The 54,102-nt window shown below is 38.7% G+C and overlaps 1 protein-coding gene across 2 annotated transcripts; it reads right to left on the reverse strand.

Moving 5' to 3' along the window:
* Positions 1-13,934: 13,934 nt before the first annotated feature.
* Positions 13,935-38,774, reverse strand: LOC134220812 (ADP-ribosylation factor-binding protein GGA1). 2 transcript variants are annotated; one of them, XM_062699914.1, is made up of 7 exons: positions 38,597-38,774; positions 38,367-38,527; positions 38,164-38,301; positions 37,284-37,758; positions 25,992-26,472; positions 14,319-15,093; positions 13,935-14,253 (listed from the first exon to the last, which is right to left on the reverse strand). In XM_062699914.1, exons 1-6 carry the CDS (start codon positions 38,628-38,630, stop codon positions 14,343-14,345), a joined length of 2,040 nt encoding a protein of 679 aa, XP_062555898.1. In that variant the 5' UTR covers positions 38,631-38,774; the 3' UTR covers positions 13,935-14,253; positions 14,319-14,342. The 2 variants fall into 2 exon arrangements, with proteins under 2 accessions (XP_062555898.1, XP_062555897.1); XM_062699913.1 differs by having other exon boundaries at positions 13,935-15,093; positions 38,597-38,773.
* Between the last annotated feature and the right edge of the window lie 15,328 nt (positions 38,775-54,102).

A 54,102-nucleotide genomic window follows, 5' to 3' on the forward strand; every position in this document is an offset into this window, starting at 1 on the left:
GTCAAAGCGAATAGGGACACGGCAGGTATTTCCGTCCATCGTCATAGGGGCTAAAACCAAAGAAAGCAACGTACAGAACTCCAGCTAGCTAGAACTCCACTATAGCAGAACGTTTCTCCTGAGCTTACGATTTGGTACGTATGAGTTTTACAAAAAGCGTTTTTTTTCTTGGTTTTCGAGACTATGACGAACAGACGAAAATACCTGCCGTGTCCCTATTTAAATTTGTTGAGCTCATTGTAGCATAACAGGTCAATTTTATAATTTGAAACATACCAGGTACATTATTTACATCAGTAAACAGTGTTGAGGAACTGTGTTCTCAAAAACTAGCGAATAGACTTGAACATTTCTGTTGAAAGGCTGTTTTCTACAGAATTGGAAAAAATGTATCAATTTGCGACTTTCAATAGTGCCAAATTGTTGCATTTTTTAATAGTTTGTATATTGAATATTAAAAATTCGAAGTGTTGATCTCCGATTTGCAGCTTTATGTTTAAGTTATTGAGATGTTGTACTATAAAGGCCAAGCAACTCACCTATTCAGGTCGATCGTGCAGCTTGGGCATTGGTTTTGCTTTATCTTGTAAAAATTGTGTGATTTCCTTTCGAAGAGAATAAAATCTCTCAAGCAAGGTACCACGGGTTAGGTAACGGACTTCGCAATAACACACCAAATCTCCGTATTCTGCTTCCATTTCTGTCAACATAATTTGGAATTAGTGGTGCTTAAGTTTTCTCGCGTAGGTAATATCGATTTTCTTAATAACGAGAGTCGCTTCATCACGAATATTGATCGTTATTGTACATTGATCTTTTTTGGTGAAAATGCAATGTGCAGAGAAATATCACAAATTAACTTTTGAGGCTGATTTACAATCGATTAACAAATAAACAAATTGCTTTATTTTCCAAGTGTCACAATGCCCGTGTCATTGACAGAGCTCCATTAGTTGTTAGGCCTTAAGTTTAAGATTTTAAGCTCATTCATACAGGTCCTAACAGCTTTCCTCAGGTCTATACCTCCATTGGGATCATAGCTGTTAATTCCTTTGTAATTTGAAGATGATCATCAATTCTCCTTATGAAGACAGCTTCTTGTGCATTGTTTTTAATTCAGTATTTTTATCCATTGTGAGAAGCGACAATAAGAAGCAGGTGGCTTTTTCACGTAACGTAGTTTTCAAGTCTTCTGAAGAAGGTTTTTTCTTTAGAACACACCATATCACCAACAGCCGATATGCATTACCTAACAAGTTCTTCGCCCTAGAAACGGTTCATCCGTATTGCCAAAATCTCATAAACAGCAAAACTGGCCCGTGTTATTTGACTCCATGCTTGCCCAGATTCTACTTTTTTTAATTATTAATAACCTACAGTATTTAGTAATATATAATAAAAAGGAGCTTCTCGATAGAAAAGCTTTCGGGCCGGTTATGGAGTATTTTTTTCTAACACGCCACGGGCCACAAAAAATGGAGCCAAGGGCCGCATCCGGCCCGCGGGCCGTACGTTGGGCAGCCCTGGTTCAACCATCGTTTATGAGTGAACCCTAAACATGAATTTCATACACAAATATCAAAATGAATATTGTTTAACATTTTCAATCATGTTGTAACATCATTTAGAATTGTTCTGATGTTCGATTCCATAACGACTTGATGTGTCGGTTTTACCCTCATGTAGCGTCGATCTTACCCGCACCCCAGTTGTTTGGGCTGGAAGATGGACTGTTCGCGTTTTCATCATAAATCAAATTCTATCAAGAAATATTGTCGTGAGACCTCATGGACTGATGCATGAAGACTCTTTGAAGAGCCAAAGTATGGTTGTATGAAATTTCTAGACCGGAAAATTGCTTCATAGAAACTGTAAAGTTGCTTAACCCTCTCCCGCCCATGGTGTCTGTAGAGCACCATCAAATTTTGCACCTTCTAACCTTCATCGAATTGTTTCAACAACAAGAAGCAATATTTGGCACATCTTTATAGTTCCATTGGATTGCAAATATAATCAATTTTGAGAACAAATAGTTAAACTGAAAACAATCAATTAACTATTGATTTACAATCAAAAACTTTTTTTTTCGTTTTTCACTAATTTAAGCTATGCCAAATAACTTTTGTTCTAGCATTTTTCTCAGAGATGATTCCTTCCTATTGAAATCCTTGAAAAAAGTCGTGAGCGGGAAAGGGTTAAGGTGTCGGTTTTACCCACTTTTCCCCTAATTACTAGCCATGTCACAATAGTTACTCAATCCGAAGAGCGCCTTATAGACAGCATGATATAAGGCATTTTATGAGACGTTTCGCGGTGGCCCGTTTATTTACTTCTAATGTTTTGATTTGGTATGATTCTGCGTGAACATTCCGTTAGGTCCGAACACAAAATAATGTTTGTAACGTTTTACTTTTCATTCGTGTTTTCTTCAGCATTTCATGCTTAGAATGCAATGGTATGAATTATCTAACGATACATTTTAAGAATCATGTGAAAAACTATGTTCTAAAACCCTGGTAGACGAAAAGTAAAACAGGCAGAATTGATGCTGGGACCCATCAAAATGTTCGGCGCGAAATTACCAAACAAACGGGCTCCCACTAATTGTCAAAGTAGATAAACACGAGAAAAACAGCTGTTTCGATCTGTCTCATAAAATGCCTTATAGGCAGCATGACGTACAGTACGTTATCATTCGTTGTTTTGTCACTCAACCCATGACATCCGCCTTTGGGTAGGCAATTATTTTGTCACTTTCACAGTAAATCACCGTGGGAAGTTGAGTAGTTTTATCTCGTTTTAAATACTGGAGACTGGTAGTATTTCCTTATAACCAAGGAAGGGTCAAAATCTCACTGTGGGTGGATTAATATGGTTTTTTTTTTATGAAGGTTTACTGGCGGGACTCTGAATAGAGTAGAAACTAGACCTGTGCGCCGAAGTATTTGTGAACGGCGGCGGCGTAAGGCCATTTTTACACCGGCGGCGGCGTCACGCCGCAAGCAATGTTCGGCGGCGGCGGCGCGATTCGGCGTGAAGAATTTTTAGTTGAGAAAAAAGTTTCACGCAGCAAGCCATATGATGCTTTTTATTATTTTTTTGTACAATTACTAGCTATAGTCAGACTGATGAAGTGAACATCCTAATAGGTGTAGCTTGTATGTCCACAGCAAAAGTTTACATCAAATCCTCCACTAGCATATTGCCGCATCACAGCACATAAGTTCATTGGAAAGTAATTTGGATACAAATCCAGAAATTCGTTTGGAAATTCCTATTCCTCAGAAAATCCGAAAGATATTCCTCAGCAAATTCGAAAAAGCAATTTCCCTAATGAATTCCTTCAGAACTTCCTCTAAGAATTCCCTTAAAAATTTATTTGGATTTTTCTTCGGAAATTCGTTCCGAAATTTCTTCAAATGTTCCTTCAGGAATTTCCCCAGAAATTACTTTACGGAGTATTTTGGGAATTTCTTTAGAAATTCATTCGAAAACTTTTTTAGGAGTTCCCTTGAAAATTCCTTTAAGAATTCCTTAGAAAATTTCCATGTAAAATCTTTCAAGAGGAATACCTACGGACACTGTTTTAGGAATACATTCGGAAATCCCTTTTGGAAAAACCCTTTGGAATCTGTTTTAGGATTTTTTTTAGAAAATCCTTCAGGAATTTGTATTTGGAATTTCTAACAAAAAATCTTCCAGTAATTCCTCAACAATTTCTTTTAAAATTCTAGGAAGATATTTTTGGTATTCTCTCGAAATTTCCCTCTGGAATTTATTTAGAACTTTCTCCAGGAATTCTTTCCAAATTTCCTATAGGAATACCTTCGGACAATCCTCCTGAATTTCCTTTAGCAACTTTTCCAGATATTTTTGTAGATCTCCGAAAATTTCTTTTAAAATTCCTTTAAGAATTCGTTCGGGAATCTCTTCTGAAATTCTTTTGGAAAATCTTCGGAAATTTTGTTTGTAAATTCATTCATATTTTTAAATCGTTGTTTACGTGTTTTTTTTTAAATTGAAAAAAGTTTAACACACAAATTCCCTCGGGAGTTTCTTCGAAAATTCCTTTAAAAATTCCTCCATATTATGATTCGTTCCGGAGTTATTTCTGCAGAAACTTTGTATAGTTTACTGAAGGATTTTTTTTAAATACTTCCTCGAGGAAGTTCCAAAGAAGTTTCTGAAAAATAAATAAAAGGCCTTCCCGGAAGGTTTTCTGAAGGAATCCTTGGAGGATTGTCCAAATTAATTCCTGTGGCTTTTTTAAAGAGATTTTTGAAGAAATTCCTGGAGGAACTTCGACTCTATTCTTGAAGGAATAACCAAACGAGAACCTGAAAAGATTTTCGAACAGAATTTTAAATGAAGGATTTTTTAGTGTACATCCACATCCAAACAAATAGCTATTGGAACTTAAATAGAAATTCTTATAATACTCTAAGAATTTCTTCGAAAATCTGGACAGTAGTGAAACAAACTCAGTTTTGACTCTAGAAACAAGACTACATGCCAAGAAAAACTCCCAAAATATTGAGATTGCGGATATTCGGATATTCTCAAGAATTCCTTGGGAATTTACTGCAGGAGTTCCTTCGAAAATTTCTACAGATTTTTTTTTCGTAAATACCTTAAAAAAATCCCTAGAAAATATATTCAGGAAATAATTCGGTAAGACATCAAAAAACTTATTCTAATATACCTTCAAAAATTCTGTTAGAAATTTCATCGGGAATTTCTCTTGGAATTCCCTCAAGAAACGTCCACAAATGAAACCAGCTTTTTCTTTCTAGGACCTTAAGAATTATCTTAAGGAACTTAAAGAACCCATGTAGATGGGTACACTTCCCTACAGTTGTAATGGATTTGACGTACCTTCCTCAAAGAAGCTGGCCCTCGAAAAGCTCAAAAAGGATTGCGAATCTATTTATTAGTCTGTTGGATTACACTGTTGAAAGGAGATCCCGATGGCTGGTATGTCTGGTAAGTGTCTGCCGCCTCCGTTTTTTGTCGTTCATACAGCAGTGCATTGAAAGCAGAATTGTATTTGAATCATTTGTTTGAGAAACTACATAATTCCATTTTACACAATTTCGAGAAAACAACAAAAAACTGTTTTTGAACAAATTGGCACCGAATCTTTCAATTTCTTCGATACAGATCAATAGCAAAACACAACACCCTGTGGCACTTCTGAGCATGAGCATGAGCATGAGCATTATGACCGCACAATTCGTAGTTGCTACTCCGTGATTGACTGAACTTGCGAAATTGTACAGAGAACACAATGAATGGGGCTTGGGGTTAGCTACCCATTCTCAATGTACACGTTTCGGGAGCTCAAATATTTAAAGTCAATAACGGCGCCGGCCACGTCCTTACGGTCATATAGGAATGGAAGGATTGTTAGTCCGACTCTCGTTGCTACTAGAGACCGAGTATACCTCTGCATCTCCACGATTGTCTTGGGATAGGATTTCGTTTTAGTTACAAAGGATAATTTATCTGGATTCACTTTGGTAAGTGATGCGATCTATGGGATGGGAAATAACACTAATATTTTGGCCGACCGCGCAATCGTTCAGCTGTCCGAAACAAGAGAGATCACGCACTGAACTGTTTAATTTTCATTACCGGCCGCGCAATGCAGAACACAATACTTCGGCCGACCGCGCGATCGTTCTGCTGTCCGAAACAAGAGAGATCACGCACTGAACTGTTTAATTTTCATTACCGGCCGCGCAATGCAGAACACAATACTTCGGCCCACCGCGCGATCGTTCTGCTGTCCGAAACAAGAGAGATCACGCACTGAACTGATTAATTTTCATTACCGGCCGCGCAATGCAGAACACAATACTTCGGCCCACCGCGCGATCGTTCTGCTGTCCGAAACAAGAGAAATCACGCACTGAACTGATTGATTTTTATTACCGGCCGCGCAATGCAGAACACAATACTTCAGCCGACCGCGCGATCGTTCTGCTGTCCGAAACAAGAGAGATCACGCACTGAACTGTTTAATTTTCATTACCGGCCGCGCAATGCCTCAACACCATGGGGCACTTCTGGTGCAAAAACTTTAAGCAGTACTCCACAATTGCTCTTCAAAGTGCGTGGAAATATGTAGTTTCTCAAACAAACGAAAAAAAATTTCATACATTCCTGAACAAAAATTTTTTTTTTGTTTTTTTGCCAGAATACGTATTTTTGGACGAGGATTCAGAATATATAAAAATCTCTTTTTGGCCAAAAATGTCACATATGCGCATGTCACATGTCAAACAAACGGTTCATTTAAATTCGATTGTAATTTTTGGTGGAGCCGCATGCAGAGCAAGACTCAAGCCAGAATGATGGATGACTGTACATATACACATATTTAAAAAAAAATCCTTCGGAAATTGTTTTAACAATTCCTCTGAAACTTTCCAGGTATTCCATAAAACATTCCATTCACTCGGTAATTCTTCTAGTAATTCTTTCGGAATTTTCTCCACCATTTCCTTCCAAAATTCTAGAACAAATTTTAAGATATCAGATATAATTTCCAAAGGAATTACCGACATTCTTAAATTCCTTCAAGATTTTTTTTGGACATTCCCCCTGAATTTTCTCCAGGGATTCCTCCAGAAAATCTTCCAAAAATTACTACGAAGATAGATCCAGAAATTCCTCAAGGCTCCAAGCAATTTCTTTAGGTTCATTCCTTCAGAACTTTCTCCAAGACGTCCTTCGGAAACTATTTCAAGTAAACCCACAAATTTACTTGGGTATTGTTTAGCAAAATATAGAATTGCGTATTTATTTATTAGTCTGTTGGATTACACTGTTGAAAGTAGATTCTCTCTATCCCTCGTGCTTCGCGTAAGCGTCTGTACTCTGTAATTTTCTCCGTCATTTGCTTCCAAAATTCTAGGATGAAATTTCGGATATCTCCGTATGAATTCCTAGAGCAATTTCCAAGAGAACTCCTGAAGAAATTCCCAACATTCTTAAATTTCTTCAAGAATTTTGTTGGACATTCCTCCAAGAATTCCTTCAGAATTTTCTCCAGGGATTCCATCAGAAAATTTTCTTCAATTATTCCTTCAGAACTTCCTCCAGGATGTCCTTTGGACATTATTTCAGGAAAACCAAGAAATGTCTTTGAGCATTTTTTATAAAAATAAATGAAACCCGTTTTTTTTTCAGAGCAATTCTAGCAATTTAAGTACAAAGAGGAGTGAAGGAAATGTTTAATTTGATGGGTCACGTGTCCTATCGTGCTCCAGCTCCAGAAGCCAAGTTACCACTTTTGTATTCGCATATCACGGGGCATTCCATGCTCAGGGAAGTTTAAAAAATCCTACCAGACTGGGAATCTAAATCCAACTTTCATAGTGTTGACTTGTAACTAGCCGCGAATATAAGCACTAAATCAATTAAGATATGTAACATTCAAACCTTTAAAAAGATGATGAACCACCCAATGCGACCAGAATGAGGTTATTCCACATGAAGTTACATATGAGATTAGAAGTTCATCACTACGCTCGTTGATTTGTAGGTCTGTTGCCAAGAAGTTCTTGAATGACCTCGCATTTAACACGCCAATGCCGGTAAAAGGGACAGAGATAAAAACAAATCTGCTAAAGATATAACAGCTATTTAATTAATACCTGATAGGTTGCCTTAATTCGGTAGATGGAAACACACTTTATACTGTGATTTTTGTGTTGGCCAATCATCGGCGTGAAATACGAAATTCGGCGGCGTGGAGCCAATCGGCGTATGGCGCGCCGCCGACACCTTCACCGGCGTCGGCGTACGTCAATAAGTGTCGGCGGCGGCGGCGTGGCGCGGCGGCGCACAGGTCTAGTAGAAACCTCTGCACCAGGCCTTTGATGATACCGTAGCATAATTCCATTCGAAGCAGTTTGCCAGCCGTACACGGAACATGTCGTCCAAGAAGACGCTGTTGCAACTGAATCAGAGGGATTTACGTTCATAAATAGTCGGAGAGGTCTCATGCTAACTAACATCGTAATAGTTTAAAGTCATTTTTGTCATTTTCTTGTCAGAGTCAAATAATTTAGCCAGTTTTTATGCTACTTATACATTTATTGTCATTGTACGCGCTTGAAATCGACCGAAGCAGTTTATCCGACTCACATGGGACATGTTGCCCAATGCTTCATCGTAGAAACTGAGCCGGATTTTTTTTTATCAAGTATAAGAAAGTGTTCAATCCCCGAATTATAAAAAATCACAAGTTAATAACTTTTGAAGCAGTTTCCCAGTCGTACAAGGATCATGTCGTCCATTAAGACACTGTTGAACTGGCTCAAAAGACATTACATTTACAATTCTAATAGATACTCTCTCCCATTATCTCATTCCTAATCATATAGATTTGTTTTAATCTTTCGTTTATTTTGGAGGCTCAATTGCCGAATCATATAGATTGATCTGTACGATGTCATTCTTGTCTTTATGGTCAGAAGGTATGAAGTATGCGTTCCTTGAATTACTTTGTTTGCCTAAGTTATTGATTCATCCTGTGTCAATACTATCAAACACAATGTAAGTTATGTCTTGTAAAAGTGGAAACTGTTCGTGCATTTAGTCTATTTTATTGTTATTCATTTGTCAAGGTATTACTATTATTATGTTCTAATACGTAGCTTGATCGTTCCCAAACTAACTGTCATAATCTATCATGTACTAATGATCAGTTATGAGTCAGCTATAGGATTCACTTTTCGGTGGCAAAGTAAAGCTTCATCACGCCTATTCTCTACTATTAGTAAAAATTATCGTAAATGAAACCGTCATAAGATTGTTCATATACCATCATTATAATGTGTGGTATTTTTTATTATTGCTCTTCGAAGTGAGGCATAGCAAAATAAAACTGGCACCACGTTCCTAGCTTTGAAACAACTTCTACTCAGTGAGTCCAGCAGTCGATTCCCTACGAATGTCTTGAATACTTTGTTTTTCAATAAACGCCTAGTTAGCTAAATGTGTTACGGGGTACGATCTACCACGGTTACATTGCCAGCTACAGGCAAATCCTGACCCAACGATTACCTTCCTCATTATCCAACTCCGTAGTACTTATGAGGGTGTCGCTAAGTCGGTGGCCTCTCGTTAAGTAAGTACTACATCAACACTTCCTTCCTCTCCCTAGTTACGGTGAAGATGGGCGTGGCCAGGAGTAGTAATCCTAATGCTTTTGTTATTTTTATTTGAGAATGGAATCAAGGACTACTCCGCTTCTTGCTTTCTGATAGCATTCTAGATAAGGATCTCAAAAGTAAAACATGAGTATCACTAGTGTCCAATCTACGAATTACACCGTAACAATGCTAATGCTAATGCTAATGCTAAATGCCTAGCTAGCAAAATGTAACCGTGGCTACGACTCATCGTTACAGGGAACGCATAAGAAAAGTATTGCCGAAAAGAAGAGAACTCAAAGCATTATTTCTGATGAAAAGGCCTTTGCCGGACTGCACTATCATTCAATGCTCCAAGACACGATTTCCGTTGGATCTCATGCACATGCGTTAAATCAGTAGTGCGTCGATGTCTGATATGTGACGCGGCACCAAACAAAAATAGTCAACATGTAATACCACCACAACAGGCTATGTGTTTGGTTGCCGTGTCATTGCTAATGTCGTAAGCCGACCCACCGCGGCAAGGTAACATGTCCGAGGGGAAGGATACTTACTTCCATTTTAATATAACAACAAAATAATAGGGGAGGGAGTGCACATTTTTCAAATGTTGGTGCCGACCAAACTATTAGGCTGCAAAATGGTGCGTTGACATCTAGGAAGGTGCGTCTAATACAGTTCTGATCACCGCACAAGTTCCTATCTCACACTTCCAAGGGTCGACCGATGACAAAATACCGCCAGCTGAGGATTGCGTACTTAGTTGTCTTCCTGACATTAGCTAGTGTGAGAGGGTACGTCTCGAGCGTCTTTCCTTCAGGAAATGCGGCTCAAACACCGTCTATCTGGTATCCAGCCCAAGTAACATTCTAAGTTTTATAACGCTCTTGAAGACCATAATTTACTCTTCAAGAGTGTTATAAAACCAGAATAAAATCAAAATGTTACTAGGGAGCGGCTGATTACCGAAACGTTGTATCGCGTCAGCGGCAGCCCCACCAGCGCGATGAAGGTAACATTGAATACTACGGAAAAAAGGGGGAAAGAAGGTAAGAGAACGTTATTTTTGGCAGCCGAACCGGCCACCAATCCAAAACTAACATTATGTATAAGATTTAAGAAATTAATTTTTAAACTTGATTTCGGCTCCGGAACGCTGCACGGCAATTGGGTCCCAAAATAAACGAAAGATTAAAAAAAAAAAACCGGCCACCAAATAAGGACTACTCGGTACCTGGAATGGCAGGACCCTAAATGAACCTGGATGAATGAGCCTTCTGACTCACCTTGACTCGCCTTCTGACTCTGACTCAGAAGGTTGGAGTGAACATGGCCGCTATATAAGAAGTCCGGTGGCCTAGATCCGGAGAACGTGAATTCAGAGCCATGGATCCCACGACCAACACTGTATTTAAGTATCACATCTATTACAGTGACGGCAAAAAAGCAGATAAATCTTAGCGGGGATTATGAAAAGGCACACAATCAGTGCAGTTAGATTGTCAGGTAATATATCAAGACCAACACTTGAAAAGGGCGTAACAGCCAAAATTTATTCCGTCTGATTCTTCGTCTACATATAAAGCTATATATGTGGACAAAGAATCAGAAGGAATAAATTTTGGCTATTACGTCCTTTTCAAATGTTAGTCTAGATATGCACAATTAATTGCATATTATTCGGCAACTCGGCCATACGAAAACCATTTTTTTGTTAAATATCTTGGCTGTGCATATGCATATATTCACTGTGAAATGGACAAATTGATATTAAATTTGCAAAAAAGAATTAAATTTGCGAAAAATTTATTACAAATGTCCATCTTCTGATTTTTAAGAATTTAACGGTAAATCGCACATTGGCAATTATATTACCCAAATGTCCAGGGAATAAAGGGGAATAATAATATCATAAATTGGCAATGATTTGTAATAAATTCAAGAATTTTGTAGTGTAATGGCGAGATGGATCACATTGGTCCCAGCCGCCAATTTGACAACACAAACAAAAATAATAATTTTGTAGAACAACGACTTCTAGGGAGTACTGTGTTTTATGCACTTAAAAACTTTAAAATCCGTTTAACATGGTCAAAACGTGGACGGAACGAATCGCATTGTTCACAAGACTTGTAGAGCACATCAAAAGCTTCCGTATAGACGAATCCAAGTAAAAATAAGAAGAAGACACACGACGGTGTTAACTTTGACAGATCCTACAGTACAGCATAGGAAGATAATTTTAAAATGCTTATAATAAATTCTAGACAAATTGTAATTAAAATCTGATTGATGTAGGATACGGAAAAAGTTCTGAATTACATATTCGGAAGCTTATCTCAATTTTTTGAATATTTTCCAAAAATGTATCTATCATACAGTTCGGATTTTTTTCCGTATCATACTTCAATCAGATTTTAATTACATTTTGTCTAGAATTTATTATAAGCATTTTAAAATTATCTTCCTATGCTGTACTGTAGGATCTGTCAAAGTTAACACCGTCGTGTGTCTTCTTCTTATTTTTACTTGGATTCGTCTATAGAGGTTGTTTTGATAATTTTTGGCATTTATATCTCTCGTCATTTTTTTTTTTCAAATTGAAAAATTGCGCAAAAACAATAAATCGACTTGAGCCACCTCGAAATTTTATCCGACTTAACTGAAAATTTGACAGTAGGCTTATTTTAGGATAAGATTTGTAATTCTGGGCTGACCGGTTGAATTGTTGATGCTTTTGAAAACATGAAGAGGTCTAATCCACAAGGCCACGTGGAAATCACCTTATCAAGTAACGGAAAACCAAATCGACCACGTTCTATAATCGACGGCAAATTCTTCTCCGACATCACGGGCGCGGAACAGACAGAGCTCGATTTTTCGGAGGAAAAAGCGCCACCAAGTTCTATGAGAAGATAAACCGTTCACGTAAGGGCCACGTGCCACAGCCCGATATGTGTAAGGATTGGAGATTGGCCGGCTGAAACACAACAAAGCCTCTGGAGTTGACCAACTACTAGGAGAGCTGTTTAAACACGTTGGTGAGGCACTGGATAGAGCGCTGCACTGGGTAATTATCAAGGTGTCGTGTGTCCGATATACAAAAAGGGCGATAAGCTCGATTGTAGCAATCACATTGCTGAACGCAGCCTACTAGGTACTCTTCCAAATTTTATGCCGCTGACTAACACCAATTGCAACTCAGTTCGTGGGGCAGTACCAGGCGTGATATATGGGTGAACGCTCTTCCACAGATCAGGTGTTCGCCTTACGTCAGGTATTGCAGATACATTTATCGACTTCAAAGCCGCATATGATACAATCGGTCGGGACCAGCTATAGCAGCTTATGCAGGAAAACGGATTTCCGGATAAACTGATACGGTTGATCAAGGCGACGATGGATCGGGGGATGTGCATAGTTCGTGTTTCACGGGCATTCTCGAGTAGTCGAGTCCCTTCGAAACGCGCAGAGGGTTTCGGCAAGGTGGTGGTCTTTCGTGTCTGCTATTCAACATTGCTTTGGCCTTTGTAATACAAAGGCCAGGGATCGACACGAGTGGTACGATTTTCACAAAATGCCGTCCAGTTATTTGGTTTCGCCGACGACACTAATATTATCGTACGTAACTTCGAGAAGATGGAAGTAACCTACATCAGACTGAAAAGGGAAGCTAAACGGATTGGACTAGTGATCAACACGTCGAAGACAAAGTATATGATAAGAAGAGACTCAAGAGAGGACAAAGTAAGCCACCCACCACGAGTTTGTATTGGTGGTGACGAAATCGAGGTGGTTGAAGAATTAGTGTAGTTATGTTCACTGGTGACTTCCGATACCGACAACAGCACAGAAATTCGGAGACGCATCATGGCAGGAAATTGTACGTACTTTGGGCGCAAAACGCTCCGATCGAATAGAGTTCGCCGCCGTACCAAACTGACTATCTACACACTCAGTTTTTATTTCTGCAGCTCGGCAAAAATCCGCACAGCCGTGCGCCAGCAAAATAAAAAACTGATGTTCCGGCAAAAATGATGTTTGTTAGCTGATTTTCGGCAAATTATTTGCTGATTTTCAGCAATTTTGACAGATATCTCGGCAAAAAACATGTTTGCTGGGGCACGGCTGTGCGAATCTCGGTAAAAGTTGACCATTTTGCTGAGATCCCGGTTAAACATATTAAGTGTGTACAAAACCGTTATTAGACCGCTAGTCCTCTACGGACACTAGATCTGGACGATGCTCGTGGAGGACCAACGCGCACTGGGAGTTTTCGAAAAAAAAGTGCTGCGTACCATCTATGGTGTGGTGCAAATGGTGGCGACGTTCTGATGGTGGACTGTACGTGAATTAGGCGAATGAACCACGTGTTGCATCAGCTGTTGGGAGAACCATCCATCGTTCACACCGCGTAAATCGGAAGACTGCGGTGGGTCGGACACGTAGTCAGAATGTCGGACAGTAACCCGGTGAAAATGGTTCTCGACAACGATCCGATGGGAACAAGAAGGCGAGGTGCACAGCGGGCAAGGTGGATGGATCAGGTGGAGGACGATTTGCGGACCCTCCGCAGACTACGTGGTTGGCGACGAGCAGCAATGGGCCGAGCTGAATGGAGAAGACTTCTATGTATTGCACAGGCCACTCCGGCCCTAGTCTGGTAATAGATAAATAATGATGCACTTGGCCGGAAGATTAGATAAACATTTCCCCCCATTGTTGAAAATACGGATGATGTTCTTTCAAAATTAATAACAGGCCCCATTCAAATAAGTAATATATTTGTTTATTTTTTAATCAATTGTTCAGACAGGATAACTGTAATAATGTACAATACTAGGTAAAATAATCGACTTGCTTCAAATAACTTAACTCAATTCAATGAAGTACATTACTGCGATACCTGTTTCGTACATTTTTCAATGAGAATCAGATTTATGGATAGTCAGAATATGAGTATCCAGATGTTCTTTCAAGGAATCGAGTGATTAAATCAACTAATTTTGCTTGAAAAAGACTGCTGCAAATCGTAAATCAATTTTGAATGACTGTGTGCTGCTTAAGCAATTAATTAATCAAAGGCCTAAAATAAATTATTATTCAGCTTGCCTTGTAATCACAGACTACCATCTCTTTTCTTTTACTTACATTAGTTTCTAATTCGCTCTTGCACTATTCCCTGACGAAGGGAACATCTTTCATCACTATCGAGTCTTTGATTGGATCCGGATCGTCTCCTACGCAGTACGTAAGAATGCACGTCAGATCTACGGGTTCTCCCGAGGGATTCGCCAGCAGCAGGACTTGCGTTATACCGTCAGCCGGTGGCCGGAAAGGCTTCGTACCAGGAAGTTGCGTTCCTGAAGCAGGCAGTAGCCGCAACTTGCACGGTTTTCGAACGCTGGCATCAAAGTAAAAGCTTGGAATTTCCACCCGTCCTTGATTGATCGTAGATATGACAATCACCGTAACATCCGATCTCGGATGATCGTTCGCAAAGTTGAGCGTTATCTGTAGGCCATCCTTTTCATTGAGTACGGTGCGGGATGGTTCCCGACTGGGCTGGATATTGTCCAAATCGATAACAATTTCGGCCAGTGATTTGAACTCCGGTTTAGATTTGGGAGCTTCTGCCGGAGAAGGTTCCGTCGGCGCCGAGACATGCGGAATATTGGCCTCAACGGTAGGAGTGATTGGATTCAATACTTTGTCGTCATCATCACTTGAGACCATTTCATTCGATTGTGATGCATCTTCCGAACTTGGCTTCGCGCTGAATTGTGAAAGAAGATTTGACTTCATTCCACTGACCAAAACATCTATATCAGGTATGGTTTTTGCGCCACTCAAGCTATCAACTTTGGTACTATTGGTTAAACTATTGGAAGGCTTTTTTGTTTTGTCAGCATGTGTCGGTAGAATTCTGGAAAGAAGTGATAATGTTTGTAATATTTTGTTTTTTACATTTCATAATATGCTTCAAGCATAGCAATTTATACTAATAAAGTAAATGAAAATGTATTATTGATTTAAAGAAGAAAATTATAAAAGTGAAATATGAAAGAAAAAGTGTAAAACAGTAAAACGACAGTTAGTTGACAATGCTATTTTACAAAATCTTGGAAAGAATATGATGAAGGGAAGAACAACGAAAATAGTAGTTTGTGCAACTAGTTGCAAAAAGATGATTTTTTCAGCACGAGTTGTTCGTTTATCCAACGAGGCTTGCCGAGTTGGATAAATACTACGAGTGCTGAAAAAATCGAGTTTTGCAACGAGTTGCACACGCTATTTTTTGCAATGACGAAAAATGGGCTTCAATATGATAAATCTATACCAAAATTGTACAATTGAATTTACTCCACATGATCATTCATGCCAATAAATTATGTTGCGGCAGAGAACAATAAGATTCCATCTTATCGTGCCAAATTGCATAGCTTGAGAAGCTATGAAGCGATGGATGCAATTGCCTTTGGAAAATTGTGATGTTATGTCCAACAAACCATTTCATTTATTACGAGACGCTTAGAGTACACTATTTAAACACTCACCTAAACTAATTCAGCTAAATGTAGTCAAGTAACTACTGTCCCAATGTAGGTTTTTCATTATAGCACCCAAATGAGTGCTATAATGAATATTATGCAACCCATTTTAGTTGCATAATGGTCATTAAAGCACCCATTCTGTTGGTATGGAAAAGTAGGCCGTTTTATCACTCAAATGACAACTGTAAACCAGATATTATGATCAGGAATTGCAAAAAACTATATTTAATGTACATTCAAAGTTAATTGCCTATATGCCGGGTATTAAGCCACCCGGAGTGGAAATTAATTACTATGTCTGAAACTTGATTATGCATATGTACAACATGTGATAGATTTAGTTCGGAAAAGGTATTGGAGGGTAACCGCCCCTTCGGTGGGGTTTGATCCCACGACCCCAGTTCGCATGACAGGTGCTTTCCCTACTAAGCTACGAAGGACCTCCGTCGTCCACCGCAGCTTAGCGGGCACTGATGAAACCAAATTCCCAGCACCAGGTACCAGCCGATCTCTCGCAATACATTTTCAGAACTAACTCTCTCAAATGTATTTTTGTACACAATGTCAACCAAGTAGGATGAGTATTTAATATTGTCCGGCTCCTACACACTTGCTTCATCAGCAACGGCGATCAATGAAGTAGGGTTGTGTGAGGTTGTGCCAGTTTGGTCGTCAGATCCCAACGACCACACAAGCGAAGAGATCGCCACTCGAGATCAGTACATTCAAAGTTAATTGCCTATATGCCGGGTATTAAGCCGCATATAGGCAATTAACTGAATTTAATGAACAATGTAAAAAAGTATTAAATGTAAAAGTTTACCCAATTTTCCACAGTAAATCTAACTAAATCTTTCGGAAGCGAATCGTCGAATGATTCCGTCGAGGGATTTCGAAGCAAATCGTCAGAGGGATTTCGATCGTCAAGGGATTCTGAAGCAAATCATTGAGGGATTCCGAGACAAAACGTCGAGAGACTCCGAATTAAAAAATCTGAAGGGTTATGTACAAGACACGACCGCCCAACGTAAACTACGTAGAACAGTTTGGTGCATCGAGGAATGTAGTCATGTTTCAAGATAATTCATTTGATTACTTATGTCACTGGTTTAGAACAAAATTACCATAACCTAAAATATAAAAAAATGTTGGATACCGTAGTCAGGGGTGACGTCCGAGCCCTCACCGACAGTCTGGAGGTCGGATAACAAAATCGTTCAAAAGGTCACTTATAATTCAGTTTTATTGTTCTCAGATACATTAAATCTATTCTACAAGCATTCTATGTAGTTGAAACAGTGACCCATTTTCACCCCCATTTGACCCGTTGTCTCCCCGACGACGGTACGATAACTTAGAATTTTAACTTTAAAACCCCAAGTGGTAATAATGCTTTTCGCAATTCCAACTGTTGCATTCGACTTAGAGTGAAATTAGTAGGGATTCAGTTTCATTCCAAATTTTCGACCACTATTCTAGTTTATTTGTAGTAATATATATGTGGAAATAGTGGAGTATGATTATTGAATAATACTATTCTGAAATAAAAATAACTCACTAGCGTTATATGGTTATGATATCCCAAGCAGCACACGTTGAGCCAATCTTGTTGCAGTTACCATAATGTGAGAGAATTCGAGCACATATAAGTTACTGTGATCGATATGCAATATGTTTGTTGCTGGGGGTGAATACTGGTGAGTGCGTGTACCACGATTTAGCGATTTTACGACAGATGCGAGACGATACGCATCGGCCTTGGACCTTGCAAAGAATCTCTGCTCTGGCTACGGACAAACAGGTGCCTCTGTCCAATGGTAGTCAGAGCATCGAGTCATCATTGGTGGAAGAATACGAGCCGTGGACCTTTGGCAGAATATCCGCCTTCTGTTATTTGGAGTGACGAGGAATAGTTGGCAGAGAAGGGATAGTCGTATTGTTGAGTCCGACAAAGAAGCGCGAGTCGATAAAACCCGGTTTCGCCAACTAGAAATTAACAAATACTAGCTATGTACTGTTTTGACTCAAATTCTGAACATGACTCATATTAGCTTTCAAATGCCCATTTTAACTTTATTCGTGTAGTTTTCTCCACAGGAGTTTGAATTCTTGGAGTTTGGAGTTCTTGATCCTCAGTGCGGAAAACCAATGACAGTTTTAGTTTTAGGGCGCTAAAACGCCAGTGTTCGGAATATGAGTCATATTCGGGATTTAAGTCAGAACGGAACCAAAACCCAAGCCATTCGGTTGAGATTCGCCAGAGTAGTAAACGCTGCGGACGGGAATAGGGTTTTTTTTTGTGTCTTTATTAAGGAGACTTTCAGCCCGAGGCTGGCTCGTCTCCGCGGGAATAGGGTATTTGTGCTATTTTATTACAATCTAACTCCCAGTATCTGGCAGTGGCATTATGGGTAACATATTCGTGCAACCATATTATTAATATAATTGCAAGAATCTTAGATCCGGGAGCTAGAAAGTAATAGTTCTATTGTAACCTATAGCCCGTTTCAATAAAGCATGCGTTCCGAAGCTATAGCCGTTTACAATAAGCCCCGCATGATTGTACCCACAGAGTATCTGAAGTGCATTCAAACTTCCTGAATTAAAATTGAATTCTTTTGATTTTGGCGCATATTAAATAATAAAAATATAATTAACAATTTGCAGTTTATCATAAAATGGCTTACCATTTTCCTAAGTTATCTTTGAATCGAACATGTTTGTTCATTTGCATTGCGGTTATCGCATTATGACTTTGCATTGCCGTTGCTAGCAATCGATCATCCTATCCTTGCACAAACATGCGCTTGTATGTATATCGCCGACTGCGGTCACTCTGCCCATACTTTTTGTGGCAAACTGTTGCGAAGCACCGCACAAAAGGAAGAGCCCATAAACCAACTACACTGAACGACGGCCGAATGAGACTCACGTTGCGAACGAGAAAAAGAGGTACTGCCAAAATGGTCCAATACCCTACTTTAACGTTGATAATCAAATATTTCAATATAACTGGAAAATTGGTGGAGAGTTTCCGAGTCGATTGATATATAAATCTCAAAAATCCATCGAAAGATGAATGCGCTATTAACGTTCAAAATCTTACATGATTTCGTGACGGTCTCGGATTTGGAAATTTTCATTTGTCACCCTGTATCCGAGTCTTCCCCTTAGACGTAGTTTACGTCAATATTCTAGGTATTCTGAAGCGTATCGTCAACAAATTCAAAGCAAATCTCCGAACGATTCGGAATCTTCAAACGACTCCTAAACCAATCTTCGAATGACTCCGGAGGAATTCCGAAGCAAATTAACAAATTAGCTACTCCAATGCAACAATAGATTTCTATATGACGCGCTCCTTCGTGGACGGTGGAAACCCCCGGGTTCCCATCACAGGCGAGTATCTTGATTCAATTTCTTTTCAATCGACACTCAATCATCCTGTGATGCAGCATATCCTCCCCAACGCCGATTGCACCGCCTGGGTCTACTACCAAAACGTTAGAGGTCTGAAGACAAAATTGGATGATATCTTCTTGGCATCGATCGACTGTAATTATGACGTGATTATGCTGACAGAGACAGGACTAGACGAGAGCATCAATTCACTCCAGGTTTTTGGAAACTTTTTCAACGTCTTCCGGTGCGACCGCAATTCTCTTAACAGCGACAAACGTAGCTTTGGAGGTGTGCTTATTGCTGTCTCAGAACGATTTGATTGCTCACCAATTGAAACGCACAGTGGCCGTAGGCTAGAACAAGTGTGTATTTCCGCAAACATTCGTGGTGTCCGTTTTCTTTTGTGCAACGTTTACATTCCGCCGGATAAAAGTCGCAACCCGGAAGTAATTGACCAGCACATTGCAAGCGTACGTGATCCAGGGGACTGAAGAGAAAGCCAATACGCGTACCCACCATTCATTCAATATGGCGTACAATGTTTTTGTTTTAATTTCGTTTAATTCACGTAAACATAGCTTCGGAAGCATCGACGAGCTATTTTTCGACATAAAAAAGCCATACAAACACAAAAGGCTCGATGTGCCTCAACTAATAGCAAGTTTTCGCCAGGAGAAGTTAATTGCCGATAATTAGCACTAACTGCATACGAACCAATCACCCAAAATGAGCGCTGAATTCGGGTATACTAACCAGAAAGTGGGTACCAAAAACAGAAGTACCAAAAACGATGTTGGGTAGAGTGCCATTGTACCGCGGATGACAGGCGTTTCAGCCTCCTGACGTGAATTCTGCGACCGCGCTTCAAAGAATGACATTGTTCTAGTGTGTGGCGATTTCAACCAACCTCGTATTGTTTGTTCTGAGGGCGAGATCGGCATACGTCCGGTTGATTCAACCGTATTGACTCCCGCAAGCAACGCATTGGTGGACGGAATGAATTTCCTAAATATGAACCAGGCTAACGTACACCGTAATAGTTTAGGTCGTATTCTAGACTTGGTGTTCGTATCTGAGGATAGCAACAGTGTTGTATACAGTGCGGAAGAATCTCTGCTGCAAGTTGATCTTCACCACCCTCCACTGGACATTCGTGTCGAGATACCATCTGATGCCCCCGGTCAACTACCGGTTGCAAATGAGAGTGAAAAAGCTCTAAATTTTCGCAAAATTGATTTTGAGCAGCTAATGCGTTTTTTGTCCGGTACGAACTGGAGTTGTGTGTATGATAGTGCGACTGTTCACGATATTGCTACTGTTTTTTTGTGATGTCGTCAACCAGTGGCTGAATGAGAATATACCAATGAAGAAAAGCGTGTCTCCCCTCCCTGGAGCACCCCTGGTCTCCGAATATTGAAGCGGAAGCGAAATCAATGGCAGCGATTTTTGCGGGCTCATCGGTCAGCCGCCTTTGCAAAAGAAAATTTCAAACGTGCTAGTGATGATTATAAAAAGACGAACGCTGCGCTCTACAAAGCACATGTTCTAAGGGTACAATTTGGTTTACGAAGTGACCCAAAATCCTTCTGGGGCTTTGTTAATAGCAAACGAAAACAAACCTCTGTGCCATCCAGTGTGATCTACGACAGCAAGGAAGCTAGAAGTTTATCAGAGGCGTGCGACTTTTTTGCAAAGCATTTTTCATCCGTTTTCCAGTCTGAATCATCGACTGACGTCGAAGCTGAGCTAGCTGCATCAAACATCCCGCTCGACGCTGTTGACATGGACACGTTTCAAATATCGCCGGCAATGATCGTTGATGCTGCAAAAAAGCTGAAATGTTCGTTTTCACCCGGCCCGGATGGCATTCCTGCTGTTGTGTTCCGTCGGTGTGCAAGAGCTGTGGCTGATCCACTTGCTTTTATCTTCAATCGTTCTTTCGAGCAAGGAATTTTTCCTGAGTGCTGGAAAATTTCTACCATGTTTCCAGTGCACAAAAGTGGTGACCGTCAAGATGTCAAAAACTACCGTGAAATAACGAGTCTTTCTGCGGCGGCAAAGCTCTTCGAAATTATTGCCAGCGGTCATATTCTATAAGCTCGATCTTAAAGTGCTACTCAGTAAACTCTCACGTTTAGGTGCCTCTAATAGATTAGTATCTTGGTTTTCTTCGTATCTAACAGGGAGAACGTTACGCGTAAAGCATGGAACCTGTGTCTCTTCTCCGTTCCATAGTTCTTCGGGTGTGCCCCAAGGCAGTAATCTGGGACCTTTATTGTTCGTAATATTTTTCAACGACGTGGCATCTTCACTTGGCTACAGGTGCAAGCTTATTTACGCTGATGACCTAAAAATGTATTTAGTAATCCGTTACATCCAGGACTGCTATCATTTGCAGAGTCTCCTCAATGTGTTTGTCATGTTTGTCAACTGGTGTAGCATGAATAAGCTTTTGATCAGCGTCGGTAAATGTGAAGTAATGACTTTTCATCGTTTGAAGAACCCGATTATTTTTGAATATCACATAGATAACATTCTACTAGGCAGAGTTGATCAAGCAATAGATCTTGGCGTTACATTGTGTTATAACCCGAGATTCTATCGTAATAATAAAACGACTGTTTCAGTTCATGGTCATAAATCAACTGACTTTATTTAAGCACTCAGTACATCATTGGACCCTGTCCTACGCAATGTACTCAGTCTACACTGAGAGCCCTTCCAGAGGGTTCGGCTATATCACCGAGTGGTGCATGCCACTACAACTCCTTCACCCTTAGTTGACATTCTACAACAGTTTCATAAATACCTTAATATTCATTCATATTTGCTACTTATAATTTTCAGAAAGCAAATCATTATTTCCGAATTTATAAAATCAAAATTTCATAATCTAAATACACAGAACATTTTTACAATTCAAATCTTAACAAACGTAAACAGTTTTTAGATCTAAACAATAACACAACACGTAATCATCGCTTCCTTTTTTGGTTAAAATGCCTATTTACTGTAGCACTCAATGTTAATCAAACATTATTTTTAATTGATGCAACATTCTGTAACAATGGCCTCTCAAACCAGGAATTTTCCACAAAGTAAAATAAACCGAAAAAGTCTGCAACGGATTTCTTAGGCATGCACTCATCTGGTCTATCGTTTCTTGGTTTTGTATGGTTCTGTTAAATGCCGTGTCCTTCCGAAACAAACGACGAGCAGCCAGGCAGCGATCGATGTTTATCCGCCGAAATGATTCGGCTTCGTATTCGCGAATTAAAGGCTCCCCCAGACCTAAGCGATTTCACCGCCGCGACGGCGACAACTAGTCGCCGCGATTCTGTCGTTGGGTCGCTGCAGGCAATGTTCTATTTACGCTTCCATACCAACGGCGACAGAATCGCTGTCGCCAAGCGATAGAATCGCGGCGCGACTGTCGCGTCGCGTGTGTTTGGGGGAACCTTAAGTCGCTTCGGTCCGAAAAACTGCAGCACAAATTCACTCAAAAACCTCCCAAAGGCCCGATCAAAAGCCAAACGTAAACAGCAACAGCAAATGGTTTCCATCAACGCGAATGGGTCATCAACTGGCAAAAGGTCGTTCATATTTTCCTGCATCACGATTATCCGTATGACAGAAATATCCACTGCCCAACCACCACCAGCAGCAAAAACAAAATGCAGCCGAAATGCAATCGGCACCACACACCTGCCGCACGCAAACATGACGAAAAAAAACGCAGTTGTATTGATCTGTCGATTTTACAGTATCACTGCCACAGTTGATCATAACACTGGTTGTAAATGGTGCTATCTTATTTTTATTTGTCGGGTATAAAAAAGAAAATGGTCTTACAAATTATATTGCACCAGGAGCAAATAAAATGGTAAAAATGAATAAATGATAAAAGCCTCTTATTTTGGTACTTCCAACGAAAGTAATCATTCAATAAAATAAAATGGTTAGCGCCAATTTCACAAGTAAAAGCGATCTTTCACGCCATGCTAAACCACAAAACAGTAGAAAAAAAACTTCACGCTCACTAAAATCTATATTTGTGCATTGCACTACTTTTCCAACCGTTTTCAAATGGTGAAGAGAAAAAAAAAATTCCGAATTGCACGGTAACACTATTCACAAAAAAAACTACGAAAAAAAAATCACGCCAAAAGCACCATTGCCGGCGGTCGTGAAAACACAAAACAATTGCGCACAGTGCACGCACGACAAAACTCCTATTTCATCCTCGTCGCCACTGTTATAACCCGAGATTCTATCGTAATAATAAAACGACTGTTTCAGTTCATGGTCATAAATCAACTGACTTTATTTAAGCACTCAGTACATCATTGGACCCTGTCCTACGCAATGTACTCAGTCTACACTGAGAGCCCTTCCAGAGGGTTCGGCTATATCACCGAGTGGTGCATGCCACTACACATTGTACACAAAACTTTCCTTCAACTCGCATTATGCTGCAATAATTAGCAAGGCAAACCGTCAGCTCGGTTTCATCTCTAACATCGCCAGAGAATTTACAGACCCGCACTGCCTCAAGGCGCTTTATTGCTCGCTTGTACCCATCTTGGAAAATGCTGCAATTGTCTGGGCTCCAAATGACGTGGCATGGAATTTGCGAATTGAGCGAGTCCAAAAACGGTTTGTGCGGCTTGCTTTGAGGAGTCTACCATGGCGTGACCCATTGAACCTACCAGCTTATCTCGATAGATGCCAACTACTTGGCCTCAAAACTCTCGATCGGCGGCGCAAGATTCAGCAAGCATCGTTCATCGTCAAATTACTCAACGGAGACGTCGACTGCCCGCATCTTTTATCTTTGCTGAACTTTCGTGCATCAGGAAGACTTTTAAGGCAACACACTTTGATGCAGCATGGATTTCACCGAACTCGTTATGCATACAACCAGTCCGATGATACGAGCTTTCAAATCAGTTGAATCTGTGTTTGATTTTGGATTGACTACATCTCAATTTCTTAATAGGATAAGAAGACTACATATAGATTAGTAACGTTTCACGTTATTCATTAAGATCAGATCAGATCAGATGAATTATAATAAATAAATAAATAAATAAATAAACAAAGATTCTGAAGCAAATCCTTCAAGAATTATAAAGGGTATATCCTCCACAGATTCCCAAGGGTATCCCTAAAAAAAAAAAGGAATCCAATGTGAATTCTTCTAGATTCCAAATGGAATACTTCGATGATTCTGAACGGAATTCTTTAGAGATTCCAATTAGAATTCTTCTCGGATACTTATGAGAATCCTTCTCGGATGCTGATGGGAATTATGGCGATTATCATGCTGCTAGGCAAGCGGAAATCTGCTGGATAACTGTCACTCCAGTCCGTGATGGTTGACCACATGTCTTTGACTGCTGAGTACCATGATTGCTTTGATTGATATTTTGTTAGCTCTCCGTTGTTGTTCATATCAAGCTAACTTTGATGCTTTCAAATCAATTAGATATTGCTTTTTCAAAGTTAAAAACCAAATGCAATTTCCCTGCCACACATGAATCTTTCTTAGATATGAGAAATAAGTTAATTTGTCTTTCACTCATTTCATTACGATAGGATGAATATGGAAGATAACTCATTTGTCTTCAAACTTTTTAAACTTTTTCAGTAATAATTACTATATGTTGAAAATTGATATCATTGCTAACAAACATTTGAAATCCTAGAGGGGGCTAATTTTTTTCTAGGAAGGGCTAAGCCCCCCCCCCCCACATTCCTCTTAATAAACACAAGCAAAGTCCACGGAATTTTCCTTGAAATTCCCCGACCGTATTTCCACGGGAAATTTTATCTAACTTTTACGCAAATTTTGCGCAAAAAATTTCCCCGAATTTTCATCTGAAATTTACTTGGATTTCCTCGGAAAATGTCTGCTAGGTAATAACCAAAAAAAAATCCACCGAATTTCCATGGGACCTACATTTTTGCAGAAATATATTTTCCAACATGCAAGAGAAGTTTTTTTTTCAAGTGGTTCAGTCAATTTTCACGGAAAATTCTTCTGCAATTTTAACGAAAACACATTAAAATTTCCAAAGAATATTTTTTTCTAATTTTTAAGAGATTTTTATGAATTTCTACAGAAAAAAAATGCCTATAGAAAAATTCTCTCTAAATTTCTAGAGAATTATTATTGAAAATGTCTGTCCAGAGTAGTGGGTTAAGAACAAGCCTCCTGCACTGCAAAAATTCCACACATTTTTTGGCGAATATCCATTAATTTAACTCATTATGTTTATTAGTGCACATATAACAACTCAATGTGGAATCCAATTATATTTTATTATCAATTCGGTGCAAAACCGAATTATAGCCGCTAACAAAGTTGGATTTTTCTCATACGTTAAACCTAACTTCGGAAGTGGTGCGCTGTTTTCATTTGGTGATGTGCTACACAGCGCACTACTTCCGAAATTAGGTTTAACGTATGGAATGTGAGAAAAATCCAATTTCGATAGCGGCTATAATTCGGTTTTCTACTGAATTCATAATAAGGACATTTAATCTCTCCTTGAGTTTTCAAATGCACATCACTCAATGTGGAAGCAACGCACAACTGTCATCCTATCCTTTTATTTCAGCTTTGTTGCGTCGCAGCATGCGTGAAATTATAAAAATGACAGTTGTGCGTTTCTTTCGTAATGGATATCGTGCTCTTTAAAACGCGAGTGAATTATTGGTCCCGGGTCCTTAACGTAAAATTCTGATGGGTATCGGTGCTCAAAATAGTATAAAAATAATTGAGAAAATATGATTAGAGAAGGAAGGAATAATGTACAGATTGTAAAACGAGTTTCCAAAAAACAAACAATTGCTCCAAACTTACTTTGCATTTGTATTCGCGTAGCCATTCGAGCTCCCCTGCAGCAAGCCCTGGATCCCGCTGTACTTATTCGCCCCATTCGTTACCATTGGTTCCAAAAAATCTATCTGTGCATTAGACCCGTTACTCAACACCAATGGGGTCAGAATTGTATCCGTATTGACGATAGATGCCGATGAGGTAGAAGCATTCACTTTCGAATCCGCTCCATCAGTGCTGATAGAGGTAGCGAATATTTCACTGAGATCATCCAACGCATTGCGCGCTGGCTCACTGCTCGAAGGGATGGTTGAAATATCGAACAGGCTATCGAGCGGATCCGGGACGTTGATGTTTGCAGAGTACGAAGCTTTCGACGATAGAGAGGTGGGCGAAGAAATGGCGGAACTGCTTGGCTTGTGCTCGGCAGATGGTGTTTTCAGAATTAGCAGCCGATATTTGTCCAATACTTGAGTTAGGTTATCATTGATTTCGAATATCTTTTCTGTAACAATAAACAAATGTTAGAATTGAGATACTGAGGGTTGTTGAGTTTTGCTGAAATATTAACGATATCGAAGCAAACAATAAATTCACTCCAAACTATCAAATCAAGTGTTAGCATGCCAATCATATGTAAGTAATTGAAATTTAACAAAACCGTTGAACGAAGTTGTATAAGCCAAAAAAAGAACAGTAGACACTACTAACCAAATTCACTAGCTAAACTCCAAAATTTTGCCAGATTTTTCACTCCGTTCTGACGAGATAGGTCTGGGGGATTGCATGTGTGAACAGTAATCAGAAGAATTAGTGAATAAATTGTATAGTCCCGAGGTTGAATGTCCGATAATTTTCACTACAGCAGATAAGTTTCAATTTATGAAATATAAATTAAGCAATTAATAATCAGGATATAAAACTTTGATTACCATTTTAATTAACTCACGCCTTCAATACTTGAAATTGTATTTAGCTCAAACTTTTGTTTATAAACTGTAGGTACTAAATGATGCTTAAGGTGATTATAGAATGAAGCCAGAAATCGACTGAAATAATGATAGATCGTTTGCTTAGTTATGCTGAACAATCATAATTTGAGTTTCAGCACTGTACGAAAACTATTACGCCAGATTTGGGCTTTTGGAAATGTATGTAGATAAACGTGTGGTGAATTTGAAATTCACCACGGGCTTCATTCTATAATCACCTTAAAACACCTGAAAGCCTCACGTGAAAAAAAGGTGATCAAAGCTCTCGACGTCACCGTTCACCGTTGATCGAGTTATTCTGTGGTTCGATTCACAAGTAGTGCTTAGTTAGCTACAGTTTATGAACCCTGCGACCTGGATTCTTGTTCGAAACCGGGTGAACTATAGATAGTAGAATCAGGTAGAATCCACTATCTATAGGGTGAACCAAATACTGGATTTTGGCGCCGCACTACAAGCTATGGTAAAAATAATGCAGCAAGAAGCTACCTGAGGAGATCATTTGTTTGAAAGCAGGAATACTGCTTAAAGCTAACTCATTCTTCTTCTTATTGGCATTACATCCCCACACTGGGACAGAGCCGCCTCGCAGCTTAGTGTTCATTAAGCACTTCCACAGTTGTTAACTGCGAGGTTTCTAAGCCAAGTTACCATTTCTGCATTCGTATATCATGAGGCTAACACGATGATACTTTTATGCCCAGGGAAGTTGAAACAATTTCCAATCCGAAAATTGTATAGACCGGCACCGGGAATCGAGCCACCCACCAGCCACCCTCAGCATGGTATTGCTTTGTAGCCGCGCGTCTTACCGCACGGCTAAGGAGGGCCCCAGGGCTTAAAGTGATTAAACAATCAGGCCCGTGGTGAACTTCGAATTCATCACATGTTTTTCTACTCCCATTTCCAATAGCCCAAATATGACGTAATAGTTGTCGTACAATGCTGAAATTCAAGTCGATTGTTCATCATAAGTATGCAAACCATCTACCATACTTTTCCTCTTTGTGCGCGTTATGGTTGTCCCAACTCGTGCTCTTGAAAGAAATACTGCGAAAAGCACGTGGTTTCCAAGATGGCCGATTTGTGGCTTTGTTGTATAATCACCTTAAAGCTAACTGAATAAGTTGAATCCAATAACAGAAACGGATAGTGGACTGCTAAGAGTTGGTGGTCGATTGCGCAGCTCTGTTCTGCCGTAAAATCAACGTCACCGATGATTCTCTCAAGCATCACTTCACTCAGTTAATCATCGAGACTTTTCATCGTGAGCATCCTCATGTTGGACAGAATGGGTTACTTGCAGTACTGCGGCGTTGCTTCTGGCCAATGAACGCAAAACGGGCAATCCATCGAGTTTTACGGCGGTGCTTTAATGTTTTCGAGTTCAACCCAAGGCTACAACCCAATTCATGGGTGACCTACCTAAGTGTAGAGTGACAGTCGCGGAACCGTTTGAACCGGTGTGGACTACGCTGAAACAAGGACGTGCAAGGGCACCAGTCAAAGGGTATATCGCAGTCTCCGTTTGTCTGTGCACAAAAGCTATACACTTCGAGCTCGTTACATCAATGTTAACAAAGTTGTTTTTAGGTGCCTTGCCTTAGTCAGCCGACCAGGACCTGCGATCTGATAACGGAACTAATTGAATCATTTGTTTGAGAAACTGCATAAGTCCATTTTACAAAATTTCGAGAAAACAACAAAAAACTGTTTTTGAATAAATTGGCACCAAATCTTTCGATTTCTTCGATACAGATCAATAGTTTTTGGCAAAACTCAATACTGTAGGACACTTCCAGTGCGAAAACTGTAAGCAGTACTTCGTAATTGCTCTTCAAAGTGCGTGCACATATCGGCACCAACATTTCAAAAGGGCGAAACTGCTTTTGTAAACAAGAGCTTCTCACGTCTCTGGTGGGCTTATTTGTGCTCACCCACGCAATCCAGCACCATTAAATGAAAGAAGAGGATTCGATGCTTCCATCAATGGTGTTGGATTGCGTGGGTGGGATCAAATTAATTCACCAGCGACGTGAGAAGCTTTTGTTTACAAAAGCAGTCACGCCCTTTTGAAATATTGGTGCCGATATGTAGTTTCTCAGACAAACGAAAAAAAATTCATACATTCCGGAACAATTTTTTTTTCGTATTTTTTGCCAGGATACGTATACGTATATATATTTTTGGACAAGGATTCAGAATATATAAAAATCTCATTTTGGCCAAAAATGTTACATATGCAGTTTCTCAAACAAACGGTTCAATTTCATTAGCGCCAAACGAGAATATTTTTTATTTATTTTTATATTATTGTACATCGTCTTGAACTTATAAATTACACAGACTGATTGTTTGACTGAATCCTATTTATAAAAATTGATTTGCTAACATCAAAGTCGAAAAAATCACACACTTCGTTTAATAGTCTGCAGCATAAGTCTAATGGATTATTTTGACCGTAATGTGTGCGGTGGCCACGGACAAGGATGTTAACGATCATTCAGTAATTTGCGTCCGATCATTTAGTAGTTTGTCAATAACACATTCCAGAAGCTGAATTTCAAAATATGTTGTATGGTGGACTTCTAGTGCGAAGGTTTTTCTACAACTCTGCCTAATGGTTCGTTGTTTGAATTCCACTAGTAACGGAGTTATAGCTATAGTTTCGGCAACTTAGACTAAATGATAACAAAATTCCAATCATTTAGTTTAAGCTACTGCAACTAGCGTTCTAACTCCGTTATTAGTTTGATTCTAATAAAGAACTATTAGGCAAGGTTATAGAAAAACCTTCACAGTAGAAGTCCACCATATAACATATTTTGAAATTCAGTCCTGGACTGTGTTATTGACAAACTACTAAATGATCGAACGCAAATTACTGAATGATCGTTAACATCCTTGGCCACGGATCCATAACAGTTGACTATTCCTGAGTTGACGAGACGGTGAAATCGAACATTCTCCAGGATGTAACGCCAGTCGATGTTTCACGTTTTATGACGTCGAAAATAAACATCCTCTGTAGCCAAGCAAAGCCAAGCCAATCAAAGCACAACGATTTCGGTATGGAGGCAGGTGTGATCGATCGTTCCATGGTAAACGGCGCAAGGCGTAGTCGATGAAACGTTTTAGTATTCTCTCGATGCGTTCAATGTGGGTTCGGTAGTCATATGGCTACTGCTTCTGCCTCATACGCAGGAGGTCGTGGGTTCAATCCCAGGTCCGTTCCATTCTTCTACTTTGTATCTTTCTCTATATTTCTCATGTTCTAGCAATCGCTAGAACTGAAAATGGACTTCCATGCCGATTCCATTACTATTCCTATACCTTCAACTTGAGTATTCTAACAGTAATCTGCTTGAATTGGAAATGAACTGAAAAGCTCGTTTCCTACATCCAATTAGAAATTCCACCAGTTGCCTTCTCCTATCTATCACATTAGCAGCTCCAAGACCAAGACGGACCTCTGCCTCTCGAACCTAACCCAAAAATTCCAACAAATTCCGCATGAACTCGTGGCAAGTGCAGAGGTATATTCGGCTTGCAGTGGGCGAGTGATTGCATCATCATTTCCTCCTCCTTTCCTACATTGACTTGCATTCTGACGTGGCAGGCGCCAGTATGACCTAACAAATGAGATCACCAGTACTTGTACATTGAAGATGTGTGCTAGTCCCAAGTAGTCAATCAAGCTCTCTCGATGCGTTCAATGTGAACGGAATGATACGGAGCCCAGATTTGCACTCCATACTCTAGTATGCTCCGAATTAATGCACAATATAATGATTTAAGAGCATGGACATCATCGAACTGTGCTGTATTCCGCCTTAAGAATCCAATCACTCAGCGAACTGGACTATCGAAATTCATAACTGGCGCCTTATGAATCTTCGACTGATCATTCCACCAACAGTGCTTCTTATACGCAGTTAGCTTCCAGAGTAATCAAGCGTCGATGGACGTGTGGTCTACATACCGGCCTCCCGACCCCGACGTCCATGGTTCGAATCCAGTCTCCCACACTTCACTTTTTTCAATTGAAAATCATCATTCATAAAGCAACATATTGAAATTCATACCGATTCCTTGTGGCAAATTTTCATAAGGCATTTGATTGAAAATCATATTCCATTTTCTTCAGTGAAGCATAGCATTGGCCTTAGTGATGGTAACTGATAAATGTTCCGTAAAACGAAGCTTACTGTCGAGAACAATTCCAAGGTCTTTGATCGATGTAACCCTCTGAAGCGTTGTGTGACTCAGACCATAGCCATAGGTTATAGAAGAAGATCGGCAACGAGTAAATGTTATGGCTTTGCATTTAATCAAGTTCATCTGCATACCATTGATCTTGCACCAGTTTGCAACATTTACAATATTAGTATGTAGAGCACAACAGTCTACGAGCGATTTTATGGCACGGTATATTTTCAAATCGTCCGCATAAAGCTGTTTTCCGGAGCTCAGGTTGTTAGACAGATCATTGACGAAAAGAATAACGATATCGGACCTAAAATACTGCCCTGCGGTACTCCAGAGGGAATGTCATAGGCATCAGACTTAGCACCATGTACTTTGACGAAAGCCTTGCGATAGGATAAGTACGATTTTAACCACCGAATGATCCAAGTAGGTAAGCCAAGTCAGTCAAGTTTTTCTATCGCTAGTGCATGGGACACCTTGCCAAACGCCTTTGAAAAGTCAAAATAAATAGCGTCGACCTGTAATTCCTACATGGTTCAATTCAACCAGAGGAAAAAATTCTAACTGCCAGAGGCAATTGAAATGTATTAATAATAACTAAAAGCGTAACATAGCAAATAAGGATGATAGTGTTAAGAAAACACGGAACACCTAGTCTAAGAGATGAATGCATGTATTAGATAATTAGCAAATAAAATTAGTTAAAAAAAAAAAAATAAAAAAATAAAAAAAATAAAAAAAAAAAAAAAAAAAAAAATAGCGTCGACCTGGCTACGATTCTCCAAATCGTCTAGCACAGTATGAGTGAATGCCATTAGGTTGGATGTTGATGTTGATACTCGGAGATGATAGACTGTACTGCTGGGTATAATACTTCGTGCAAAAGACTCTCAAAAACTTTGGCGAAACAGTTCAAGATTGATGTCGGACGGTAGTTCTCTACACTATGTATGATACCGGATTTGTACACGGGAACGATCGAAGCAAGCTTCCAAGCTTCCGGGAAAACACTATCGCTTATAGATCGATTGAAAATTGAAGCAATGGGCATTGCCAGCGATGAAGCACATTGTTTGATGAAGGTGGGCGGCAAGTGGTCGGATTCCGATCCTTTTGATGTGTCGACCGACCAGAGAGCTTCAAAAATATCCGCATTGCTAAAAGTCACTAGAGGAAGCCGGATGGAATACGACGAAGACTTTTCGATGTAGCTTTGATCCAATGGAGGAGGATTGTCGTCATGTACTGGGCGGAAGAAGCTGGCAAAACAATTTGCTGTTGCGTCAGGTAATCGAGAGGAAAACGTACGATGAGTGACGTCAACAAGGATATTGTTCGACCCCTTCCGTTTTTTAATGTAGGCCCAGAACGATGAAGAACGTCAACGGTCAAAACTAATGGCTTGTGATGAGGGTCAATTTTTAAAAGAGCAGATGGCGACTCGAATGGATGGATGGATCGATTACGAACACCAAGTCAAGAAGTTTGCCGTTCACGTTCAGAATATCATTGATCTGATGCAGACCGGAGGATAAAAAGGACTCTGATAGGGCAAGCTCCTGCTCAGTTGACGCGTTGATAGGCAAGTATCCGTTAACTTCATCATCGAAATGCCAGACTAGATTCGGCAGATTGTGATCTCCGAGGCAAACAATGACGTCGCAGGAATCGGCACGATTCAGTATCTGGCTAATAGAATCCGCGTGTTTCGCGTAGATATCAGGGCAGCTGTTTGGGCGAATGTAGATGCAGCTAACGTAAACCGAGAACTGAGGCAGAATAATGCGAACGGTGGCTTGTTCTAGGCAATCACAATCGACAAGGTTCACCGAAATACACTGCAGTTCCGATTTGACAGCAATTAGTACGTCGCCCCCTCTACGGAGGTTACTAGTGGAAGCGTTACGATAGCAACGGTAAATAACATAGTTACTGGCAAATTCAGTGGAAGCGATGTCGCAGTGAAGCCATGTTTCTGTCAGAACAACAATGTCAAGATCGCAATCGATTAACGACAGAAGCAGAGTATTCGAACAGAGACCGAACTGAAGGAGTTGCAGTTGCAAATTGAAAGAAAGGTGGACGATTTTTGTCAAGCTAGGAATATTTTTTGGAGCTTGAATCCGCCAAAAGCTTCGCATCAAGGGAGGCAAGTGTGTGCTAAATACCATCTGTATCGCGTGCTCAACGAGTCTCATCTCCATGTAGTCAAGATCAAGCTTTCCCAACACATCTCTAATCAGCACTACTCGTAGAAATGCGCGTTTAGTGAGTAGTGGTTGAACATTACCCGACACATAACCATTGAAGACACAAAATCCAGTGGATTCATTTATTGTTGACCCGACGGTGAAAAACAACTGACATGGCTGTATTTACTTGTGAAAATTGGTGGATCTGGAGTTCCATGGATCTCTCATGGTCAGATCAAAAACTACAATAGAACTGGAGGAGTCTGTGAAGCAACCACGATTGGGAACATTCGAAGAAGGGTTAATCTCCAGGCTCATGTAGCAGTAGTACAGTGTCATAAATTTTGATTGGGAGTTTCGTTCGATTAGCTTCTTAAAATTCTCAATTACCAATGGATCTAAAACCTCACACCGAATGAGCAATCTGAACGATATTTCCGCGATGCGATCTGATAAAGGAAGTACTCCCGCGAGTACCTCCAAACTCATTGTATGAGTCGAGTTCACACAGCCTAACGCGGTGCGGAGACAACGATATTGAATGCGTTCGAGCTTCAATATATGAGTTTTCGCGGCGGCTTGGAAACAAAAACTACCGTACTCGATAACCGGCAACATCGTTGTACGATATACCTTTATCAGATCTTCTGGGTAGGCTCCCCGCCACGTACCGGTAACAGTCCGCATGAAGTTGATTATTTGTTGGCATTTCTGATACAGATGTCTAATGTGCATTCCCCAGGTGCCGCGCATGTTGTAAATCAGCGAAGAACGGTTGTCATCGGTAAGTTCCCCCCAGGCCGTACCGTGTGAGTTAAAGTCTCCTAGAATCAACCGTGGCTCAGGCATAGCGGAGCAGATTTCGTTAAGATCTCTGCGTCGCATAGAAGCATTCGGCGGTATATACACAGAGGCTATGCTGAGGCTTTTCCCTCGTATGGTGTCATGACATGCGACTACCTCAGTGCCTGTCATCGAGGGAAGAACTATTCTGTAGAAGGAGTGGAGCTTGTTGATCCCCAAGAGCACTCCTCCATATCCATCTTCTCGATCTAGGCGAATAATGTTGAAATCGTGGAAAGAGAGAACTTTGTCTGGAGAAAGCCATGTTTCACTAAGAGCAAATGCGTCACAGCATGAGCTGTGAACTAAAAACTTAAACGGATCCAGGTTTTTAAAAATACTTCTACAGTTCCACTGCAGGACTATGATCTGATCCCGGACCTCGTTGGTTAAATTAGCCTTCGAGGGATAAGATTGAATCAAGAACAGGCCATTTTGAAATTAATTGCTTCAATAAGGGTTTCACCAGTGAGATTATCATGTTGACAATGTTTGTCAATGCGGGAAAGATTTGTAGTGTATTGAAGATGAAATCCACAATCCCAGAATGACTCATTTTGTCGGGTACCTCAACATGGTTATGTTGAACCGCCTGATGATTTTGTTGCTGATGTAAGCTTTCTGGCAAAAAAACTGGAACAGCAGGGGTTTTAGATGTTCCCGAAAGTAGCGGGAAACTATCAGCCGCAAACTTGAACCCCATAGAAGAAACTTTTTGGGGTTTCCCACCACTTGCTAATTTTCCAGGGGAAGGTCGAGTACTCTGTTCAACGACAGGAACATTTTGAGAAGCGTGTTGGCGTTGTCGCCTGCATCTTGCTCGCTTTCTTTTTGTGCCTGTTTCGATGACAGTGTATTCTTCGCCGTCCCCAGAGTCTGAGCCATGATCATCTAAGGGCAGGGAAGAGAAGACATTTGAGCTGGCGATAGATCGGGTTGATGGAACAGCGGCTGGGGCAAGCGTCTTCATCATGTCTGCATAGGATCGCCTCGACCGCTGTTTTATTGAGCGGATTTGATGTTTCTCCCTCTCTATATACCGAGCACACGCAGTGAGTTTTTGCGGAGCTTCGCCACAGCAGGTACACTTCGGCTGTTTACTGCAGAGACCCTCGGCATGCTGCTTACCGCATTTGCTACACCGTGGTTTATTGCAGCAGTAGGTCTCTGTGTGACCAATCTGCTGGCACTTTTTACAGTGCATTACGGTCGGTATATAGAGGTGCACTGGTAATCGAAGCTTCTCTAGAGCAAGGTGGTCAGGAAGGGCAGACTCAGAAAAAGTCACACGATACAAATCAGACGGTTTATTGGTGCCATCTTCTGACACGTAATTCATTTGTCTGACATCAAGAATCTGAACTGTTGAGACCGCTCGATTTTTAAACCCCCCAGTACCAGTCTTGATTTTAGCACATGTTAGAAACGGCTCGGTGACCACTCCTGCTTTCTCGACTTCACTGCTTGCGATGTATACGTGATATTCCAATCTACTCGCCGAAAGCTTTCGAATGAATATAAATTATGGCATTTTTGAGAGCCTCGTGCAAATAGTGACCCGGTACTCAGTGACTTTTAAAAACCGTTTAAAAACCGAGTGTAAAAACTTCTACTGAAGAAAACCACTAGGAAAACTTCACGCGAGATAAGAGCAATCAAAAAACGAACTGCTCGCTTCAAACGAAGAACAGGGAATGAAATAAAAGCCTATTAATTACTAATATCTTGGAATGTGTATTGTGACACAGTAGAAATAAGAAACTGTTCACGCGATCAGGGAATCAATATTCGAGCAACGCCTAACAATAAACTCTTTGTCATCAACAGAGTTTATTACTGACAAACACACCTCGCAACAAGCCTTTATCAGAAAATGAACACAATATAACAAGAATCATTTGCCTTCCATGCTGATTTCCGAAAATACGATGCTAATTTTGTAATCATTGTTCGATTTTCGAATATTTCCATAAAATCAGCAACTATGATAGCATAAACCCAAAATTTGCTCTAGAAATAATGCAAAATAACGGGATGAAAAGCTAGCATCAAGATTGTCTTCTTTTTTGTTGCTGCCAAAAAAAAATTGGATCTTTGTCATTAGGCCGATACAAATATTAAAAAAACAATTATGTCTCCCTCCCTCGGTTTTTTGCCCAAGAAAAAGTATTTTGAGGGGGCAACAAAAAAACCGGGTAATTTTGAGAATTTTCAAAACATTCTTTAACAAATCCGAGGACGAACTTCGTTTCGCCTAAAATTGATTTATTCTCTGATTAACTCTCGAGTTATGAAGAAATTGGTGTTTCATTTGTATGGGAGCCCCCCTTTTCAAAGGTGGGAGGGGTCTCGAACCATCTCAAGAACCTTCCCCGGCCCCATAAACCTTTGCATACAAATTTTCACGCCGATCTGTTCAATAGTTTCCGAGTCCATAAGGGTCAGACAGACAGAAATTAATTTTTAAGTATATAGAAGTCCCCCCCCCCCCTTGACGTTCCGGTGACCAGTAGGGCATAATTGAAATTAAATATTTGTAACAGCCTTATTATCTCCGACAAAAACAAAGCTTTATCGTTGGTTCTCTTTTGTCGCTTGTTTTGCATGTACATTCCAAAAAAATGATTCCCTGCACGCGATGATTTTGGTTGCTTTTGGGTTGAAATGCAAATTTAAATTATTATGCTTTTCTGAAAAAATATCATCCATCGCAAAAAAAAATATAATCTCATTTCTCCAACATTTCCCAAGTGCGGCGTCTCTCCGTGTTGGGGCATCTCACCCGAATTTTACTTTTTTTTAATGTAAATAGTGCAGTCCGTTTTTTTTTTGTTTTGCAAATGATTTCTACACTATGTAACAGGACCCCTAAACTATCAAAAACAATAAGTAGAATTTTTATTTAATGTATTGTTTCGGAAAAATATCTATTTTTAAAAAGGTGTGGCATCTCGCCCGGATTTACCCTATGTCGGTATTTCCGAAGGGCAGACTGCTTACAACTTTTCAATTTCAAATGATTATTTTACAGCTTGGAGCGAAAATGTTATTTTTACCCTAGGAAGCAATATAGTACATACCCAGCATTCCTTCACTATGCTGTGTTTCCTCGGCTAAACGAATAATGGTGGGATGCATTCCCTCGCATGATTCGAAAATTTCTCGGATGATTGCCAGTTCATCTTCGGAGGTTTCACCCGGACTGTACTGTGAAAGCATCTCATCCAAGAGCTTGATGTTTTCTCCCACTTTCTGTAGCTCTGCAAACCGTCTCATCTTCATCTGGGTGCGTCGTTCATCGTCGCGATAGAAGTTCTGTATGAGCAAGTTAGCTTTGTCTCGATCTTCCGGTTTGCTGCTGTGGATTAGCTGCCGAAGCTTGGCAAATTCTTTCTCGTCTAAACTGTTACGTTGTGCATTCTTGGAAGTGTTTTTTACTACAACATTTTGCTGAGGGTGGTGTTCAATTCCTTGTGTCTTGAGTAAATTGTAAGCTTCTTGAATTTTTACACAGTTGTCGTATTTGTTGGTCCAGGTTAGAAGGACATTCAGTATCTGCGATTAGAAAAACAAATATTTAAACATCTGATGACAAATTTCAAAGCGAAGAGCGACAAACAATGTGAGAAATATCCAAACAAAAAATCGAAATTTTTACAAACTGTAAAGGGGATTATGAGGGAGGATTTGTTTTTTTGGGTAGTTGATTTCAAAACAAATTACCTTTCTGAAAAAAAACAGAATATTAGGATTTCCGAAAGAATCACAGGAATTTGAAAATATTTTTTCATCTTCTATGGAATCAGATAATACAAGGAGTTCTTGACGAAATAATTGAAATTTCAGAACTTAAGTAGTTTGTTAGATTCTAAAAGTTTGACTTTCATAAATTTAAATTTTTAAATAATGTGCCTGATATTATTTATGGATTAGATTTCCATTGTTTCTTTCCCATATTACCTTCTCCGAAACTTCTTTCGGTGTCTTATCGCCATCGAATTTCTTTGAGACCAGTTTGATCAGCTCGTTCAAAAACCTAAACTTGTTAATTTCCGATCGGAACTCCTTTCCACAAGTTTCCATGCATTCCTCCAGTGCCTAAAAATCAGCAAAATATAATAAATTTCGCGAACGGGATGCTAATCAGAAAAGTGGAAACCTACATCAAGCGCCAGCAAAGCTTCTTTGCTGTTCGCCGATTGAATCCGACTGGCCAACAGCGAAGGGGCCGACGATATCAACGAAGGATCCTTTTTCAGTGTTAGACAAAACTGATCGATGGCAGAAATGTCCAGTTCGGCGTTTACGGGATTGACTGCTTTACCTGCGGAGAGAGCAAGATTAAAAGTCTGATGTTATCTCGAATTTGCGTCGTCGTCTCAAAACTACTCACGTAAGTAACCATCTAGAACCGTAACAGAATCCATAATGCGCTGGAAAAACTCAAATGGGATGGAAACTAACACCGATTTTATTGCAAAAAATCTAATAAAATTGCTCACTTGTTTTCTTCCACAGCTGCAAAATAATTCAATTTTTATGTTTCTTGATGAATGACGGGCTGATGACGGGCGATAAATGACATTTCGCTTTGAGATGTGAGGCGATTATTCCGTGTATAGTACACGCTCGTCTGGCTGAACTCAAATTTGGGTCAGTTTAACTCAAAATCGTAAAAACTGGCTCAAGACAAAATTGAGTTAAGGCCATCGAACTCAATTTTGAGTAACGGAAGAAGATATTTTATTTTGAGTTGCTTCAACTCAAATTTACAAAAACTGATATATAGGATTTTGAGTTTGTCAAATCGAGAAAAACAATCTTGCTCAGTCAAAAAAAGAAATAATTCAGAAACAGAGCACATACATTTATTATCCAATGGTTAAAAGACTATTATTCTTCCATTTACTTCCACTATTAATAGTTAATAGTGGAAGTAAATGGAAGAATAATAGTCTTTTAACCTTGTAGCATTTCCCCTAAGACGCTCTAAAATAATTAATCATTATTATCCAATATAAATTAAAATATACATTATATACAAATACATATAAACATTATATATAAATACAATAATAAAAACGTTCCTTAAATGGCTGCTACGGGCTGCTGAAAGATCGTTCTAACCGTGGACCTCTGCCCAAACCTACTTTATACCTTCATATCTGTATTGAACAGCATCTGGGTGTCGTAATTGCTATCACTGATGCTGATACCTGACGTAGTGTATGAGGGCGTCACCAAAGTCCTGAAACTACAATTTTCAAAATACTTGATAAATTTATTCATATGGAATCAAGAAATGCGAGTTACCTTGTCTAAATAGTTGTACATACTTCAGTTACTTTGGATCGAGCTCTGGATTGTTGCTTACTGATTTTAGTTCTGCAACGAAAAAGAGCCAAATATTAAATTTAGTTGAGACTTTAGGTTATTAAAACTTACATGAAGTTCTATCAGCGACCGTTGGACTTCTTGAAATTTTCACTGTGAACTCATTTTCTAGTTCTGCTTCGATTTATACAGAATGAGTCAAACTAACTCAAAATAATAATTCTCAGTTACTCAGCGTTTGACGTCTCTGAAGAACTTATTATTTTGAGTTAAAGCGACTCAAAATTGAGTTCAGCCGAACGAGCGTGTTAGAAAATCGAGAATTTGTTTTCAATAAAATGAAATATTAACGCATTTGCCCAAAATTACACGCGGCGCTCCCTTTGGGAAACGACGCACCGCACTTTTTGCTGCCAGTATACTCGATACTTATGGGGAGATAACATTGCGGCGTTTCCTAAGGTGCGGTTGTTCCTTTCGACTATGGAACGCCGTGTGGAATTTTGTGCAAATGCGCTTTTGGAAACATTACAACAGCCGCGCGGTGTATCGTATTGACAGCACCCTACAATATCTGCACTCAACTTATCTTGAATGTAAATTTTACCGGATAATTCAGGTAAACAATAAAAATTGCTTATCTGATTCTTTTCACATGTTGTTGGTAGATATTATAGATATACAGGTAAACCTTACCTGATGTTCAGGTTGATATTACGTGAATTTTGGGTGAATTTTATAGGAGAACATGTAAGAAAAGTTTAGTGTTTTGTGTCGTTCGTTAAAGGCGGTGACATCGAGCAAATGAGTTCAGTGAAAATAGTATTGTCGGGCCGCCACCAAACCGGACCGCGCGATTGAGCACTCGCGCTGCGCGGCGAGTCGCGACAATTTGAAATATTTCATTAGTATAGTGCGCATCATGCACGCATGGATGTACCTGCGGATGTACTATCATGCGCACTAATCATAAATGAGTTGCGACGTCTGATAACTGCAGATATTTCATTTTATTGAAAACAAATTTTCGATTTTCTACTATACACGGAATATTAACCATGAAGGAAAGCGAACGTAAGTTTTTGTTTGTACTTATAAGAGGAAATATAATAATGGCCTCATTTTATTCATATATTCTTCAACAGGAATCATAAATCATGGATTCGATAATATTTAAATACCATACCGTGTTTATCGAACTGGAAGTCGAGCTGGCAGTTGATGGAGCGGGTGCCATACCGGGCCTGGCCATACTCCACTAGAAGAGTAAATGGACGACTAATATCGCTTTAATTCTACGGGTAGCGCAACTTTATAATCAGAAACTTTGGTTTATGTTATTTTATAAGAATGAAGAAGAAAAAATAAGATAGAATCAAGAAGAAAGAATATAATAGGAAATTAGAAATAAGAATGAATATAATAGGAAATAAGAAATAAGAAATAAGAAATAAGAAATAAGAAATAAGAAATAAAAAATAAAAAATAAGAAATAAGAAATAAGAAATAAGAAATAAAAAATAAGAAATAAGAAATAAGAAATAAGAAATAAGAAATAAGAAATAAGAAATAAGAAATAAGAAATAAGAAATAAGAAATAAGAAATAAGAAATAAGAAATAAGAAATAAGAAATAAGAAATAAGAATTAAGAAATGAGAAATAAGAAATGAGAAATAAGAAATAAGAAATAAGAAATAAGAAATAAGAAATAAGAAATAAGAAATAAGAAATAAGAAATAAGAAATAAGAAATAAGAAATAAGAAATAAGAAATAAGAAATAAGAAATAAGAAATAAGAAATAAGAAATAAGAAATAAGAAATAAGAAATAAGAAATAAACAATAAGAAATAAGAAATAAGAAATAAGAAATAAGAAATAAGAAATAAGAAATAAGAAATAAGAAATAAGAAATAAGAAATAAGAAATAAGAAATAAGAAATAAGAAATAAGAAATAAGAAATAAGAAATAAGAAATAAGAAATAAGAAATAAGAAATAAGAAATAAGAAATAAGAAATAAGAAATAAGAAATAAGAAATAAGAAATAAGAAATAAGAAATAAGAAATAAGAAATAAGAAATAAGAAATAAGAAATAAGAAATAAGAAATAAGAAATAAGAAATAAGAAATAAGAAATAAGAAATAAGAAATAAGAAATAAGAAATAAGAAATAAGAAATAGAAAATAAGAAATAAGAAATAAGAAATAAGAAATAAGAAATAAGAAATAAGAAATAAGAAATAAGAAATAAGAAATAAGAAATAAGAAATAAGAAATAAGAAATAAGAAATAAGAAATAAGAAATAAGAAATAAGAAATAAGAAGTAAGAAGTAAGAAGTAAGAAGTAAGAAATAAGAAATAAGAAATAGGAAATCGAGAAGAAGAAAGAAGGAAGAAGAACGTAGAGAGAATAAAGAAAGAAGATGGCAAAAGGAGGGAGGAAGAAGGAAGAAAGAAGAAGGAAGGAGGAAACAAGAAAGAAAAAAGAAAAAGGAAGAAAGAAATAAGAAGAAACAAGGAAGAAAGGAGGAAACGCAAAACCAGAAAGCAAGAACAAATTTTCTTCATTCTTCCTTCTACCTTCTTCTATCTTCTTTCTCCCTTCTTCCTGTTTTCTTCTTCCTTCTTCCTTCTTCCTTCTTTCTTCTTCCTTCTTTCTTCTACCTTTTTCCTTCTTCCTTCTACCTTCTTCCTTTTTCCTTCTTTCTTCTTCCTTCTTCCTTCTTCCTTCTTCCTTCTTCCTTCTTCCTTCTTCGGCCTAATGACCGTTCGGCCTAATGACCATTCGGCCTAATGGCCTTCGGCCTAATGACCCAGCATCGCCAGGCATAGGTTGCAATCCGATACCTATTGTTCTTGGGAGGAACATCTGGGACAGTGATCAGACTACTATCGCTTTCGTTTTATTTCGAGGTGTGTTTGTTCTGCTTCTTTCGATCAGAGTCAGCCGGCCGTTACCGTTTGCTTCACACTTTTTCTTTTTTGGTTGATTATTCTTGTTCAATAAAACACTTGTAACTGAAGAGTTACCATTTACTAGTTCTTCTATGGTATTGTTTCCGTCCACATCTGTCGACTGCACTTCCGCACCATTCTGCCGTTGCTGCAAAATGGGGCAGCATTTTTTTAAATGCTGGTCTGATTTGCAGGTGAAACATTTTGTCTTGATCCCCTCAAAATATATCCTGCCTTTACGATTACAGAAAAAGAGCACATCTGGTATTTCCTTATAGATGTCTATGTAAAGATCACGAACTCCGGTAAACAAGTCGAGCTGGAACTCGGTTGGAAACCGCTCCCTTATGGTACGTTTTACCTTCCCATTTTTCTACATACCTAGTATCAGGTCGGCATCTGGTATTTCAGGTGGCAAATCAAATATTCGCGCATAACGTGTGTTTCCTGCTACTGACATACGGACCATTGCTATTTTCCATTGGTATAATGAAATGGCAGCAGCTTTTCGTTGTTTGCCAAGACCAACTGCATCGCTTCTTCGCATTTAAAGCGGATGAAAACTAACTTTTCTTCCGAAATTTTATAAGCAGCTTCCATCGATGAACGGTCGCCATTGAGGTCCTTCACGAAATTAACCATATCTGCCACTGTTGGTGGGTTGGCATCCCCGGGAAACGAAAAAGCTAACGTATTTCTCACCGTGACTTCATTCGACATTTTGATCACTATTTATTCGATCTAATACAAAAGCCGAAAACGAGCCACCGAGTGAACAAGAGCGTCTAATCTGTCCGAGACGTGATCGTCCACTGATGAAAACTAAAATGATCGTGGCGCCATCTCCGAATGATTCCCTTGTCATAAGACATCTTATGGCATAAGTCGTCTTATGACAAGTGAAGACATTCCACTAAAAAGCTCAAAATAATTTTCTTATCCAAATGATTGCCAATGGTATTCCTAATGTTGAGTACTTTTGAATCAACGGTTGCGGATGTTTACACACGTATCGGATACCAGTCTCAATATCTGTTATCTGTGGTACATACTACCAAATGTTACGCGTAATGCGAATGAAATTTCACTTTGATGGCTGATGGCAATTACTAACATGTGTTGATCAAGACGATGAATCCGAATCCACCTCTTCACTACCCTTATATGCATAATTGTCGCATATAAGGCTGTTTTTAGATTTTGAATTTTTATCTCAGAATAACTACGAAATGTTATTATTACACAGCTATCATTCTCATGCTCATGCAGAGCAGTTCATTTTTATGTATTTTTTTCTAAAATTGGTAAGACACATTGAAAAAATCACGCACATAGTAGAATAAAAACTTGCATAAAAAAACAACGAATATTGTATTTCTAAGCAGAACTGCACACAAAAAAAAATCATTGGTAAAATCCAAAGAAACGTTAGTAAAAACAAGAAAATTCGTTAGTGATTTTCAGTAGAAAGTATAGAATTGTTAAATCTACAATTGCAAAAATGTCACATCGGGAAGAACTTTAACAAGAGCCGACTTTTCAATATAACAGTTTTCTCTCAAAACTAAATGTGTATTTTACTTTTCAAAATTACATTGAAATCAACAGTGATACTTTCAAAGCAACAAGGTTTGTGTACTTTTAATTCCAAATAAATGCCAAAATAAATTTCAAGACTTATAGTAAAACTTTTATTTATTATATCGTCATGTTTATGGTCTGCGTCTTGTAAGGGATCCGGGTTCTAGGGTAGCATGTTATAGCGCTGGAATTGCGGTACCAGATCCCATTCACTCGCAGCTAAACCGCGGACGCAGCAGCAGATCGTACTTCATGGTAAGCGGTGGGAGACGGTCCTACGCCGAAGGCCATCTTTCGCGGCGTCCAATTGTTTTTGCGCAGTGACAAGATCACGGGAGAGTGCTGTTCCATCCGGTTCGAGATTCTTACCGCAGCTCTTGCCAAGCTTTTCATGTTCTCGCCATGTGTGTATACTTTTCCTAAAATGTAAATAGTAAAAATAATAAATCAATCGATAACAAAAGTATTTTACAAACCCCACCTTAGAATTTTCATTTGCCGTGCCGATTCCGGACCTATCAGAGAGGACATCTTCTGCTGGTGTTTAGAAACCCCGCTAGAGATTCGTCTTTCACGCAGCTGACCGGTTATAACCGAAGTTTCGAAGATTATCCGTAATTAAAACGGAATGTATTTCAGTTTCTTGTTATACTGACTTAAATTTTTACCATTGATTTCTTCAATTTTTCAAAATTCTCTCCACAGCTAAAACTGTTTTTGCACTAACAAATGAAAAAACAAAAAGTATAGAATGACAGTTGCCAAATTTTTAGAAAGTAACATGTTTATTTGAAATCTTTTGATCTGTAAAAAGAAAAATTTCAACTGTTGAAATAACAGTTTTTTGTTTAGAAACAATTTCTGAAATAAAAAGTTTTTCTCTCACATTTAGAGTTTCATTAATCAAATTAACTACATTTTCTATCTTTTTATAATAAAAGTGTGAAACTTTTAGAAACACAATTTATTTTTTCTCTGTGTGTTCGGTTAAACTATTGGAATAATCATGATTGCAAAATCTATTTCCGAACGGAAAATTAGAATGACTTTAATGGAAAGCAGTTTTCCTATCAATTTTGTGAGGCAAAGCTAAAGCAGGAACTAATAACTAATATTAGTTCCTGGTCTTAACGGTCTTAACAATTGGCATGAACCAAACTCATAAATAGCTGAGAAGCAATAAAAAGAAAACTAAAACAAATTACATTTTCTTCTTTGAAGCGGAAGATACGAATTGGCAAAATTTGATTTCTTTTTTTTCTTCTGTACAGCAATGCAAATAAATCGACATTGTTATTGATGACCCATTTCAAGCTTTGAGCCCTCCAGGCAGACACGGTCGATAAGGGCACACAAGACCACCACTGCTCGGTAATCGTTTATTAGTGTACCACTGAATGTGATTAAATATCTTTATTTCTGTTTGGAACATAATATTGTCGGGCCGGCACCAAACCGGACCGCGCGATTGAGCACTCGCGCTGCGACGCGAGTTGCGACAATTTGAAATATTTCATTAGTAGTGCGCATCATGCACGCATGGATGTACTATCATGCGCACTAATCAGAAATGAGTTGCGACGTCTGATAACTGCAGATATTTCATTTTATTGAAAACAAATTTTCGATTTTCTACTATACACGGAATATAATGATGTAATGAAGCTATTAAACAGACCAAAATGAATTGAATTCAAAGACCATTACTTCAAATATCAATGAATCAAATATGGATTCTTTGGCATAAAAATTAATATATTGTGGATGTTGCTTTCATAACTTTTATTATTATCAACTTACAAGTACACATAATATGTTGCATACATATCGTAATTCAACTTATCAACCGCATTGTGCTCAGACAGAGATTCCTATTTTGATGATGTACAACTTTGTTGTACGAGAAAGGTAAAAAATGCATTCTTCTCCTAAACTTATGTGAGACGGGAACGTTTCCAGCAATTTATAATAAGGAAAACATAAATTAGCCATCGATTAGCATGCTTTTGGCAAATTGAGGCAAAAGCGAAGAAGTTAAAACGCAAGAAGGAAAGATATTCCTTTCCCTATACTCGCACTTCTCAAGCGGAATAATGCAGGTCCCTGCTGTGAAATATTTAGCATGAGCAATAAATCAACCGAAAAGTTTCGCGGAATAATCGTCTGAAGAAAAGGACGATGACAATGACCGAAGATGCACACGAGTGTTCGGAGAATTTTGCATTTGTCAGTCTGCAATCAGTTCTTTCTTTATCAAATTAAAACAGATTTACGCTGTGTCCTCCTGACAATCGAAGAGAAAATATGTTCTTGTGAGTAAAACGCCAATTTTGTGTCACAGTTTCCAATTTGCCCTTGGAGGTTACTTTGGAGCGCTGTCTTATGAATTTTGCTCGTGTTGTACCCATTTTTATTTGAATTGAATTGTGCTATGCAAGAAGAGAACATGTTTTTAAATGTACAAATCATGATAAAATGCGGCGAGGTTTCTGTCTTGAATGAACAAATTCTTGACACATTCGCACTGATCAAGTGGAATGTTAAATAGACTGATTCATAAATTTATGTTTATAACAAAATTCTAAAACACTTTCAGCTTGGTCAGTTTTTAGCGCAGAAGGCTTTTGTACTTGTTACAATTTCAATTCATTTAGCTCATCTTGCCAACCTCATCTACTTGAACCTATTGAATTCGGTACACTATCGAGAAATTTTTTCATTTGGATTCAAATATTCTGCCGAAATGTTTTTTTTTATTTTGAAAAACATGTTTATGCGAGATTGAATGACTACAGCATTTTCCCATATATTTAGTCGATTTTTTTCCACATAAACTTCATGCTTGTTGAGCACACACAAAACTTCATTTTCAGGGGTATTATACCTCTCGAAAAAATGATTTTGATTTTTTTCATATGAGTGTGGTCCACCTTAATGTAGATTGTAGATTGCCAAATTTTTACGATGGTAATTCAATCTTATCGAATTTATAGGGTGGGATTTTTCCGCGATGGAAAACGGAGTGGGTTGCTTCATACCATTCTAATCGTAGCGCATAGGCTGTTGTGAACTCTGCACGATCCCGATTCTTCGACATTACGTCAGGAGTACCTCAAGGTAGTGTCTTTGGACCACTGATCTTCAACATCTATGTCATCTATGTGCTCTTCGTCAAAACTGTCAATCGCCGTTGACCTCAAATTTCATCGCATCGTACGTTCACCGGCCATTGTACGATCATTCAAGTCGACGTCAACTCTTTATCAATGTGGTGCAGCGATAACGACATGCGCATCAATAGCAAGAAATGCAAGGTTGTTATATCTTTCTCTTGCCCTAACAACCAGATTCAGCACCAGTACTTCGTCGTAACAGATCCTCTCGAACGTGTAACGTCACTATGTGATCTTGGAGTGACCATCGATGCCAAAGTACGGTTTACCGAACATGTGGAGATCACCGCTCTTAACGCGCTACCAAATTTGGTCACCTGTCAGTTGCGCTACTGTTATAGCTACTGCGCTACTATTTAGTAGCGACCGGTAAAGTGTCAAGTGATGGTACTGCGCTGCCAAATGACTAATAATCGCCCCCATCATCTTACTCTTATAATAAACTGTAGGCAAATTGTTATTAAAATCTGGTTGATGTACGATACGGAAAAAGTTCTGAATTACATAGGTATTTGGAAGCTCATCTCAATTTTTTTGTATATTTTCCAAAAATGTATCTATCATACAGTTCGGAACTGTTTCCGTATCATGCATCAATCAGATTTTAAAATGATCTTCCTATGCTGTTCTTTAGAATCTGCCAAAATTAACAACTTCGTGTTTTTACTTGGATTCGTCTATTACTTTCAGAAAAAAAATTCAAGAATGAGTATACATACCATTGCAAATAGTTATAAATTTTTTGAACTGAACCAGTTTAATCGCATTGCGCTTCACCGACTACGCTACAGCCCATGTGAGTTCACCTTTTCCGTAATCACGCGACACCGCCTGATGGCGATGAATGCGATGCAGTTAATAAAATTAAGACAGAATCCACAGGTATTTGGCAGTTCCGAAATTGCCTTTTCATCTTTGTCGGAAATACATTATAAGTACGGGAGGGCCACCGCTCGCTTGCTCTTGACAAACCTCCCCGTTGGGGAAAACGATCTGAGACGGTGTTGATTAAAAATGCACGCATTTCTTGTGTTGAAGTTACCTTCGTTTGGTGATATTGAACTTGATTGTTGATGTTGGGAACTGTAAGGTGACTCAATATTTTAAACACGCTTTTGGTGAAAATTTATATGATTTTGACCTTGAGAGCTTCAATGGCTATTATGCTTTTCATTCGTTTTATTTAATTCAATCGATTTGATATGGCTAGCGGATGGAATAGAATCTGACAAGTACACACTAGTTGCATCAGTCAAATATGTAAAATGTATCGAATAAAGAGCAACTAAATACGGTCATATATGAGTGTCTGCATCCAAATCGTTCTGAAGTGTGCTACTAAGAATTTTTCGCTCAATTGTTTGTTCTTCGAAAACTTTTGAATATGATAAAGAGGTGAGAAGTTTCCATCTCACAGTAGTAAATTAATCTCATCTCGAATTGTAGGATTAACGCACCAATTCTGTCAGATATGTTTTCTAACGTGCGTGCTCGATGCTAAACAACCAAAAAGCTCGGATGTGAATATGTACATTATGTACAGAAGATTATTATTTAAAAAATGTTTTGAAGGTAACCTCTTTCTTCGATGGGACTCGTACCCACGACCCTCAGTACGCTAGGCTGATGCTAGCGCTTCGTTCTTAATTTTCCCTTTTTGCTTCTTCCTTTATTTCCTCCCTTCGGATACCTTATTTCTATCTTCTTCTTTGATCCTACTAGAGTTTTCACTTATCTTTTTCGTTTTTCCTTCTTCTTTTTATTATTGCTTCCTTAGTAACATTTTGTTTTTATGATAGTTTTATAACACTCTTGAAGAGTAAATTATGGTCTTCAAGAGCGTCATTAAACTTAAAATGTTACTTGGGTTCTTTCCTAATCCTCCTTTGCCTTTCCTGTCCCTTCTTCCTTATTCCTGTATCGTTCTTAATTCTCCGTTCATCTTTCTTGTTTCTTCTTTATTTTTCTTCCTTCTTTTTTCTATTTTTTTCTTTCATCTTTCTTACTTTTTCGTTGTTATATCCTTTTTCCTTACTTCTTCCAGTGTTTCATCTTCCTTCATTCTTCCAATTTCTTTCTTCAATATTATTTCTTACTTTTTTCTTCTTACTAACTTTTTCTTCTTCCAACCTCCTTCATTCTTCTTTCCCATTTCTTTCTTTCTTTTTTCCTTGTTTCTTCTTCCTTCTTTCCTTCTTCCTTATTTTTCATTCTTTCTTCCTTCTTCCTTGTCCCTTCTCCATCCTTTCCTCTCCCTTTTTATTTATTTAAAAACTTATAAAATTTTGCACAATTTTGCAAAATCGTAAGGGCGTAACTGTATGGTACAAACTCGTCTTATGACAAGTGTATTGATATTTTCATCTTTATCGATTTCATATTTAGTTTATAACTCAATTATATATTTTTTGTTGGTTGATGTTTTTCGGTCATAAAGTCATTATAGGCCACACTCGCGGTAAGCGAACGTTTTTCAATATCTAATGAGCTGCATAGGCTAAGCCGCAACGATATTTAAAAAAACGCAGTTTGTGTGTGTGTCGTTTATCACAGAAAAATATCAAAAGATGATTTAAAAGATACAACCGTGATTGATGTTTCTGGTGCAAGATGCAATCCTACTTTATAACGCCAGATCAATAAATCTTCGAAAAACTACCGCTACGCGCTACATTAATAAGAAGAAAACATTGACGAAAAGAAATCGATCAATGCTGGCCCCTATGATTCTAAACGCTATAGCTATTACCACAGAGAAACAGACGTCTCACTTAGAACAAAATGCAATCAAAATCATCGTCACGAAAACATTGTCCCCCAATGCTAAAATCCCGGTGAGTGGCCAAGCGGCAACCAGATGGCGGTAGTGTGCAAACGTCAAACACAAGCAAAATCGATGAAAGCGCCATCGGTGGCCGATTGACCACCTACAAAAAGTTAAATAAACCGTTAAAAAGGTGTACGATGGAACATATGTTGAGTGAGACGTCTGTTTCTCTGTGCTATTACTATAGTAATACTTTGAATTATGTTATATGTTATGTTAATTTCTGCAATAATGGTTTGCTTATAGTTAAAGTTTTTGTTTTAAACATTGTAATTCCTACATGGTTCAATTCAACCAGAGGAAAAATTCTAACTGCCAGAGGCAATTGAAATGTATTAATAATAACTAAAAATATAACATAGTAAGTAAGGATGATAGTGTTAAGAAAACACGGAACACCTAGTCTAAGAGATGAATGCATGTATTAGATAATTAGCAAATAAAATCAGTTAAAAAAAAAAAAAAAAGAAAAAAAAAAGTTTTTGTTTTTAACTTTCTTGATTGTCGAATTCCTTATCTTGAACTTGTATGTACGAAGAAAGTTAACTTGCGTGCAAGATAAAAGTGATCCTACATGAGAATGAAGCTTTAGGTTGGAGTGTATACGCTTTAGATATAAAAGCTCATCGTAAAAAGCTTCAATGAGTAATCTCTCGAATTTGCTTAATTTCATGTAGATGCAGTGTCAATTTGCGAACCCTCCGAGGACTGCATGGTTGGCAACGTGCAGCAATGGACTAAGTGGAAACGGGTGGCCTTTTGTCTTCAGATGTGCGAGGTCATTTCGTCGCTGTTTAGGTGCGCTATTTCTATCGGAAAATATTAGCTAATGCGAATATGTAAACGATCTATATATGATCACTCCAAAATCGATCTTCAGCTTCAGCTCAGCTTTGGCTGACAGTACCTGTCAATGATTGCAGTTTGGAAAGGAAGATAATATTAGAGAATAGTTTTTGATGTTACTAGATCCCGGGAATATCCCTGCATTTTCACATTAAACCAACGAAAAGAAGTTGTGTTAGTTTAATGGGTCTATAATATTATCGGCGTAGCACCAACTTAGAACTTCGGGACTTCCGAACCAAACTTTCTTCCGAAGTTTTATCTGTCAAACTAATTGATGCGTTGTTTAGCGCATGTTTAGGCGAATCCAGCGCACTACTTCCGAAGTTCCAGAAAATCCAGCTTCGGTATAAAAAGCATTCTAATTTTGTTCCGAGTAGACAATATAACCAAATATTTGGATCAATCGCTCAAATATATAGGGGAAGGTGGTCGGTTGTCGGCACCCTTTTGTTTTTAATTCATAACATCCGCCCAATTGAACAAAATGGTGATATTTGCATACCAATGGAAGCCTATATGTATAAGCTTATAACTGGTGAAGAAATTTGATTTATTTTATCTTTCTTTTAAAAAAATAGTTTTGTTGAGTGTTGATTTTATGCCGTTTATAAAAAGGAGGTCGGTTGTCGGCACCCAAAAAAAAAAGATTATAAACGAAAAATACAGTGAACTCTGAAGGGACCATCGAATTAGGGAGGTATGGAGATAGGCAACATATTTGTATTTGGCCAAATGCTATTTAGACGAACATAGTTAAAATTTGTTTCCTTATTAAGTGAAGTGATGAGTGAGATGTTCAAAGTGAATGGTGAACAGCAAAACTGAGAAGTAGTGAGAAAAACAGAAGCAAGGGGGTGAGATGGAGAAATGATAATTATGAAGTGAGAATCGAGATGAGAAGTTAGTTGAGAGTTATGAGACATAAAGCAGAAGGAAGACATAGGAAAGAAAGAAGGAAAGAGAAAGAATCTCGTTTCTCACTTCTTGTTCCTCGGTCCTCACTTCTACTTTTTCACAACTTACTTCTTACTCCTCATTTCTGATCTTTCACTTCTCACTACTTACTTCTTTCTTTGCATATCTCACTTTTCACCCCCCTTTTTCCACTACTCAATTCTCACTTTGCACTTCTCACTTCTAACTATTAATTTTTTACCTCTCACTTCACACATCCCATTTCTCATTTCTCATTTTTTTTTCTCCCTTATAACTTCGTTTCTCACTCATCACTTTTCACTTGTAACTTCAAGCTTTTCACTTCCCACTTTTCCCTTCTTACTTTTCACTTCTTAGTACTTGCTTCGAGCTTTTCACTTCTCACCTCTTATTTCTCACTTACTACTTCTCACTTCTTACTTCTTACTTTTCACTACTCACTTCGAATTTATTACTTCACATTATTAATTTTTTTTCTCACTTCGCACATCTCACATCTCATTTCGCACTTCTCGCTATTTATTTTCACATTTCACATCTCACTTATAACTTCTTATATCTCACTTCTGACTTTATTTTTTACTTCTAACTTTTCACTTCTCACTTCTCTCTTCATACTTTTCACTTCTCACTTAGAATTTCTCACTTCTCATTTTGTATTTTTCACTTGCCACTACTCACTTCTCATTTCTCACATTCCACTTCTCACTTCTAACTATTAATTTCTCACCTCTCACTTGGCACATCTCATTTTTCTATTCTCCCTTCTCATTTTCCACTTCTCAATTATAACTTCTTATATTTTACTTAGTCACTTCTGACTTCTCATTTCTCACTCATCACTTTTCACTTCTAACTTCGAACTTTTCACTTCTCACTTTTCCCTTCTTACTTTTCACTTCTCGAACTTCGCACTTCTCACCTATTTCTCATTTACCGCTACTCACTTCTCATTTCTTATTTCTAACTTTCCATTTCTCACTAAGAATTTCTCACTTCTCGCTTCTCAGTTCTCATATCTCACTTCTAATCTTCTAATTTCTCACTTCTCATTTGTCACTTCTCGCTTATCACTTTTCACTTCTAACTTCCAACTATATAATGCATGTACTGTTTCTGACAACATCGAGTTAGCGAGGTTGAAAATGCATTGGAAAATTACTTCGACTAATAAATATAGAATATCGAGTAAGGGAGATATCGACTTACGGGGGGAGCGCAATATGCTAGATTCAAGGGACTTTGAATTTCATCGAGCAAAGGAAAAAATCTAGTTGCAGAACATGAACTGTTGGCGTTATGGCTGAAAATATCAAGATTCATTATGTAAATGGCAATAAAATGAATTACATTTAAATACACTGTATTATCAATTCAGTGCAAATCCGAATTATAGCCGCTAACAAAGTTGGATTTTTCTCACAATTCGTACGTTAAACCTAACTTCGGAAGTGGTGCGCTGTTTTCATTTGGTGATGTGCTATACAGCGCACTACTTCCGAAATTAGGTTTAAGGTCACTCCTGACGGAATCCAAGTTTAGAAGTGCTCGCGTTTTCGGGGGCACACCACTCGATACGGAAGCAACGCACAACTGTCATTTTTATTATTTCACGCATGCTGCAACGCAGCAAAGCTAAATCAACAAAAATGACAGTTGTGCGCCGCCTCTGAATCGAGTGGTATGCCCCCGAAAACGCGAGCACTTTGGAACTTGGATTCCGTCAGGAGTGACCTTAACATATGGATTGTGAGAAAAATCCAATTTCAATAGCGGCTATATTTCGATTTTCTACTGAATTTATAATATTTGGGCTAACTGTCAAATTTTCCGTTTCCGTCGCCGTTCCGTTGTATTGCGTTTGGGGCTTAAGGCTTTCAAAAAGTGGCACTTTCGCACACAACGTAGATAATAACCTGAAATTAGGCAATTAACTTTGATTTGTATTAATACTTACTTACTTGATGGACTACAGCTCTTCGATGAACTTACGCCGAATAGAGTATCCTTTTCCACTGAACTCGATCCTGGGGCAATCGCATCCAGTCGCCCTGAACATTGGGCACCCTCAGGTCCTCTTCAACTGCAAAAAGCCATCGTATACGCGGCCTTCCACGAAGCCTGCGGCCTCTTCCGGGTTCTCTACTAAATATTATCTTCGCTTGACGTTCTTCCGACAAACGAACAACGTGTCCAGCCCACCGTAATCTGCCGTATTGTATAAGCTTAAGGACACTCCTCA

The sequence above is a fragment of the Armigeres subalbatus genome, chromosome 3, assembly GCF_024139115.2.
Source record: "Armigeres subalbatus isolate Guangzhou_Male chromosome 3, GZ_Asu_2, whole genome shotgun sequence".
NCBI classification, from domain to species: Eukaryota; Metazoa; Arthropoda; class Insecta; order Diptera; family Culicidae; genus Armigeres; species Armigeres subalbatus.

Coding starts and splice junctions, on each gene's coding strand:
- LOC134220812 (XM_062699914.1), bottom strand. CDS start 38,630: ATGGATTCTGTTACGGTTCTAGATGGTTACTTAC. Junction 26,473..37,283: donor GCATAGTGAAGGAATGCTGG/GTATGTACTATA, acceptor TTATTGTTACAG/AAAAGATATTCGAAATCAAT. Junction 15,094..25,991: donor TACGCGAATACAAATGCAAA/GTAAGTTTGGAG, acceptor ACTTCTTTCCAG/AATTCTACCGACACATGCTG.